At 43.4% G+C, this 54,325-nt stretch overlaps 1 protein-coding gene across 7 annotated transcripts; it reads left to right on the forward strand.

The window, feature by feature from the left end:
- The first annotated feature begins 1,011 nt into the window (after nucleotides 1-1,011).
- On the forward strand, nucleotides 1,012-44,516 carry CFLAR (CASP8 and FADD like apoptosis regulator). Of its 7 annotated transcripts, XM_032354404.1 has the most exons (12): nucleotides 2,650-3,708; nucleotides 6,390-6,454; nucleotides 11,156-11,238; nucleotides 18,877-19,386; nucleotides 21,685-21,790; nucleotides 23,307-23,442; nucleotides 24,252-24,337; nucleotides 28,326-28,383; nucleotides 32,263-32,312; nucleotides 33,054-33,135; nucleotides 41,814-42,324; nucleotides 43,824-44,516. In XM_032354404.1, the coding sequence occupies exons 4-12, from the start codon at nucleotides 19,106-19,108 to the stop codon at nucleotides 43,960-43,962; spliced, it is 1,449 nt and encodes a 482-aa protein (XP_032210295.1). In that variant the 5' UTR covers nucleotides 2,650-3,708; nucleotides 6,390-6,454; nucleotides 11,156-11,238; nucleotides 18,877-19,105; the 3' UTR covers nucleotides 43,963-44,516. The 7 variants fall into 7 exon arrangements, with proteins under 7 accessions (XP_032210293.1, XP_032210298.1, XP_032210295.1 ...); XM_032354402.1 differs by lacking the exons at nucleotides 2,650-3,708; nucleotides 6,390-6,454; nucleotides 11,156-11,238 and adding exons at nucleotides 1,012-1,643; nucleotides 1,963-2,075; XM_032354403.1 differs by lacking the exon at nucleotides 11,156-11,238.
- The last annotated feature ends 9,809 nt before the right edge of the window (nucleotides 44,517-54,325 follow it).

Genomic DNA, 54,325 nt, shown 5'->3' on the forward strand with positions numbered 1-54,325 from the left:
GCTAAAGGGACACATTTTGGGGTTCTTTCCTACATAGTAGTGAGGCTGTGGCACAGGAGTATTTTAATTCAAAGGGACTCATTGGTGAGTGGGAGGGATGGGGTTTTGGAATGTAGGTGAGGTTCAGCAGAGTGCGGGTCGGAACCCAGGGCCAAGAAAGAATTCTTGAGACGTCTTTGGAGCAAAATGGTGGTTTTATTAATGCCTGGGGACAGGACCCGTGCGCAGAGAGAGCTGCTGTCCTGGGGTTGTGAGGGGCGGCTGATTATATACTATGAGGTTGGTGAGCTCACACTGTAACAAGGAAAAGGAGGGTTTTAAAAGGATTTTCCTGTGCTAAAGAAGACTCACAGGATACCCGGAGGCCTTGCCCTTGTCGAGTCAAAGTTGTTTTTCCCTCTAGCGAGGCAGTAACAGGAAGAAGGTTGGGGAACCTTACACTCTGCCCCGCCCACTTCAAGTGTCTGCCGATGGGGTGCAGGTTATGGGGACGTTTATTTGCACCTACATTTCCTTCCGGAAGCTAGGTTCTTGGTTGAAGTGCTTTGTTCTTCTAGATTGCTAGGACATCTGTAAAGCGAGGGAGACTCTTGTCCAGTAGAATTGTGATCTCTATAAGTCAACTATTGGTTTTTCCTTTATCTTCAGGGCAGCCAGGAGTCCGAGGAATGTCATATATATCCCATCTTGGGGAGAGGGTTGTAGGGTGTCGCCTTCTACTTTGTCCTCAGCTAGCCTTCCCCTCTCTCATCCGGTGGTGGGGGGCGATCTCTGGGCCTGACACCGTGGAGGATAGGTCATCCAACATTTCTCAGTGTAAACCCCAAGTCTTAAATGAGAAAGGCCAAGGGAGGCGGGACTGGGCTAGAGGACGCCACGTCCTCTAGCAGGCTTAGGCTTTCAGTTTCCTTTTCCCCATCCTGCCGGGGATTTTTCAGGCGTCGCTGTCAGCGAAGCTTAAGAAGAGCCCCGCGGTGAGCACGACCGGTATGTGCCCAGACTTGCCCCTTTGGCCCCCCTCCCAACCCTCCCCCGGTCCCAGAACCTTCGCTGAGGGGCCCTGGCGTCGCCTCCCCTGCCCCTCCCAGCTTCTCCTGCAGTAACTCTTCCCGGAACTGGCCTGGGGCGGGCCGTGCCAGGCCGGGGTTGGGGAGAAGTGGGCTTTCCAGGAGATGATGACTCAGTCCCTAGGGTCCTCATTTGCTGTGTGTGAGGCAGGGGCAGGTGCAGGCGGAGGGAGGGGCGGCCCTGGGACAACCCTCCAGACAAACAGGCTCCCCCCATCCCAGATTTCAGGTGGGCCCCAGGAGGCAGGAGGCAGTCCGAATACTGTCCAGCGCGCCCCCGCGCACCGGGTTCTTCCGCAGCTCCGGAAGGCCTGTAAACTTTGCTTAAAATCACCCTGAGAGTTCCTGGGGCGCCCTCACTTCTGGGGCAAACTGTTCAAAGGTTCGGCAGTGGCCTTTCGAAAAGCTGATGAGAAGGAAGACTGTTGCTGCTCCACAGTGGTAGCTGGCCTGGCCTGCAGTTTTTACTCTGCTGCGGCAGCCGGGCCAAATAGTGCCGGGTTGTTTTGCACAGCAGTGTAAGATGTATTTCAGCAAACTGCAGGGAAACGTCTTTGCTAAAGTTTGGAATGACTGGTAAGAATTTTGTAAGGCCTTAACATAGACTCGTTCCAGCTCCCAGCCTTTCCCCTTCTTCAGAACAAACAAACAAAAAAACCTCAAAACCGAAACCGAAAAACTTGGGAAATGTTAATTTCAAGATGTTCCTGCTTGATAGTGTCCGGATTTGGACAGGACATGTTCTTTTTAAACATTAACAGGGGAATGCAATAGAACAAAGGCCAGGGAGGTCTGTTTTTGTTTAGAGAACAGGAAGTGAGTAGGGCGTGGGTTAGTAAGGGCTCTAAAGCCCTCTCCAATTATTTTCATTTGTTGACATTTGAAATTTATTTAGGCTATGAGACTTCAGTCCCAGTAGGGAGAGCGCTGTGTCGCGCATTTTGGACACGGACAATCCTGGATAATCTAAAACTAAGACTGGGCTCTGGTGGGCTTGACCTACTTTAGGTAAGGTATTTAAGAGAAGAGAGACAGAATTTTTGGTATTTTCCCTCTACTGGTTCCCCTAAATAATTTTACAAAAAAGTTTTATTGGGGGCGCCTGGGTGGCTCAGTCCTTAAGCGTCTGCCTTTGGCTGAGGTCATGATCCCAGAGTCCTGGGAGAGTCTTGGGATCGAGCCCCGTATCCAGCTCCCTGCTCAGCGGAGAGCCTGCTTTTCTTCCTCTCCCACTCCCCCTGCTTGTGTTCCCTCTCTCGCTGTGTCTCTGTGTCAAATAAATAAAATCTTTAAAAAAAAAAAAGTCACATTGGGAGAAAATTTGGCTTAACTGCAAAATTACAAAGGGGGAAAAAAAAAAAAAAGAAAGAAAAGCCTCAGGACTCGAGGGGAATTTTGAACGTTTGCCGTAGAGGAGTTTTCATGTTAACACCTTTCTTAGAGCTTCTTGGATGGACGTCCTGATTAAAATGGCTTTTTCTAACGACTAAACGTTTTCTATTTTCTGTTTTTAACTGACATTTGCTCTTCTCTTTAACACTGTATTACTTACTAGCCTGGCACCTGCTTTCGAAGGTGAGTCTGCAGCGGTGGGGGGGTCCCTTGCGGCCCGGGAGTCACGCCCGCCCGCGGTGGGACTCGGGCGCCAGGGGCCCTGCTGGAAACCGCAGAGGAAACAGGATTCGTCTCTGCGGCGAGCTGGAGTTGCAGCTTCGCCCGCAGCGCGGAGCTGGGGACGCGTTCGCAGCGCCCCCTCCTTCTCCGCCCGCAGCACGTAATTCCCCCGAGCTCCACGTGGTGCTTTGCTTACCCGAGGGAGAGTTTCGGGACAGTGGTGGGTGTACCCTTGCGGAGTTTTTTTTTTAGGTGCGGGGGCAGAGGGTTCTTAAGTCTTAAGTCTCCGGTGGGCTGCCTGGAGGAGGCTTCCGGGGCTTAGCAGGAGGAGCGTCCCGGAAGCCACCTGGAGCGTCCACCTGTTGATGGGTGCGACGCTGCCCTCCCGTTTCCGAAGTACTCGCAACGCCGGTTTCCTGGAGCTGCAGGTCCCTCGCGGGTGGGTCTCGCTACCGTCCCTGACCCAGCGGGAAGAGCCGGGGCTGCCCGGGCGTGAGTAGACTGTGAATCCTGTCCGTCTCTCTTCTCTCCACCTGCGCCCCGTGCTGCAGTCACCTGGGCTCCCGGGGTGTAAGGGCACTGGTCCCGATCCCCCTCCCCTCGCCGCCAGAAATGGATTGAGCCGCTTTTAGCCCTTCTGGCCCCCTGGGGGACTTGGCCTACAGCAGTCCCAAGTCGCCAGGGGTGTCATTTGTTCAATCTCAGGAATGGACTCCGTTTGATGATTTCTTCCCTGTAGGGCTGCCAAGGCTAATTAAACTCGTGCTTATGGAGGGGACTGCCTCCTTCCCTTTGATTCAGTGTAATCCTGCCAACATTTACTGAGTTCCTATGGGCCAGGCTGATTTCTGGGTGCTGTGGACATAGAGATGCATCTGAAGTTGATTCCTTCCCCCAGAAGCCTGCAGAGTGGCTGGGGAAGATGAGCCAAGTTACTTCTCTGGGTAACTTAGATTCAAGGCAGCCTAGACAGGGGCCAGTGACGGCCAAGAATGAGAGGAAGACCACGTTGGAGAAGTAATGACAGGTAACAAGCAGCGTATACTCATGCTCCTTTTTGCTTTCCTTACTATATACATCAGTGAGGTTAAGAAACTGTCATTAGGGGGGCACCTGGGTGGCTCAGTGGGTTAAGCCTCTGCCTTCGGCTCAGGTCATGGTCTCAGAGTCCTGAGATCGAGCCCCGCATCAGGCTTTCTGCTCAGCAGGGAGCCTGCTTTCCCCTCTCTGTCTGTCTTTCTGCCTACTTGTGATCTCTCTCTCTCTGTGTCAAATAAATAAATTTAAAAAAAAAGAAAAAGAAAAAGAAACTATCATTAGGGTAATGCCCTGTGTCTCCTCTATGTGCAGCTCCACTTACTCTAGAAGACTTCAATAACCCACAACCATATGTTCCCTTCCTCTCTACTTTCATACACTTGGTGGCTGTCTTTACACTTACCATAAATAACACTCTGTATTGTAATGCTTTTCTTCAAAAAACTTTTCAGTTAAGTTGTAATATAATTATCTGTGTTAAAATATATGCCCAGTAAATAGAGAAAGCCCTTAGTCCCCCATTCCCTAAGATAATGGAAGGTTGAAGTTTAATGTTTTTTTTCCAGACATTTTATGCACACAAATACAGACTTTGAAATGTATTTTGTATGATGTTGTTTCTTCAATTGCATCTCAGTAATGTTTATTTTTTCCTATTAACATCTCTTGTTTTCTTAGCTCAAATTTCACTCCCCTCTGGCGTTAGTGTTTCTAATGAAAAATTTTTTTCCTAATGACCACTCTTCTTGTTTTTGAGAATGTGTGTATCCCCAATTTACACTTAATTCATTTGCTTGTTTATATATTTCCAATGTTTTTTTCTCCCTCAGTTCTCCTTTGACCCCATGTACATATGAATATATGTGTATGTGTGTATATATATATATATATATATATATATATATATATATACACACAATTTTCTTTCCAGATAAAACTGCTTCTTTCTCTGTTGGTCTCTGCTTTTAGCCACTTTGTCCTTATTTGGCCATTTAGTTTTTTGTGCAAAAAAGACCAACAGCTTCTTCATTGTTTTCCTCTTGTTCTGTACATTGGGTTGGGTGTCATCTTTGGTAATTCCGTGCTTATGAAAGAATGAAACTTCACCCATGGGATACCACTTTCATCTGTATATTCAAGGTGGTTTGTGTCTTCTCCAGGTGGAGAAATTAACCCATTTTATTTACGTTAGTATCTGTATACTTAATTTTTCAGTATAATTTAAAAAATTCCCTTGCAGCTACTTGCCCCAAGGTTTAAAATGTTCCTGGGGTTACTGTCTTCAGTCTGTCATCTGATTTTACAAGTGGGAACCAAAGCTTCCTCATCTACTTGATAAATTCTTGAGCTTTCTTTTCTTTCCTTTTTAAAAAATCTTTTGGATCTTCCCTTTAGCTTACTATATGTCTTTTGTTTGTTTTTGTTTAGATTTTACTTGAAGCTTTCAAAAAGTATAGTTTTTAAAATTAGTGATACTTGTTTTAAAGAGTAGACGCATGACAAATCTGGCTTGGATACTATCTGGCAAATGAACCAAATTCCTTGCAAGAATGACCAAAGCTTGATTCAGAGTTGAATAAAATAAATCAGTAATAAGTAAATCCCTTCATTCGCATGTACTGAGCACCTGCATTTACGGAGTCTATCTTTTTCAGCTGGATTGTCAACAGGAATGTCAGGGAGCCTAGAAAGAGGGAGTGGGAAGGAGATCAGAACCGTTAAATAGGTACCGAGATAGTGATGGGGCTGAGGCAAATGGGGAATTTTTATTTTCGTCTTTACTTTTCTCCATTCTCCAGATTGTCCTATAGCATGCAAGGAGTGCCTCAATAATGAGAAAAAAGAATGCTATATAGGAAGAACGGCAAGGGCTTTATATCTCCAATACTATGCACAACTCATGATTTTGAACAGGACTTTCTCCTAATGGGTCAACCTTGGAGAATCCATTGCATGAACTGAGCAAAAAGACTTGCTGGGTTGACTTTTTAGTTCAAACTCGTCTTGTATAAATGGACTTCAGTGCAGAGAAATGTCTGCTAAATATTTTATTTTAGTGTGGCATAATGGATACTTTGGACAGATGGGGTTGTTTCTTGAGACCGTTAGGATTCTTTTGGTAAAAACCTTGAGGAGGATTGTGTATTTTCCTATTGTGGTTGCCTGGTGATAAAGATGACGTCACTACAAAGAACCCAGGCTAAGTTACAGCCCTCCTTTGCTCTACTTGGAACTAAGATCTGGTGTTTGAACTCCGGCTTTGCTGCAGCATTGAAACTCAGCTTCGCCTGTTGCTTCTTGTTGTTGAGGAAATTGAAACCTCAGATAAAGTGATAAATTCAGTAAATGTTTCATACTGTCCTATGCCCATTTCTCAGTCACATGAGTGAATATGTTGCTAGCTCATAGACAGTTAGTTGTGTCTTAAGCTTACACCGTTTCATATAAGGTGTAATTCTTTAAATTTAGGCAATTTTGAGGCTATCTTGAGAGAATTACACCACGTGCAGAGGACTGGCCTAGAGATTTGGCAAAAATGAAAGTCCTGATATGTAGATGTTAGAGTTTTATAAGTTTTGAGCCAAAGGTACAGTGAGCTAGACCTTATGTTAAAAGGCCAGGGTTTGTCTGCTGAGTTTGGCTTGAGATGTTGGATTTTGCTTTTTCAAGATGCGGTCCCGCCAGCTCTTAGGAAGCCCTTCATGGAGGGGCACCGGGCCTCTTACAGTTCCAGTGTAAGCCAGTCTTAAACAATAGCGTTGTTATCCTTCATGTTTGCAAAACCTTGCTTTCACAATCTGTTTCCTGGACCTACCAACCAGGTTCCTGGTATGATATGTATGCCAGCTCCTTCTTGCTTCATCCTAGCTTACGAAAGGATGAGTAGGTATCACATGTGTGGGCCTGCTGGAGTTGTGTAATGAAGGCCAGGCTGTTCTTGGGACGGTGGGCTTGGCAGGCCTGACCAGGGCTCACCAACAGCCTAATGAAGGTGGGTGAGAACCTACCTGTTTCCAAGGACCTTACTCCCTATGACAGATACCCAACTAGAGTAAGATAAATGTCAGAAGAAAGTACAAACAGTGCTGGGAAGCAGTGGGAGATGACCCTAACTTAGGAAGAAGCAGCAGGAAATGACCCTGACTTAGGGATCAAGATAAGCCTAAGGAAGAGAAGCCTTGGAAGATGTGATAGAGTTTTGATGGGCAGAGACTGGGAAGAGGGAAGGAGCTTTTCCAAGGGAGGCAAATACTTGAGCAAAGAGATTTGGACAGAAAAGCCCTGTCCAGAGAACCTTGAGATATCTATCTGTCATGAGTTAAATCACGAGTTGGGGAGAACTCTCAGGTCTTCTTGGGGGGATACTCCTAGGTACTTGGCTAGGTAGGAGAAGTTTGCCCTCGTGGAAATTTAACTTTGGTTAAGGTGGAATGGACCATGGGGCGCCTGGCTGGCTCAGTCGATTAAGCTCAGTCCTGGCTCAGGTCTCGATCCCAGGGTCATGGGATCAAGCCTTGTGTTGGGCTCCCTGCTTAACGGGGAGTCTGCTTCTTTCTCTCTCTACGTCTTCTCCTGCTCCTGTGCTCTCTCACTCTCAAATAAATAAATAAAGGCTTAAAAAAAAAAAAAAAAGATTGGCTAGGTGGCTCCGTTGGTTAAGCCTCTGTCTTCTGATTGGGTCGTGATCCCAGGATCCTCTAGGATTGAGTCCCGCATTGGGCTCCCTGCTCCTCGGGGGACCTGCTTCTCCCTCTGCCTCTCTGTGTCTCTCATGAGTAAATAAAATAAAATAAAATAAAATAAAATAAAAAAGATGGAGTGGGCCATTGCATTGAATGGGTTTACTTTTATTGACCTTGGTGATTCTGCTTATGTTTTTGTATCTAATTAAATGATTTATACTCTCCTCTCTGTCTAGATCTTTCTTGTTCTGTGGTTCTTTCATTCCTCATTTTCTGTGCCATCTCTCTGCAACTGTTATGAACCAGGGGGGTGACGGGAGGTGATGTTATGTTGGTATTTGTGGAAGTTTCCCTGAGAGTCATGGGACTGAGCCCCATTAAAGAACTTCATAAAAATATCTTCAAATTTGATGTCATTTTATGGGGCGCCTGGGTGGCTCAGTCGGCTAAGCCACTGCCTTTGGCTCAGGTCATGATCCTGGAGTCCCGGGATTGAGTCCCATGTTGGGCTCCCAGCTCCATGGGGAGTCTGCTTCTCCCTCTGACCTTCTCCCCTCTCATGCTCTCTCTCACTCCCTTTCTCACTCTCAAATAAATAAATAAAATCTCAAATTTGATGTCATTTTATAATTGAGATTATCTGTTGTTTGTGGGCAATTTGCTACAATTGAAATTGCATGCCTTGTGAAGCCAAATGATGTTTTAATGTCTATTTTTAGCTCCCAGTGCATAATAATGGTCAGTAACACCTCCAATCGGAAAGTGTTTATGGCTCCGCCTGGGTACAGGGTCATCTAGACTATGTTTGAGTAGGTTTCTGCAGCATTCCAGAAATCAGGAGCCACTGGATGATCTATTATTTATATCTTTGTGTGTGGTTGGGGGGTGTTATGCCAAATGTCATTTCATGTACCCTTTTAGGTTTAAAATGCCTCACTCAGGTGGAGGAGGAAAGATGGGTTCATTCTAGTAGCTGCTTGAATCGTTACACGCACGGCCCATCTCCACTGATTCTGTACATGCGTGGAGGAGGAAGGCGGCTTTTCTTAGGTTCAGGATGACTTCATGGAATTCCCGTGAGACAGCCACATCATCTTTTGCCCAGGATCACTTAACCCCTTCTCTCTGATCCTTTCAGAGTCCCCTGGGCAACTCTCTGAAGGACTTGATCTTCGTGTTTCAGTGGGGATCTCCAGACACCTGAAAGTTCTGGCTTTGCCTGATGCTTCCTGCAGCTGGCGAGGCAGGCTCTCCTCCATCACCCCGAGTTTGGTGGTGTCCTGGAAAGTTACATTTGCTTTCATGCTGTGGCCTTGCTTGTTTTCCTGCCACCCCGTGACTTTGTTTCAGGTAGAGAAGCAACACAAAGAATGGGCGGTTCAGTATATCTTTGAGTAGTTGAGGTGTGTCGGGAACCAGTCATGCTGGTGGCTGTGTTGCTGATTACAGAGACTGTCATGTGCTTTGGATACTAGATGGTTTGGAGGAAAAGTTGACATTGTGTGAGAAAGACTGAGAAACCCGACTTCGGTCAACCACATTTTACTGTCACCTGTTGGGGCCGATGCCGGCTCCCAGGGAGGTATGGCCATCATGCTGTGATGATACAAAGAAGTTACTGGCCAAGTCTGTGTAGACTCTTCCCAGGGAAGCTTTACACAGCAGGAGATGCTTCAGCTGGCCCTAAAAGCTGAGAAGGGTTTTTCTGGACAGGTAAGTGGAAGAGGGTAGTCCCAGCAAAGGCAGAGAGGCATGGGAAAGAACTCTGGATTGAGGTTAGGTTGAAACTAAATGTGCAAAGTTTGTGTGTTGTGTGTGTGTGTGTGTGTTTTAAAAGATTTTATTTATTTATTTGACAGACAGAGATCACAAGTAGGCAGAGAGGCAGACAGAGAGAGAGAGGAGGAAGCAGGCTCCCCGCTGAGCAGAGAGCCCAATGAGGGGCTCGATCCCAGGACCCTGAGACCATGACCTGAGCCAAAGGCAGAGGCTTTAACCCACTGAGCCACCCAGGTGCTCCTGCAAAGACCACGAGAGGCTTGAATGCAAAGAAAATTGGAACCTGCAAGGGGAGATGAGAAATCATTGGAAGGTTTGCATTCGGAAGATGGCTTAGTTCAAGTATGGACTTCAGAAAGTTCATTCTGATAGAAGATTGATTTGGAAGGGATGAGACCATAGGCAGGAAAAACAGAAGGGCCAGGAGAAAAGTCTGGGTGAGAGACAGATGTTAACCCTAACATCTGTCTCTCACCCAGACTTTTCTCACCCAGACACCCTCATTTAGGGAACAGGTTCAGAAGGGAGGGTGCTGAGGAGTCAGAGAAGGTTAGGGACGGACTGCATAGGATATGGTAGTGTGAGGTGAGCCAAAGGAGTTTCCAGTAGTGATTAATCAGCAGCATCCGAAGATAGAGTGCCTAGGGAAAAGAGAACTGCCAAGTGACTTGGATGAGGCCGCTAGATCACCAAGTCCCCTTGCAAGAGCCCTGTCGTCAGGACTGGGACACCAGGGTGAGCAGAGTGAGGCACTCAACTTAGGCACAACATTTAAGGGGGTGCTCAACTCAGTCATAAGGACAAATAATACTTTAGTGCAATATTTTGGAAAAAAAATGACATTCATGCAAAAAATTCACAATAAATGAACTATCAAAATTTAAAATAGACCTAGCATCAGTTTACAGATTTTTCTTTGGCCTCAGTTCCAGTATGGCTGCATACTGAGTGTCGTTTTGTAAGGGATATGGTGAGAGGGAGGACACAGTAAGGGCATATTGAGTGAATCAGAATTGTAAGAGTTGAGGCACTGAGTGCAGACTCCCTTCGTGAGGGTCCAGCTTTATGTAAAGCGAAATAAAGTGAAAGGGTGGTTGGCCTCGGAATCTCAGGCTTAAGGTTTTTTTTTTTTTTTTCCTTTTTTTCATTTTATTTCTCTTTTTAAGAGAGGAGAGATTTGGACATGTTGATAAGCTGGAGGTAGAGAGAGGTTGATGGAAGAGTACTTGTAGGGGCTCATGGAGACAGGAGGGCACAGGGGGAGGGGATGGTCCTGGCAAGGCGAGGAGCAGCAGCTGCCGGCCCCATGGTAGGAAGGTGCGAGATTGTGGGAACTTGCTTCTGATAAATGGCAAGTTCAGCCCATGAGAAATGGCCCCAGTAAGGTACACGAAAGCCGTGAAGGTTGGAGTGGTCAGGCAGAGATGGGAAGGAGCTGACCAAGGTCCTGTAAAAGCCATTGTGGAGCAGTAATAAGGGGCTGGCTCAGCTTGAAGGCCACCAGTGTTTGGTGTGATCTTTCTCCCTCTTAGCAGCATGACTTGCTACTCTCAGTGTATGAGTGGCGGAGGCTCACCATCCAGAGGTGGGATGCTGGGGTGGCCAACCATCCTGAGACTCCTGGGACCGAGGAGTGTCCTGAGAACACGGACAGGACTTCTGGCATGCCAGGACAAGTCCTGTACTGGAGGTGTTTGCAGAGTTGGTGGTCAGGAGGCAAAGGGCAAGACCACTGCATACACTGGCCAGAGAGAGTTCCCACGTGCTCTAGGTCCAGTCTGGCGTGAAAAGGAAGTGAGGTCATTATCTGGTGGCAACTTGTGAAACTCCGTTTATTCATTGATTCATTCAACAAATACTCATGAAATGCCAGCTATGAGTCAGGCCCTGGAATCCATGCACAGGAATTGTGTAGATTATCCTTTGGTGGTTAAGGTCAGCCGGTGCTCAGGACTTGTTCTCATCTCTGTCTAGAGGATGGAAAGGTACAAACTATGTTTCCTAGACTCCTTTGCAGCTGGCATGTGACCTAAGTTCTGCCAACTACGTGCACTCAGGTAAGATTTGTACACAGAAGTGGGTAGAGGCCAAGAGCTGACTGCTTTTCTTAGTTTCTCTGTTGAAACATGTGATGGTGGTGAGGTAGGGATTTGGGCAGCGGTGTTCCGGTGTCCAGTCACCAGCTTTGGAGATGTTGGAAGCAGGTGGGATGGTCGACTGCTCTCTGATCTCTGGGTCGCTTTATGCAGGTGAGCCCAGCACTCGCAGTGCTCTTCCCATTGCCCTGGCTGAAATGAGATCTTTTGGGGTGCTGTAGGAGCTTTTCTCAGAAGCCCAGGCAAGGATACTTTCTACCCAGCCCTTGGAACAGTTTTGTAGGCATCCATATTAAATTTATTTCTGATGAAAATACCTGGAGTGCTTTCTGTTTCTAGAACCTGACCTGGCTCCTTTATTAGACAGTGTCATAGATATTAACACTGATGACATTGTCTTTGTTTGGTGTTAAATAGCAACTGTTCCATGACTTCTACTTGAGAAATGAAACTAGAACTGGTCTTGGGTTTAGTTGCTTTGCCTGTGAAGATTGGGGAGTTTGAAGCACTGTGGAGAGTTTGCGTGGGTGTGGAAAAGAAGAAGGAGACAATTATCAAACTAGAATTTTCCAGTGAGGGCAGGAAAGGGGGATTGCTTACAGACTTTCGAAAACCTACCCAGATGCCAGTTTTCTCTGGTGAGGGAAGGTGAACTGCTTAAAGCAGTAGAGTGAAACACAACTGGCAGAATATTGATCAGTCAGGAGGACTGGGTATTTGAAAGCAAGAAAGAAAAAGAGTTGGGCTTGGATTACCCCTTTGTCCTTCAGCGGAGGGAGGTGAAGCAAGTGACTTCTGAGGAGGTGAATGGAGTGCGGAGCTGGGTAGCTCAGGGAGGGGGTGCTGGGAAGCGGCAGACACCCTCTTTTCTCAGAACATCTAAAGAACGCTTTCTACCTGCCACCCCCTGCTAACCCACTCTGCCCCATCTTTTGAACCGTGTTAAATAAAATCTGATGTGTTCTTTTGGAGGATAACTTGGGGATGCCTCTAAGCTTTCTTGGACATGCTCTGCCTCTCCTCTTCTCCCCCACACTTGCATTTTCTTTATACAGTACTTGTTAACTGAACTGGTGAAGGCTGGGTGTGGAAGAGACAAGTTAAATTTCTTAGTTTGAAAACCTATAGAGTGGGGTGTCTGGGTGGCTCAGTTGGTGAAGCGTCTGCCCTTGGCTCATGTCATGACCCTGGAATCTTGGGTTCAAGCCCCATGTCTGGCTTCCTGCTTATCAGAAACTCTGCTTCTTCCTCTCCTTTTGCCCCTCCTTGCTTGTGTTCTCTCTCTCTCTCTCTCTCTCTCTCTCTCTCAAATAAATAAAATGTTTTTAAAAGAAAATAAAAAGGGGGCACCTGGATGGCTCAGTGGGTTAAAGCCTCTGCCTTTGGCTCAGGTCATGATCCCAGGGCCCTGAGATCAAGCCCCGCATTGGGCTCTCTGCTCAGCGGGGAGCCTGTTTCCCTCTCTCTCTCTGCCTGCCTCTCTGCCTACTTGTGATCTCTGTCTGTCAAATAAATAAAAATTTTAAAAATCTTAAAAAAAAAAAGAAAGAAAAAGAATGGGGCGCTTGGGTTGCTCAGTGGGTTAAAGCCTCTGCCTTCTGCTTGGGCCATGATTCCAGGGTCCTGGGATCGAGCCCCACAGCAGGGAGCCTGCTTCCTCCTCTCTCTCTGCGTGACTCTCTGCCTACTTGTGATCTCTGTCTGTCAAATAAATAAAATCTTAAAAAAAAAAAGAAAATAAAAAGGAAATGACAAGGTTCCTCTTTGGTTTATTATTGTTTTCTTTAAAAATATTTTATTCATTTATTTGACAGACACAGATCACAAGTAGGCAGAGAGAGAGGAAGAAGCAGGCTCCCTGCTGAGCAGAGAGCCTGATGCAGGGCTCGATCCCCGGACCCTTTGATCATACCCTGAGCTGAAGGCAGAGGCTTAACCGACTGAGCCACCCAGGAGCCCCTATTATTGTTTTCAAATTTTATTGTACTGTGGTCAGAGTGTGTGGTATGAGGTACATTTATTTTGACATCTATATACCTATTTCTCAGCTTATAAAGTAAGATGTTACAAATTCAGTTATTTCCCCTGTGCATTTTTATCTAGTCATATTATCTTCATCCTATAATGGAAACCACTTTTCTGAATTCAGTATTTATTATTACTATGTGTGTTTTCATATTTTTAACACACACACACACACACACACACACACACTGCTAAACAATATAGTTATTATTTTTCACATTTAGGATTTTAATGTAAATTAGTCATGGTATGTACGCTTTAGCAACTTGCTTTCTGCTTCAGAAAAATATTTGTTTTGTTTTGTGTTTGTGAGATCCATGTAGTTCTAGTTCATTCATTTTTCAGGGATGTATAGTGTTTCATTAAAGACTGTAACATTTTATTATCTTTATCAGATAATTGTCCAGTTGTTCTTCAAAGTAGCTGTACTGATTTATGATTCCTCCAGTAACATTGGAGAGTTTATATTTCTCTGACATTTGGTTACAGATACTAGCATTTAACTGATGTGAAATAATACCTCATTATAGTTTAAATTTGCATTTCTCTGACTACTCTTATGGTTCAAACATCTTTTCATATCGTTAGTAGCTATTTGGGTTTTTTCTTCTGGGAAGTGCCTGTTGCTGGTTTTCCCTTTGGGTTGCTTGTCTTATACTCATTGATTTGCAGAAATTGTTTCTTTCTTCCTCTTTCTTTCTTTCTTTCTTTCTTTCTTTCTTTCTTTCTTTCTCTCTCTCTCTCTCTTTCTTTCTTTCTTTCTTTCTCTCTATCACTCCTTCCTTCCTTCCTTTCTTTCTTTCTGATTTTATTTTTAAGTAATCGCTACGCCCAGTGAGGGGCTCGAACCCACAGCCCTGGATCAAGAGCCACATGCTCTGTTGACTGAGCCTGCTGGGTGCCCCTGCAGAAATGCTGTCTCTACTCTGGATACAAATTTTTTGTTAAGTAAATAGGATGCATTTGTCTTCTCTGTCTGTGCTTAATCTCTTTCTTTTTTTTTTTTTTAAGATTTATTTATTTATTTGACAGAGATCACAAGTAGGCAGAGAGGCAGGCAGAGACAGAGAGGGGGGGAAGCAGACTCCTGCTGAGCAGAGAGCCCGATGTGGGGCTCGATTCTAGGACCCTGAGATCATGACCTGAGCCGAAGACAGAGCCTTAACCCACTGAGCCACCCAGGCACCCCTTAATCTCTTTCATTTTTAAAAGGATGCCTACTTTTTACGTCTTACGAAATCTTTTTGTAATTTGGAGGTTATAGAATTTCATTTAGACTTTCAAATCCAGAGCTTTAGTACAAGTGGAATTGACTTATAAATAATGTGAGGAAAGGATCCCTATTTTCTCCCTATATGTATTGAATAAGCAGTTGTCCCGGCACCATTTCTGAATGTCAGTGTCTTTTCTCTGTTGATTGGCAGGACCCCCTCAGTCCTCAGTGTGAGGACTGATTTCTGAGTTCTCACCTGTGTATTGGCTGCTATATTATGTATGCCAGTACCATATTATGTTTGTATAAAACCTTCATGTCTGGTAAGGCAATTTCCTCCAACTGGTGGTTCTTAAAACTTGTATTGGCGGAGCGCCTGGGTGGCTCAGTGGGTTAAAGCCTTTGCCTTCCCTGGGATCGAGCTCCACATCGGGCTCTCTGCTCAGCAGGGAGCCTGCTTCCCTTCCTCTCTCTCTGCCTGCCTCTCTGCCTGCTTGTGATCTCTGTCAAATAAATAAATAAAATCTGAAAAAAACCCAAATCTTGTATTGGCTATTTTGAACCTTCTCCTCCTCTTTCACCTAGGTTTAAAATCAGCTTGTCACAGTCCATGGAAAATTATTTTTAAGTTTTTGATTGGACTTCTAGTAAATTTATAAATTCATGTGAGTGTCTATTACAGCAAGTTTTTTCACATTATCTAGCACAGGGTTTCTTAATCTTGGCACTCTTGGTGTCTGCGCTTGGATGATTCTTTGTTGTGGAGGATGTACATTTGAAAGATGTTCAGCACCATCCCTGGCCTGATGACCAAAAATGTGTCACGTCATTATCAGATGTCCCCTGATGGGCAGAACTGCCATGGATCCAGAAATATTGATTTGGCCTGTTGCAGAAATTTTCCTTATTTTCTGGAAAGTTTTCATATTTATTTAAATTCTTTCAGATGTAGGTTCCTCAGATGGGAATTTATTTGTGTTGTCTACTGCCATGGTGATTTTTATTTTTGGGCATGACACGTTTTTAAGCATGAACTTACCTCCTGTGGAATGGATGTCTTCTGTGCCCTGGGTTATGAAGGCAGCCTTGTGGAGTGGTTTTGAGTTTGCCTCTGAAGGTCTTACAGGCTTCCCTAGTTTGAGAGTGATTTGTATGTTAATGTCTTGGTTTGGGATTGAAAGAAACCCCAACACAGTAGTGGTTCCTTGGACCCTGACTCTCCTCCCTGCCATGCTCCCCTTTCTCAAGTGCCTGCCACCCTTAGCTATAAGTAACCGCCTTGACAGCACCCTGACATGGATATTGGTATTTGCCTGGAGGTTGGACTGACTCAGCACGGGATCTGTAGTTTTCCTTTTCATATTTTTTCTGAATATGCCAGATGCTACCACTGAGTAATTTGGACTTTGCTGCCAAACTATACCTCCATTAGTACAGAGGAAGACAGCATGCCAGTTCTCTTGCTGAGTGTGCGTGACTGGCAGAAAGTCCTGGTAGAATGGTTGGAGGGAACAAACGGAGCAGATGATTTTTTCTTTTTTTTGAGCAGATAATATTTTTAAAAAATGATTATCTAATGTTGTTAACTTCTTGACGGCATTGTTCTATCATTGATGACTATGAATCACCAAAGTTGGCGACTCTTTTTAAAAATAGGGAATTAGGGGGCGCCTGGGTGGCTCAGTGGGTTAAAGCCTCTGCCTTCGGCTCAGGTCATGATCCCAGAGCCCTGGGATCGAGCCCGGCATTGGGCTCTCTGCTCAGCAGGAAGCCTGCTTCCCCCTCTCTCTGCCTGCCTCTCTGCCTGCTTGTGATCTCTTTCTGTCAAATAAATAAATAAAATCTTTAAAAAAATAGGTAATTAGGGGTGCTTGGGTGGCTCAGTTGGTTAAGTGTCTGCCTTCTGCTCAGCTCATGATCCCTGTGTCCTGGGATTGAGTCCCACTGTAGGGAGATAGGCTCCCTGTTCAGCGGGGAGTCTGCTTCTCCCTTGTCCCTCTACTCCTCCCCCCTGCTTGTGCTCTCTCTCTCTCAAATAAAAAAATAAAATCTTTAAAAAAATAAATAAAAATAAGGAATTGAACACTTGATTTCTCTTTGGTTCTTTTTCAGATAAGTCTTGTGAATTTGGATAATGTCTCATTTATTCCTCTTGTGTTTAATGACCTCTTACTTACTTATTTTATACCTTCTGGTGGGTATGAATATTTTATAGATGAATTTATAACGACTACTAACAGAATTGTGACTTGTGGTCAATAGAATAAGTACTTGACTTCCTTCCATGGAAATAGTTTATATTATCATTAGCCTGTGAATAAAGTATGAACGTAGGGTCTCTAGAATGCATAAAGTTGTTACTAAGTTTTCAGATTAAAAAAAAATAAAAGTAGTCTGAGGGCCACTTTTTCTACTTTCATTGAGCAGTCATTTAGTAAATTCCATTTCTCTCCAGTTACTCATAATGGCTGTCTAGACGTGAGGTTTGGATGAGTGGGCATGGGATTGGCAAAGACACACCAGTACTGATTAGCAAGTAGACATAAGGTAAAATGTCTGTTTTTATTAAGAACTCACCCATTTAACCTGATTGTGGGAAGGCCAATGTGAAAGACATAAATGAATGATCACTTTATTAAGTTTTTATTTATTTATTTAATTGACAAGAGACACAGCAAGAGAAACACAAGCTGGGGGAGTGGGAGAGGGAGAAGCAGGCTTCCCTCTGAGTGGGGAACCTGATTCAGGGACTCGATCCCAGGACCCGGGGATCATGACCTGAGTTGAAGGCAGATGCTTAACACCTGAGCCACCCAGGTGACCCAGATGGTCTACTTTAAAATAAAATATTTTAAATTTTTGAAAAGTAAAATAAAATTTAAAATAAATTTGATTTTCTTACTTTCAGACACTAAAATACTCATTAATATTTTCATTGATGGGGAACTGTGGATCTCTAGGAAGTTGTGTTTACTCTAAGAATCTATTTAGTCTTTTTATCTTTGACAGCAATAACTACTTAATGTTCCATATACCACTTTTTGCTTTGACTGCCAGGAAACTCAGGGACAAATTCACATTCTGCTAACATTTGTTTAGGCATATTTGCTTTGTCTTCTCACCCCATTTTGACTTTCTAACCTAATGATTTTTTTAGCCTAATTTTTTCCCCTCATCTCATAGAAAAATTTTCTTATATTTAGTGTTGCTATTACAAGATGCCTCAAATCTATTGTGGATTGGAATTGTGCATAAATAAATAAAATAACTTCAGTATTCCTTTCATTAAATATAGCTCATAAGTAAGTGTATGAGTTATGTACAAGTGTACATAAATACACTTGTACACAAATAAATATGTAGTAACAGCAACTTACAGTGGGGTTCTGTTTGCAATAATAATAATAATTATTATTTTTTTTAAGATAAACTTTTAACCTTAAATATTCTCTAGTAGAAATAGACAAGATACTCTCTCAGAGCACAAGAGATTATTTAACATAAAATATAGCAATGAAAATTTATTATTTATTTATTGCTATGAAACTTTAAAATAAACAGCGGCTGCCATTTGCAAGGTAAATTTTGAAAAAGAAGAGGTTGAGCTTCAATGGAACAATTAAGAATACATCTATGGCATTACCTCCCATTGCTCCCACCCAAGTCCAGCCCGGGGAGCGAGAACCTTCCCCAGAGTTTCCATTCTACTTCCTTCTTCCGCTAATACCATCAGGAACTCCTGTGATAATTGCTGGCCGGAAGCACTGTTTCAGAGTGAGGGGCCTCTGCCGCTTCCGGGGGCTCAGGGTCTGAAGCCGTGATCAAACCTTGACAAGGGCCTTCGTTCAGCTAAAGGGGCCCCGTCCAGTGAGCATTCCCGATGAAGCTGTGAAAATGACCCCGGACTCTGCAGAGATTCTTTCTGCTCAGGAGGAGTTTCAGAGCAGGAGACCGGGAGAGGAGGGTGGAGTAGTTCTGATCCCCTGTAGAAGGTCTCTTGTCAAGACTCGTATTTGTTCAAACCTACCTGGTCCGTGTCACTTCAGTTGAGAGTTAACCCTGTGACACCAGTTTTTCTAGTTGCTTGAGCCGCTTAGTCACTGGGCTTTTTCTTCTTCCCCTCCCACCAAGATTATTCATATACCATTTAGTGATGAACCACTCTCATTTGTGATTTTCTTCATACCGTGTTTGACATTCTCATAAATTCTGATAAAGCCTGTGGGATTTTTGGAGGATAATCTGTTTCTGGTTTCACTTCCTCTAAAATTTAGGTTATCTTCTTTGTCTGGCTTGGTGTTTCAATCAGTTGCTTCTGTCTACCTTAAATAGACATTAACAAGGTCTATCTAATCTGCTAGGTTAGAGAGACCAGCAAGCAAGAACCTCTACCTTGAATTGGAGAATTGGAGACAGAAGTTACTTTGTTGCGAGGACGTAAAAGATTGCCTTTCAACCACAGAACTCCATTGGAAAGGGTTTTGGAAGACATGAAGAAAACCATCAGAAACGAAGTCAGCAGCCTCATGGCCTCTTACTGACTAGAGTGGAGTTTTATTTCGGCAGTTTTTTGGAACGACACTGTGCACGATGTCTACTGAGGTCATCCATCAGGTTGAGGAGGCCCTTGATGAGGACGAGAAGAAAATGCTGCTTTTTTTGTGTCGGGACGTGGCTGCCGATGTTGCTCCGCTTAATGTCAGGGACCTTCTGGATATTTTAAGTGAGCGAGGAGTGCTGTCTGCCATGGGCTTGGCTGAGCTGCTCTACAGAGTGAGGCGGTTTGACCTGCTCAAGCGGATCTTCAAGATGGACAAAAGGGCAGTGGAGGCCCACCTGCTCAGGCACCCTGGCCTTATTTCAGACTACAGGTAACTGATGGGCAATTCCCAGGCTGGACCTGGTGAGAGGGAGTGAGGTGGTCCCGGCTTACGAACAAGAGGAATGAGGACCGTAAGAAAATGCAGGGATTGTCACCTCCTTGACCCACAGATTCAACTGCCTTATGATGTTACTTCATTCCTTTGAAATCTTCAAATTCTTAGACCACGTTTGCTTGAAGTAATTGGGTAGAAGCTCATAAAGAAAGTGGAAGGGCTGGGTAGCATGTGTTTGCTTGATGGATAGAACGAGAGAGAGAAGAATGACTCAGATAGTAATTCTTGCCGTCCCCTGAACATGCGATCTGCAGTGGTCTTTCCTAGGTTATTTTCTGTGATGTCAGACTGGCAAATTCTGAGAAAGGAAATAACAAGTCTGACAGTGATCTTCCTGACCTTTGTAGAGTTCTGTGACCTCCTCCTGAGTCCGCTTTGGTCTTTCCCCTGCTGAAGTAGTTAGTGGGGTGGGCTCCCTTTCTGTGAGTTCCTCTGAGGTCCTTGCCCCCTGACGCTCAGCGGGCCAGGGGTGCAGGACGAGCATCCCCCCCCCCCATTAACCAGCTGTAGGCCTCCTTCAGTTCTGAGAGGAGTGGTCCCAGGAGTCCCCTTTACTTTAGTTTTTCCTCCCTCCTGTTTACCTTCTACTCTCTTGGGAGGTTCAGAGAAGCACAGAAGCCACAAGAAAGGCTGCATTTCTGGAGAAAGGAAGATACCCTGTAACCTTAAATTAACGGTTCCTTTTTCTCCAGACCACCAGCCTTCAGTTGTACCAATGACACATTTGGAGAAGATGTGTATTACCAAGAACTCTATTAAGGAGAGCTGAAAGCGGTCTAGGCCTTGGGAAGTGTCTGCAGCTTGAGGTCTAGAGGTCTATTTCAAGTCCCAATGACAGACCACATGGGCTGAGCCTGCCACTGACATTGGTTGGGTCTTCCTTTTCCCACTTGTAAAGCAAAAAAAAAAAAAAAAAATGACGCAACCCGATTTCACAAGTTTGTTGGTGGAGATCAGTTGTACTAATGGAGTTCGTGAAGTACTTCTAGAACTATGCAGCCCCCTCCAGATGCACATGTTCAGTATTACTGCTCTGGTTAGTCTTCCTTGTCTTCTCCTCTTCAACAATCATACGACGTCTGTGATGCTCTTGACACGTTTTCGGAGGCACTGGGTTTCAGTGAACAAGTTAGGGCACTCTCCGTTTCCTGTCTCCTTGCTATGGTGAGTGTGGACAGTTCTCAGAGCCTCTGGGCGGAGAGATTGGGCATTGGGATGCTAGATTCATCGATGCATCTGTTCAGTGGCTTTTCTTTTGGGTCAACACATGCCAGGTGTTTGGTAAGCGCTGGAGCCATATGGACGAAGCATCTTCTATCGTCAAGAATTTAAGAGCGTGGGGCACCTGGGTGGCTCAGTGGGTTAAGCCTCTGCCTTTGGCTCAGGTCATGATCCCAGAGTCCTGGGATCAAGCCCCACATAGGGCTCTCTGCTCAGCAGAGAGCTTCCTCCTCTGCTTCCCCCTCCCCCTCTGCCTGCTTCTCTGCCTACTTGTGATCTCTCTCTCTCTTAAAAAAAAAAAAAGAATTTGAAAGCATAACGGGGAAAACAGCCTTCTGAAGCAATGAGAACCATGTCAAGGCAATAATGCCAACCACAAGGTGTCCTGGGAGCCCAGACGAAGAGTGATGGTGGCTCCCCCCAGCACAGAGGTGACTGACTCAGGAGGAGCTCTCTACACCAAGACACCTATGGTCACAATCCCCAGGCTCTCGATGCCTTTTACCCTTCGAGTTCAAGAGTGGCCAGGACATCCCAGGGATGGCTTCCTTTAGAAGCTCGCAACTCAAAGTATGGTCCCTGGGTCTTCGGCATCGGCATCCCCCGGGGGATTGTAAAGCAGAGAAGATCACTTAGAATTCTAGTTCTGTCTTCTGTCTTAGTCATATATGTTCTTCACTTATTTCATCATCATGTCTGGGGAAACTAGGGGATTCTTTAGGGAAGTTTTTATTCTCTGAGTTGTTTTTAGAGCAGTTAGTTGGAAAGAAAGGTACTCTTTCCTATGGAAAGCAGGGGAAGGACAAATACCCTTTTTGAGTTCCCGAAGATAATCTTCCTGGTGTGGCCTAGGCTTTCTGTTTTATGGGGTATATATCAAATGGGGGCCTGAACTAGCCTTTTAACCATTTACTGGCATAGTGGAGGCATAGGCTCTTGTTTCTTTTTTTTTTTTTTTTTTACTAGGATTCTATCTGAATTTACTAAAAAAGAAACTTGTCTGGTTTACAGGGTGCTGATGACAGAGATCGGTGGCAATTTGGAAAACTCTGATTTGTCCTCATTATTTTTCCTCATGAGGGATTATCTTGGTCGGAGAAAGGTAGCCAAGGATAAGGTAAGTTTTCTTTTTCTTGGTTCGTGTTCCCAAGAGCCTATCAGAAGGTGCGGTGTCCCTGAGTAGGAAGGCCCAAGTTGAGGGTGAAGGTAGGAAGTGAGAAGAGGAAGTTATTTCCTTAATACCGTTGATAGGAAGAGAACTGGTTTCTCAGTTGAGAGGAAATAGGGTGGCCCTGGGTGTTTCTCTCATCCTTGTATTTTATCCTTATTTCTATAAAAGTCAGAGGCCTGATTTAGGCATCAGTTTCTCTCCCCCGTTTGACAGACCATCTGGGAGGGTTAGGAAGTCCATCTGCTCGTGCTGAGTGCAAACAAGTGGGAAGCACGAGTCCACTCCCGTCTTGCCCTCCCACGGCATCTGCTTCCCCTCAGCAAGCCCGAGGTCAGTGCGAAGTCATTAGGCTCCATATGGAGATGGGGTGGGGGAAGGTTCTTGTGACTCATGTATTCAGGGAGTGGCAAAAGGAGAGATTTGGGGCTGGAAGCTAGGTAGCAGTCAAGATCTCAGGATGTTGTAATTGCTGGAAAAGTGTTTGAATTCCCTGTGGCCCTGTGTGAGCCTGTTGGCCTAGGGACAGGCCAGGAAAACCTCAGGTCTCTAGATTATGACAATATGTTCTTAAAGGACCTGCCTTTGAGGACTCTGGTGAGGTGTTACTTGAGAATTTCCTCATGTTCTTGAATCATCGTAGTTTTGTTTCTGAAGTCTAGGCAGACGGGGTGGCCGGATGCCCCCGTCATCAAATGCATTGAATAGGAAAGAAAACGAAAAAATAGAACTTTTGTTTGGTGTCCCAAATCAACTTACCTACCAATCATTTAGAGCAATTTCATGCTGATGATGATTTAAAAAAATAAACATAGAGCCTCCGTAGTCAAATGTTAATCAGAAGGGAAGTAAAACCCAAAGCGGTGCCTATTTCTGAAATAGAGTTCTTTCTGAATCTCTTTGGTCCAGGGCAAGTGACTAGCATACCCTAACTTAAATTTTACCCCCTCACACCTCCTGAGTCAGATCGAGTTGGAATGTCCAGCATTGACTAAAATATTTTAGGAACTTCAAAATTACATCACTGGGATTTTTCTAGTAGAAACTGGCCTCCAGCTGTCTTCCTCTTCCCCTTTTTTTTGGAAAGCCCTTAGAGTTTTTCAGTAGAATATCCGTCAGGCCTTTTGGAAGAGAATAACGTCAGGAGTATTTTATTTTTTTGGCCTGACCCCTCGTGGTACTTCTTGATGACATAATATGGCCCACGTGTCTATCCCCAACCTCCTGGGGCTGTCCACCAGAAGACTTCCCCACCTCTTTCTCAGTAAAATCCAGGAGTGTCATTTGCTCCTGGCCTTGGAGGGACTATAAAACAGAGAGGTCTGGTTTAGGATGGCCGAAGATCACGGAAGGGGCTCCCCTAGTCACATTTCCTTGCTGCTACAATCACACAGCCTGCGGTTTTGCACTTGGGGCTTCAGAGTCTGCCTTCCTGACGTTTGTTTCTTGTTGGTTGCTCTCTCAGAGTTTCCTGGATCTCGTGATCGAATTAGAGAAACTAAATCTGATTGCTCCCGATCAGTTGGATTTACTAGAAAAATGCCTGAAGAACATCCACAGAGTAGACCTGAAGACAAAAATCCAGAAATACAAGCAGTCAGGTGAGTAGGATTTTGGCCTCTCTGCGGCCTAAGGGAATTACCCTGTGCCTCTGAGGTTTGGTTGGCAAAGACTCCTTTGTTGGTGGAGTGGAGGGAGCAGAACCTGAGTGTGGACAGCCCCACTAGTCTGTGGCTAGAGATCACACCCCTTTCTAGCTTTCCTGTCCCAGATCTGCTGACTTCATCAGCCCATACCCATGATCACAGAGTCTCAGCCCTCTGCGGAATGCTGCCAATAAGTTCTTAACTTTCCGGCCTTCAGGAAGGAGTGCGATCTTCTGCGCAGGCTGGCTGCATCGTGGACATGCAGGGCTTCCGAGTGCAGGCCAAGCCCTGCTGTCTTGTTCCAGTGTTGGGCTGACCCCCATTCAACTCCGGGTGGCATCCTGTCACTTGGGATCCCCTAGCTGCAGTACCCTCCACAAATGGGACCAGACTCACAGTGGCCTGCTTTGTCATGCCACCCCTCCCCCATTGTCTTTTAGACTCAGCCTCCCCCGTGGGCTCTGTTAGCAGTCTACTCCCACCATAGGGTCACAGCCTCAAGGTCATAGCTGAGACCCAGGGATCTGCAGACCTCCCCTCCCCCCAGGCAACCAATAAAAGATCAAGGGTCGGTGTAGCATTTCTAGTCCTTTCTTAATGACAGTGGGGGAATCATCTGATCTGATCTTTTGAATTTGGTAAGGTAGTTAGATAAAGTTCAGGGTATTCTGAAAGATGGATGATGGACCAAACTGAGCCATTGTTGAATAGTCATTTGACAGTAACTTATACATCTTAAGTTAATACCTCTCCTCTGCTTACAGCTCAGGGACCTGAAACAAGTTATACAAATGCACTCCAGGCATCGTTCCCAAATTTGAGTCTTAAGGATCCTTCATGTAACTTAAGGGTGAGTCTGGAGCGAATGTACGGAATTCCAGAAACGGTTTCAGAATGCTGATAAAAGTACGCATGTTCTCATAGCATGTACTTCATTTAATGTCTGAAAAAAATGTGGTAGAAAAATACATTTAAAAAAAAAATGTGTACCTTCTTATAATTACAAAGCCAACCTGTGTTCATTGAGAGAATTTGGAAAATGCAGAGAAATAGAAGAGATGGAAAATAAATCACTTCTGTCCTACTAACTAAAGATAATCACTGTTAATATCTTGTCAGATTTCCTTCTAGTCTTTTTTTGATGCATGTGTGTGTACCTACACATATACAGCTGAACATTTTTAATCATTGTTCATTTGTTCTTTAGAAAATTTAGCTTTTAAAATATAAGTAAGTAGCACATTCTCATGAACAAAAACTTCAAGATGTATTAAAAGGATTCTTAAAGTATGTTTTCTCTTATCCCAGTTCCTTTCCCCAGAGACCGCTGTGGTGAACCACTTTCTTATGTAAACCTCCAGAAATAGTCTACGCATGCCACCCCTCTCCCATTGTCTTTTAATGTCTTTTAATTAAAAACAACCCATTGTATTTAATGGGTTCATATGGATCTACTGTTTTTAATGGGTTCATATGGATCTGCTTTCTGATACGTCTATATAATTTTATCTGTATATAACCCTTTCTTGGGTGTGTATATTTAGATCATTTCCAACCTATTGTTACTGCAATGATTCAAAATAAATAATTCTCATATTTACCTCTCTGTGCATTTGCTTATTATTGGGCTTATTTTAACAATTTCGGCAGAAGTGTTTTTGTTACTGTGTTCTATTACTGATTAATTGATTTGTGACCGTAAATATCACATAGTCACTTTGGGCTGTTGTGTTATTAAGTGGGTGTAGTGTATTCTCATAATTATCCTTGGTTAGTTTTTTATCTTGAGAAGTTAATCCTAGTAGGATAGCGTCATCCTCATAAAGATTTGTGGAACGTGTAGTTAGGTCTTAGGTCACAGTGCAAGTTCATGGTCAAATTACAAAAGCTCTCACAAACATGGGTGAGGAAAACATTAACTACCCCTGTAATAGAAATAGTTCCATGAAGAATGTGAGCTGTGAGATAACGCTGAGCACTAGACTTTCAGAGCTAATTGGGTATTAAGGATTATACTGTCCAACCCCCTCATCGAACGAAAAAGGAGACTTTAAGCCTGAATTGCATTAGGTGATTGCCCACCTCTGTGGACCACCAGAACTGGCCGAGCCCATGTTCTTCCCTTCTATACCATGCTGAGTTTAATCAGCTCCGTGCCAGTCATGCCATAACTTAAATGTATCTGACATTTTTTTAAAAAGAATCAAATACACTTCCTTTTTGTCCTTCTGAACCAAGTCGTGAAACAAAATTGGTTTAGGATTCAAGATCCCAGATTTTCTGAGCTTTTTCTACTAGCGTATATCTGATACAAATTATACTGCCACTCTGGGTTAAAAGCTTGCCATATTTTTACTACTGCCTTTCAGTTTTGTTGATGAAAGTCATTATATTCACGGTCTATGTAGCCTATTGGGAACCCAAGTGTTCTGTATTTAAATTTCTCCTTTAATTTGCTCTATTGATAGACGACCCTGGTCATTAATTTGCTTATTAGTCTGCAGGCACTGTGGCATATGGATTCAGTGAATTTCTCATAAAATTAGGAGGTACATACAAAAATGCAAAGTGCTTTAAAAATTGCAGTAGCATTAAATGACACACGATACAACATATTATAGAATACGAAAGTTGTGTCACTCTGCAACACGATGCCTTTTATTTTTTTATTTTTTTTTTAAAGATTTTATTTATTTATTTGACAGAAATCACAAGTAGATGGAGAAGCAGGCAGAGAGAGAGAGAGGGAAGCAGGCTCCCTGCTGAGCAGAGAGCCCGATGCGGGACTCGATCCCAGGACCCCTGAGATCATGACCTGAGCCGAAGGCAGCAGCTTAACCCACTGAGCCACCCAGGCACCCCAACACGATGCTTTTTAAATTGAGCTTTGATTTGACGTTAATATTTCTTTAGTAGCTATGTTTATTTGAAGGCACATCCACGTGGGGTTCCAAATTCTGTATAGTACTATCAGCTTCTGGCTAAGTCACTTGTGATTAGTGACCAAAAGCAACTTACATGTTTTTCTTTCATTTAGACACAAAGACAGCTACAGACACAGCTTAATGAATAGTATACTTCTCTCTTTCGGCTAGGGTAGCTTCAGAGGAGAACTGTCATTTGAAAGCTGAACCTATCAGATGGTTGGCCATATGTGGTACATGTACCTTACAAAGGACCTGTCATCTGAGAAGAGAAAGGGTCGGTTCAATATTTCGTTTTCTGATTAATTTCATTCTAGTCCTCAGAATTGTAGTTGATTTTTTTTTTTTTTTTGGTATCTGATTTTTTTTTTTTTTGATATCTGTTTTTATTTTTGGTGTCTGATTTTTTTTTTTTTTTGTAACTGATTTTTAAGAACCAAGCCCACATGTGGCCTATGCGCAGCTAGGCATTAAAGAAACCCAATAACTAGACATTATAGAAAAACAATAACTAGCACTGTGGTAAGTGCTTTGTGTACATTGAATCTTCACAAAAAATTATAAGATGGTTACTATTATTATCCTCATTTTGAAGATAAACAGACATGGAGGTTAGATAACTTGCTCAAGCATACAGATTTGTCTGGTCTAGGACTCCCCACTGTCTTGTCTTGTCTTTTCTTTATTTTTATTTTTTTTTTTAGTATAGTTGTCACAAAATGTTACCTTAGTTTCAGGTGTACAGCGTAGTGATTTGACAAATTTATACATTATTTTATGTTTACCACAAGTGTAGCTACGACAGTCTGTCACCATAGAAGCTAATATCATTGACTGTATTCTTGGGCTGTGCTTTTTATTCCTGTGACTTACTCACTCTGTAGCTGGAAGCCTTCAGCCATTCTGCCCATCCTCCCACCCCCCTACCCTCTGGCAACCATCAGTGTGTTCTATATAGTTATAGGTCTGATTCTGCTTTTTGTTTGTTCATTCATTTTTTAAAAAGTTTCCACATATTAAGGAATTTGTCTTTCTCAGTCTTATTTATTTCACTTAACAATACTTTCTAGGTCCATCCGTGTTGTCACAAATGGTACAGACTCATCCTTTTTGTGGCTGTGTAATATTCCATTACATATATATATACTACTCCATATGTAATTATTTCAGTATTTATAATATATTACATATATATGGTGTGTGTATATATGTGTGTATTTTCCTTATCTGTTCTTTATTGATAGACACTTACTTAGGTTGCTTCCATGTCTTGGGTTTTGTCAGTAATGATGCAATAAACATGGGGTAGACGTATCTTTTTGAGTTAGTGTTTTGTATTCTTTGGATAAGTACCCAGCCATGGAATTATTACATTAAATAGTATTCCTATTTATAACTTTTTGAGGAAACTCCCCCGTAGTGTTTTCCCCAGTATTTAAACAAATTTACATTCCCACCAGCAATGCTTGAGGGTTCCTTTTTCTCCACATCCTCACCAACACTTCAGAACTCCCATTCTTAATCATATCATACATTTCCTCTGTGTTAAAGAGTCAGGTAGAATGTCAGTCTGATGTTCCAACAGCTTGTTCTAACTAGAAGCTACTCTACAATATCATAACATCGCACTTTATTGAGCTGTTTTAAAACATTCTAATAAGCTAATTTAGCATGCTGCATGTTCACTGTATTTTTGTTTTTTAAAAGAAAGAGTTGCATTGTTCTTTGGCAATAGAATATGGGATTTATGGAGTTAACTGTTCTAGCTCTTCTTTAGATAATTTAACTGTGAATGTGATAATTTTATTTTTTTCCTGGGTAAGAATTCTATGGAGATATTTAAAGAGGTGTGATACAAAGTGACTCTGAAAAAAAAACTAACAGGGGATGTGACCTTATTCTTTATATTTGAAGCTCCAGAATGGGAGAACTAAAGAACAAAGACTCAATGTGGGACAACTTGACCTTCAAAGTAAGGCCAATTTTTCTTTATATTCATTCTTCTTTTTTTTTTTTTTAGATTTTATTCACCTATTGGACAGAGGGAGAGAGAGATCACAAGTAGGCAGAGAGAGGGGGAAGCAGGCTTCCCGCTGAGCAGAGAGCCCAACACTGAGATCATGAGCAGAGCCAAAGGCAGAGGCTTAACCTACTAAGCCACCCAGGCACCCCTCTTTATATTCATTCTTTATAAATGCTTGATAACTCAAGTACAAATTGTTGCATTTTTGGAGTTGACCATTTTCTTTATCTACATATTCTGATTAACTCTCAAAGTAGGTAGCAGTTAAATTCTTAAAATGTAGCCATTGGCATTTCTAATTATTTAATGAATTAGCTTATTTGAATGTAAATATTTCCTACTCCAACAGCTTCATCATCTTGGCTATACTTTTAAGAGATGTGCTATTTATTCCTGAAATGGAACGATAAGCAGGCTGTGTTAAACATTAATCTAGCCATGATAACAAACCATGTTAAATCAAATATCTGGCAGCAGGAAGAAGGAAGGTTACTAGGATATTGTTTTATAGCTCCGTTTTTTTAAATATATTTTTAAAAAGATTTTATTTATTTATTTGAGAGAGAGAGCATGAGAAGGGAGAAGGTCAGAGGGAGAAGCAGACTCCCCATGGAGCTGGGAGCCCGATGCGGGACTCGATCCCGGGACTCTGGGATCATGACCTGAGCTGAAGGCAGTTGCTTAACCAACTGAGCCTACGTTCTCCCCCAGGCACCCCAGCTCAGTTTTTTTTAAAAACGAATTTATTTATTTACTTGTCAGAGAGAGCTCAAGCAAGGAGAAGTGGAAGGCAGAGAGAGAAACAGACTTCTTGTTGGGCAGAGATCCCGATGCAGGACTTGATCCCATGACCCTGGGATCATGACCTGAGCTGAAAGCAGACGCTTAATCAAATGAGCCACCCAGGTGTCTCTGTTTTATAGCTCATTTAATAAATCTAGATATTCTACAGATGACATCCTTCTACTCCTAAGAAGAAACAAAAAATACAATAAAAAACTAGTCATTTCAACCCATACGATCTCTGTCTTCTCTCTTAAATATCATCACTTGATCCCATAACATAATTTTTTTTTTAAAGATTTTATTTATTTATTTGACAGAGAGAGAAATCACAAGTAGACGGAGAGGCAGGCAGAGAGAGAGAGAGGGAAGTAGGCTCCCCGCTGAGCAGAGAGCCCGATGCGGGACTCGATCCCAGGACCCTGAGATCATGACCTGAGCCGAAGGCAGCGGCCCAACCCACTGAGCCACCCAGGTTCCCCCATAACATAATTTTTAAAAGGTGTATTTCTTTTGCGTGACTTGAGGCCTCCCTGAAGTGAAGGCTGAGACTTGGTCTCACACTGGATTGTCGCTGGCTGTGCTTCAGAACTCCAGGAGGCAGGGATCCATGGGCAGGAAAGGAGGGCTCAGTCTTTCCCGAGGAGCTTGGAATTTGTCCCTTGTGCAATGGCGATCTCGAATGTTCCAGCAGAGCAGTGGCCTGATGGAAACCTTCTTTGTGTGGCAGGCCCCTTGCCAAAATCTTCTGAGTCAGCCTCCATGCTGTCTGCCTGCATCTAGAAACTGCGAAGTTCGCCCAGATTCACCAGATGGTTCTGCTCATGCCTGTCCTCCCCCACCTAATACTCTGCTCTCCAGCAGAAGCTACGGAGAAGTGAATTTATTCCTGAAGTGACGGCATGTTTCTCAAAACACTGGTGAGGTGGCAAGAATTAGCATTCCGAAAGCTGTTGAAAAGGAAAGCAGGAGACCTGGTAGATTTGGACAGGAATGAAAAACAAATGGGTGTTCTTCCCGTAGCGCACCCTGATGCAGGCTTCTCCTTCACTGTAATGATACTGGGCGTTACAGGCAGCGGATGAATTACTGAACTCTACGTCTGAAACTAACAGTGTACTCTATGTTGGCTAATTAAACTTAAATTAAAAAAAAAAGTAATGACACAGGTGAGATGGGCGAGGCTCCCAGCGCCCATGGTGGTCCTTCAGAGAGCTAGGGACCCGCTTTTGCCTGGATCTGGTTTATTTGCTAGTAAAGAAAAAAGTGTTCATATTAATTTAGACTTGCAAATAGATCTGGGTTGGATGATGATGATGATCACTACAATTTATTAAGCTCTTACTAAGTGCCTTAACCCTAGATGGGCATACTATAGTTTGTTTTTTTCCAATTCTTTAATCCCTGATTGCTTAAAGACAAAATGAAAAATAGAAATTTCCTTTTAATCCCAAGGGTCAGATGACCGCTGTTAACATTCGATTTCTATATCTCTAGACTCTCATTTTTAAGCATACATATGTGTAAGCATTTGCACACACATGTATTTTTAGGTACGTGGGATTAGTATTATGCATGTTATTCAGTAATCCATTTTCACTTACTATATCCTGAGTCTTTTCATGTCAAATACATAAAGATCTTTCTTATCCTTCCTAACATGGATAGCGTCCATCATACGTACCATGATTTATTTAGTTCATCTCATGTTGGTGGATTTTTAAGTATTTTTCTAGTTTGAGGCCATTATGAACAATTACTCGGTAGATATTTTTGCATACTTGCTCTATTATTTCCTTAGGATAAATTTCTAGAAGCAGAATGTTGGTTTAAAAGGTATTGCCAGTTGTCTTTTTAAAAAGACCGTTTCTTGGGGCGCCTGGGTGGCTCAGTAGCTTAAGCGTCTGCCTTCAGCTCAGGTCATGATTCCAGGGTCCTGAGATCAAGTCCCGCATGAGGCTCCCTGCTCAGCGGAGAGCCTGCTTCTCCCTCTCCCTCCCTGCTGCTCTGCCTACTGTGCATACTCTCTCTCTCTCAAATAAATAGATAAAAATCGTAAAAAAATAAATAAATGAAAAGACTTTCTTTTTTAAAATATTTTATTTTTTTTGGAAGTAATCTCTATATCTGATATGGAGCTTGAATTTACAACCCCAAGATCAAGAGTCAGGTGCTTTACTGACTGAGCCAGCCAGGTGCCCCAAAAAGACTATTTCAATTTACACACTTGAAAGTACTCATTTTCCCCAAACCTTGAAAATACTGACATTTTCTTTGCTTGACTTTAGATGGTCTCATTTTGATAACAATCTTATAGGGTAGATGTTAGTATGTTCATCTTCGGTGTTTAAAAACGAAAAACACCCTGAGATTTTAGGAGGAACCTTGCCCGAGATCACAGAGCTGCCCAGTGATGCTGTTAGGGTTTGAGGCAGACATTCATGACTTCAAAGCTAGTGGTTTCTCCACCTCTCTGAGCGAATGAAGTCATTTTTCGTCTTACATTATCGGCTTTAGGCTTACCTACATTTGCTTGGCTCACTGCGCTCTATCTTGCCGTTGCCATTTTAGTTTATGACTTCTCAATATCACTGGACTAAGAAAACACGGCCATCTGTTGCATGAGTGACAAATACAAGCACAATTTTCCCACTCGGTAGTCCCTAAGGCTGTCCCCTGTAGGCGTTGCCCACGGTTTCAGCACAGGGAAGAAAGCTATTGGTATTGTCGGGTTGAGGTTATTGGAGTCTCCCTGTCCCTTTAAAACTTCATCAGTCACCTGGCCCTCTTCTGGAGAAAGGCAAGAGAGAACCTTTCGTCTCCCCTTGCTATTCAAGCAGTTCTTCTACCTACCCCCTGTGTTTTCTTATCTGTTAGATTCTTTGGTGTGAGTTTGGAACCTTGGGGCTGAGTAGAGCTGAGCAAAGAAGAGACAGTCAGGGGAAGAAAATAAGAGAACAGCAGGGAAATCGAGGAACCCAGACAGTATGGGGGTGGGCTCAGTTCTCCTTCAGCCTTCTAAGTGATTTCTCTCTCATCTCCCAGGAGAATCCATGAAGGCGTCCATCCAGGAGTCAGAAGCATTTCTACCGCGGGTACAGAATCAATGATCTGATTTGGTATTGTATTGTACGCACAGTATCTGTGCAGAACTCTGGTTTCTTTAAGATCTCTGTCCATTAATAATTTGGGGGGACAAGAGGAGGACGCTGCGAGTGCCCTTCTCCTGGGGACTCTGCTGGGAAGTCTTCCTCCTAAGGGAGAAGCCTGGATAGAGCAAAGAGAAAAATGTTGATGTGGATTGCGTTCGTGAACTTTGGAATGTGGGGAAATCCCAGAGTGGCAGTTCTCCTCTTAGCTGAGGGATTGCTGAATTTATTAGTAACCAGGGACACTGAAACTCGACCTGGTCTGGCTTCTTTTTTAAAGGCTGAACGCCTTCTCCATAAGGAGCCCGTAGAAGGCCTCCTTTTGTACTGGTTTGGAAAGATACCACTTGTATAACCTCAAGTTACTGTGGAAACGTATGACCCATCCTTTCTCTCAGCTTTAAATTGTCTTCATCCTGCCGAGCTCAGTCATGTGCAAAGAGACTGTGATTTTCATTAAAATTAAAAACTGAGACAGCTTGTCTTCGGCACATTACCTAAATAGAGAAAAAAATGTGAAATTAATGGGAAACGTCAGCTGTGGTGACTTCAGGCTGTGTCTGTTGAATGACTCACCTGGCAACAGGACGTTTGAGGAAATCCAAAAGAAAAGATGGTATGCGTGTGGGACCTTGTGGAAACAGAGGAGTGTCCAGAGTTTTTAACCATTCCTGCTTTCCTTTCCAGCACATTCCAGAGGAGAGATACAGGATGCAGAGCAAACCCCTGGGAATCTGCCTGATAATTGATTGCATTGGCAACGACGCAGGTAGGTATGGAAGCTGCGGGTTACCCGAAGGCCCACAGAGAGGTCACGGCCCAGACAAGCTGTTCGCAGCAAACCGCGGCGGAAGTCTGTGGCTTTCATGGCGAGGGGTGCTTTCTCAGTCATGTCACAGCCTGGATCGGGCTGGAGTGAGCTTCATTCCACGGGATCCTTCAATGACATCATCATCTGAAGCCTTGGGGTTTTGTACAGGACTCTCTGGGTCTGGGTGGTGAATGAAGGAAGCGCGTGGAGTCTCCCCCAGAGAGTTTAGGGACCGGTCCTGAAGGTGTGGTGCCTCATTCCCACTCACAATCCATTGCTCGAACTTCCTCGTGGGCCCTCACCTGACTACAGGAGACAAGGAACTCAGCCTGGATGTGTGCCAGGAAGGAAAGGAAGGGATTTGGGGAGCTCATGGCATTGTCTCTGGCACAAAGGTGTGATTGGCTGAAAGCTGGGGCGCGTCCGTCTTGCTTTTTCATGCTGGATGCTGCGGCGGGGAGGAGTCCCGGCATCCAGAGTGGGGGTTTAAAACGGAAGGCTTTCTGGTCCCAGTGTTAGCAGATGTCCCAGCACGTCATGCAACTAGATTATGAGAGCTTTTCTGGAGAAAAATAAAAAATATTAGACGTGGGTGTTCACTTAGAGGCAGTGTGTTCCTTACTTAGTTCTTTCTCCCTGGCCTTGGTTGGCTGGCCTTGGTCTGTGCTACTTGTGCGTTACTCTTGATGGGATCTGAGCTGGTTCTCTTGCTCAGCTGTTGATGTCCTATTCAAACTGAAGCAGGCCCAGGGGAACGTCAGAGAGAATAAGAATCTCATTGTGAAAGAACACGTTTAATTATTTATCTCTCCCTCAGAAGGGTTGATTAGCACATTTCCACAGGTTTCCTGCTTTTCAGAATTCTTGGAATGAGTCAGAGCTGTCTTTTAGGCTCCCTGAAAATGTTACCATGGTGAGTTCTATGGGAAGAGAATCTAAGAGAAGGTCAAATTAGCAAATATTAGGTTGAATTTCCCAGGATTTCAGATATGATCTCACTTTCCTCATGTCCTATTTTTGGTTAGATGTGAGACATGCTGTCTCCTCAGCTATAGATAAGTGTCCTTTCTCTCTTAACCATTAGTACCAGTATAAGAATGAGAAAATATTTCTTCAGTGAGTAACTTCCTGCTTTAAAAGAGAGTATTTGTTTTCACTTTCTATTATAATCAGTTTTGTTTCATTCATTAGCAGAAAGTTCCCAACTGTAGGGTGTATATCTGTTGTATGAAGAGATCATAACGCCATGACCTGCTGTGAATTTGTGACTAAACCTCAGTGTCTGTGTCTACTTCCCTTGCTGAGTTATAGGTCTCTTGTGCACCAGGAATGAATGTGTATTTATGTTTTCCACTATTACTAGGAGCGTAGTCACAGGTGGGTCCTGGAATATGACTGGGTGGCTTTGACTCATGGCTCAGTCATGTCCTAGCTTGTGACCTTGGACAGTTTTCCTAGCCTCTGTAAACCTCAGTTTCTCTTCTTCTTCTTCTTTAAAATATTAATTTGAGGGGCGCCTGGGTGGCTCAGTGGGTTAAAGCCTCTGCCTTCAGCTTGGGTCATGATCCCACGGTCCTGGGATCGAGCCCCGCATTGGGCTCTCTGCTCCTCCGGGAGCCTGCTTCCTCCTGTCTCTACCTGCCTCTCTGCCTACTTGTGATCTTTGTCTGTCAAATAAATAAAAAATTTATTTTATAAATTTTATATAAAAAATTTTATAAAAAGAATTTTATAAAAAATTTTATAAAAATTAATTTAAAAATTTATAAAATTTATAAAAAATGATAAAAAAGGTTAATTTGAGAGAGAGAGAGAGAGAGAGAGCTTGAGCACAAGTTGGGAGTGGGGCAGAGGGAGTGAATCTTTAAGTAGACTCCCTATGAGTGTGGAGGCTGACCTGTGGGATTAATCCCATGACCCATGAGATCATGACCCTTGAGATCATGACCCATGAGATCATGACTTGAGTGGAAACCAAGAGTGGGACACTTAACCGACTGCACCACCCAGGCGCCACTCAGTTTCTCTTTTATAAAATAGTTCACTAACAGGAGATACCTCATGGGGAGTTTGGGAGAAGTGAATGAATTCATACTTGTAAAGGTCTTAGAGCCCATACATGACCATTTCTACAGCAAGATGAGTGGATAGTTACACTGAGTGGAATAAAGGCTATCAACAGCTTCTCACCAGTTCAGGAAAAGTTTTGCCACAAAATGAATCCCAGAAAAGAACTTAAGGTTTTCAGAGCTTTTGGGTTTTCTGAATTGTGGATAAGGAGTTGTGGTTACGTGGAAGAGAGCTCTGGGGCTGCCTGAGGTGTGCTACAAGCCTCTTTGACATGCAGTAGACAGGCTCATTATGGATACTGTTTTCTCCTAAGAAAAGCTAGTCCAGAAGAAATGACTAGTAACCATTTGTACTTAAAAAGAAGATATCTAAAAGGTAGTTTATAATTTTGAGTGATTGTGGGTTGTGCATTAAAGCCCCTTTATTGGTCTCTGGAAACAAACGAAAGACTTATACAAAGTCAGTCAGACTTCCACAAAGCTGACTCTGTCACCACTTCCTAGCTCACTCACTCTTCTGTCCTTGTTATAATCATCCCCCTACTTGGCGGGGGGGAGGTGTCCCCTTTCTTCTGTTTTGTCGGGCCCCCACCTAAATTAATATCTTTACCGCAGTCTCATCTCCAGGTGTCTCAGACTGCACTGATGATCCCTCCTCTGACCGCTTTTTTTTTTTTTTTACCTAAAACCCCACTGTACTGTGTGACATACCAGTCATTGTTTTGTGCCCATTTATAAGCTCCCCAACCAGATGATAGGCTCCTTGATAGGCTCATCTTTATTCCCCAACATGAAATACAGTGTTTCTGCAACATAGGAAGAGGAACTTTTTAAAACATGAGTTTTGGGGTCAAGCTAATTTGAGAAGTGATGAATAGTTTGTTCCTCCTTTGAGATTTGCATATTGGTCTGAAAGACTGAGCAGTCCTCCTGTAAAGAAACTTAACTCCCCTTCTCACTAAGAATATCCTGCCCGACTTGGCTCTCATTTGTATGCCCTTTTTATTTTTAAGATTTTATTTTCTTTATTTGACGGGAAGAGAGCGAGAGGGAGAGAGCACAGGCAGGGGGAGTGGCAGGCAGAGGGAGAGGGAGAGGGAGAAGCAGGCTTCCTGCTGAGCGGGGAGCCCTACTCTGGGTCCAGGACCCTGAGATCATGACCTGACCAACTGAGCCACCCAGGTGCCCACATTTGTATGCTTTATTATAATTAGAACTGGGCTCGTACAAGGTGCTCATTAAGTAGTGGTAAATAGAATGATGAGGCACTCCACCTTTCTTATTTTATACATTGGTTTAATGGACTTTTTATAGATTGTGTCAAGATTAATGCAAACTCATTTAATTATTTTATTTTAAGATTTTTTTCTTAAGATTTTATTCATTCATTTATTTGACAGAGAGAGAGAGACAGCATGAGCAGGAAGAGCAACAGTCAGAGGGAGAGGGAGAAATAGCCAGCCGCCGAGTGAGGAGCCTGATGGGGGGCTCGATCCCAGAACCCTTAGATCATGACCTGGGGCAAAGGCAGACACTCAGCCAACTGAGCCACTTAGGCACCCCGTAAGATTTTATTTTATTTTATTATTTTTTTAAAGATTTGATTTATATATTTGACAGAGAGAAAGAGCACCAGTAGCAGAGAGGCAGGCAGAGAGAGGAAGGAAGCAGGCTCCCTGCTGAGCAGAGAGCCCGATGTGGGGCTCGATCCCAGGACCCTGGGATCATGACTGGAGCCGAAGGCAGACGCTTAACCGACTGAGCCACCCAGGCGCCCCGTAAGATTTTATTTTTAAGTAAACTCTACACCCCAGGTGGGCTTTGAACTCACAATCACATGCTCTGTTGACTGAGCCAACCAGCACCCCAGTGTGAACTCATTTTAAATGAAAACAAATTCTCAACGAATGGTGTCATTTTGCCGTATTTAGTTTTTTTGGATTTCATCTCAATAGCCCCCAAACCTTCTGGTTGGTGCTGACCCTAGCCCTTGTCCTAACTGCAAGGCCACACAAAAACTCATCATTTGGGGAAGTTGAGGTTTACGGAGATAGGGTTGGGTCAGGACTGGGGTTTCCAGGGAGGGTATAAGGAGAAGTGTGACTTCTGCAGTCGCTGAAGTTTTATTTTCCAAACTCAGCATCCAAGTTTTTCTTCCCCATTTGAGGGAAGACAAGGCAGCTTCTGTGATAAATGGGACACAGACTCCAACTGCTCCCCACGCGTTTCAGCGTAGGCTAGAGAGACTTCCCTGTGGACGTCCTGTCTGAGGAGCAGCTTCCATGAGAGAGATGCGCTGCAGGCTCCATGAGGGGCTGTCTTCATTTTCTTTTTAAAATTAATATCTTACATTTGAGTAAGGACCCATAGTTGGCAAAGTGTCTTTACAGACATCTTACCGATCGTCACAGGAACCTTTTGAAGAACCTTTTGAAGAACATGGTATAGGCATTAGTAGTACTCACAGTAATTACAGATGAATAAATTAAGACAGTTAGTTTGTTCAAACTCCTACTGTCATTACTCTGTTGATCTTATAAACCAGACGGGGCTCTACCCATGTTCTTGCTGGCCCAAGCAAGAAAGTTGCAAATGCTAGCTAGCATCAACCCTCCCTCTAAGATAGAGGAAAGATGTGACATTACGGGACATCTCGATGATGAGGACTTCAGGCTGTGTCTTCTGAGGTGACTGGGCTACCAGAGGGATATTTAATGGCGGCTCCATCTTGGTCTGAGGTCCCTCCAAATTGCCGTCTTTATTGGCTTTGGGGGACTGTCCCATTTTTGCCTTCACCTCCTCTTTATTCTTCTTTCTCCTGTTCTATAAGGTAAGCATTTTCTGCCCAGACGTCAGATTCCTGTCCCCTTCCTAGTCCCTCTGTTGGCGTAAGTTAGTTTTTCTAGGATCAGGCAAGGTTCAGACCCAGCAGATAGGGAGAGGAGCCAGGATTTAAACTTAGATCTTGGGATTCCAAGACTGGTTCCTCTTTTGCTGGCCCCATGCAGCTGCCTGCTCTCTGCTGTGACAGCCCCCACTCCCACCAGAACCCACTGGGAACCCAGAAAAGGGAAAGGGATAGAAGGCACGGGACAGCCCTTGTTCTGTCCCTGACTCCTGCACATCAGCTTGGCAAGACAGACCATGGCTTTGCTTCGGGGACTTTGGTGAGGGAGGAAATCTATCCGTGAGGAGAGGGTTTTGAGGGAGGGCAGGCTGTCTGAGAGAAGTAACCAATCCCTTTGAGTCTGGTGTTTCCCTGTTTGCTTCTGCCCCCTGGAGGAAAGAAAACGCCATGACATGTGAGTCCTCAAACCAAGACTTGGGAAGGAAACTAGTGATGGAACTGGGGTCCTTGTCTGGGTGCTCTTTGTCCGGTCCTGGGTTCCAGCTGAGCCCGGTACTGGGTACGGAAGGCTTGCCTACACCTGCTGAGGGGCAGGCCAGGGGGTAGCGCCTTTTCTACCACACTGAGATCCTGTGGGGATGAGTGAGCTGTTACTAGGTTCTCCACCCACCTGTGTATCATGTCCTTCATGTCCCTCCTAATATTTATTTATCGCAGGGTTTAAAGGAGATTGGCACCTTCTTTATATGTCTCCATTATTACCATTATTACGTGATATATAATTTCTACCCCCCCCCCCATTTACCTGTGGGCCAGACAAAAAGTAGGTACCCTAACTACATCCTTAAGTAATGGTTATTATCATTCCCTTTTCCTGATTTACCTAGTGAATTATTTATCTAAGAATGTGTGCAAGTTACTCCACAATCTAGTGGCTTAAAACCACGATATGAATTTATATGGTATCTTTCACAGTGTGTGTGGAGCAGGAATTGAGGAGTAGCTTAGCCGGGCTCTTCTGGCCCGGAGTCTCTCGGCAGATCGTGGTCGGATCTCAGCTGGGGTCATCCGAAGGCGTGACTGGGATTCAGGGATCCTCTCAGGAGGCTCACTCAGGTGTCTGTGAAGCTGGTGCAAGGCCTTAGTTCTTCTTCATGTGAGCCTCTCCACAGCACTGCCTGAGTGTTCTCCTGACATGGTAGCTGGCTCCCCCCAGAGTAAGCTGTTCAAAAGAGAGAAAAAGCCAGGTAGAGGCTGTATTCTTTTTATGATCTGGGTTTGGAAGTCCCATAGTGTCTCTATGCCATAGTCATTAGAAATGAGTTACCAAAAAAAAAAAAAAAGGAAAGAAAAGAAAAGAAATAAGTTACCAAGCATGGTCCACATTCAAGGGGAAGGGAATTACTCTTTTTAAGGAAAGAGGGTCAAAAAACTTGTGGACATATTTAGAAGTGCCATATATGAGAAATGTGGGGCCATGATGAACCCCAGCTCTCCTGAGGGGGCAGTTCTACTAGACCCAATGTGAACATACCTGGTCGGGCACTGCCTGTGGGCTGGGTGAATTAAATTAAGAACGCTCAAGAGAGCTCTTCTTTGTCCAGTGGCTGTTTTTTCCAGCTTTTTGTTCACCCAAGGCTGTGTTTCTTTCTCTATCTTTCTCTTCCTATTTCCTGTTGAGAAGCTGGAAGAGAAATTAAAATAGCCAACTTTCAACTTATAGTTTATTGGGGGTTGGTAAATTTTGTAGGACAAGAAGGCTGAAACTCTTGGTTGAAGCTGTGAGTCTTTTTTTTTTTTTTAAAGATGTTTATTTTATTTATTTGACAGCGATAACAAGTAGGCAGAAAGGCAGGCAAAGACAGAGGAGGGGAAGCAGGCCGATGCGGGGCTCAATCCCAGGACCCTGAGATCATGACCTGAGCTGAAGGCAGAGGCTTTAACCCACTAAGCCACCCAGGCACCCCGAAGCTGTGAGTCTTTGAACAACATCATGTTGTTTCCATTTAATGCAGAGATTTGACAATTTGTGGCAAACAGTTATGTGGTAATTTCAGGAGAGTTACTTACCTCTACTTTCTGTGATGCCTGCACTGGTATGAGATGGGGCCCTTTTGTCCCTGGGTAGAAGTTCTCTCTGTTCTAATTAACTCGTGTGTTGTTTAATTTGGTTTGGATGCAGTGCTGGACTTCCGGAAGACCATCGCTCAGGGGATGAAGGGAGGTGGTTACATAGTCATGAGACATGGAGAAAAATCCAGAAAAGCTGGCTAGGAGTTCTGGGTAACAACCTGAAATTGGAGATGTCTGTTTAGCTTAGGGAATAACATTTTTTCTGCTCTGCAATGGAACTAAGAAATGTAGGCATCCCTCAGACAAGGAACAGAAACTTAATGGGCTCCTCAAAGGGATGTGGGCTTTTTCATGAGGAAGAGAAAGGTGTCTGTCTCTGCTGTTAGAAGAAAAAACAAAGCAGGGGCACCTGGGTGGCTCAGTGGGTTGAAGCCTCTGCCTTCAGCTCAGGTCATGATCCCGGGGTCCTGGGATCGAGCCCCGCATCGGGCTTTCTGCTCAGCGGGGAGCCTGCTTCCTCCTCTCTCTCTGCCTGCCTCTCTGCCTACTTGTGATCTCTGTCTGTGAAATAAATAAATAAAATCTATTAAAAAAAAAAGAAAGAAAGAACAAAGCAGGAGATTGTATTTATTTCTCTGATGAAGGCAAGCTGAGCAGATGGGAAAGAAATGAACTGGGTAGGCTATAGAAATTTCTGGAAAATGGAAACAAGATTTTTTAAAAAAGGGAATAGAGCTTTATATGTATTATCTTGTATATCTATATACATATCTTTATATGTATTAGCTCCTTACAGGAGCTTTATATGTATTATCTCATTTAATCCTCCCTGTGTGCTCAGAGGGTGGGTATTGTTACTTCCATTTAATGCTGGGGAGACCCACTTCTTTAAAGTCACGCAGCCCGCAGGTGTGGTAAGGTCAGTGTTAGAAGGCACGCTTGTCTGGCATAAAGTCTGCCTTTTCCACTGCCTTTCACTCTTCCTGCAGGCAAAGTTAATCCGGGGTTCCTGGAAACTAGGAGAGGAATTCTTGGGGGGCACTACAGGGAAGCTTGGCTAAGGGCTCAGTGCTCAGTCAGAGGAAACACTGGGAAGCAGGTCATGAGAGGAACTGGAGAATCTGGAAATGGTCGCAGCTTAGATGTAAGGGCCTCTGTATCAGCCCACAGCCTGTGGACATGAGGGAACTTGTGACATGGGCCGTCCTCTCTGCAGCCGTTTGGATCTAGATTTGGATCTGTGCTTTGCAAACGCATCCATTTCCTACATACTTGCATGTTTAAGAAAGAGCTTTTGTGAAAAATCCAAGCTTTGTTTTGGTGGAAGAGAAAAGTTTTTGGTACTCCTTTGGTTGCATTGGACTAAAAGTGGGCTCAGTCCATGCCCGTGGCCAGATGTGGAGGTAGCCTCTAGCAAGGGACAGATTGTAACTGAGAACCTGGGACTTGAGGGTCGTGTGTTTCAGGTTGATTTCTTCCTGCCCCGAGCTCAGGTTCCTCAAAACCTCAAAATTACGGCACAAAAGCAGAAATGATTTAAGTAGTGGAGATCAACTGTGCTTGTTAGAATTGCTACCTGGTGTCTCTTAAACTTTTCTCACCCTAGTGTTGTTATCTGTGTGTGTGTGTTTGTTTATTTTATCCAGCATTTCTTCGGGACACCTTTACTTCCCTGGGCTATGAAGTTCAGTCTTTCTTGTATCTGAGTGTGGACGGTATAATCCAGGTCCTTCGCCGAGTTGCCTGCATGCCTCAACACCGAGACTACGACAGCTTTGTGTGCGTCCTGGTGAGCCGAGGTGGCTCCCACAGTGTGTTTGGCGTCGATCGGACAAACTCAGGGTTCCCTTTGGATCAGATCAGGAGGATGTTCATGGGAGACGCGTGCCCTTTTCTCTTAGGGAAGCCAAAGGTCTTTTTTATTCAGAACTACGTGGAGTCAGAGGACCCGCTGGACAACAGCAGCTTGTTGGAGGTGGATGGACCAGCGGTCAACAACCTGGAATCAAAAGCCAAGCAGCCTGGGTCATCTACCCTTCACCGAGAAGCTGACTTCCTTTGGAGCCTGTGCAAGGCGGACGTGTCCCTGTTGGAGCGGTCCTCCAGCTCTCCGTCATTGTACCTGCAGTGCCTCTCCCAGAAACTGGGGAAAGAAAGGTGAGCCACCTGGGTGGGGTGTGGCCCATCTCTGGACCACTTGTCTCTTTTCTTGTTGCCACGATCTAGATGACCGCTGTGCCACATTGATGCTCTTCTCTTCAGGGAGGAAAAGATTTTTCATTCCCTCCTGGGGATGCCTTAGGAGGAGGCACGGTTTATGAATGCTTTGTGCTCCAGGAGGTCACTTGTAGTCAGCTTGTAGTTTGGATCTTGTTCTTCAAAATAAGTAAATTTTTAATTGTCTTTTTAAAAAAATTATTGTTACAAAAGCAGTACATTCTCCTTACTGGGAAAAAAAAAAAAACCGTGAAATTTAAATGCCCAAAGCAGACTATAACAAGCAGTGATAGTCCTACTTATTAGAATCAATTTCTGTTAGCCACATGTTGGTGTATTGCCTTCCAGATCTTTCTCGGATATCTGCATAATCATATCTAAATGGAATCATCAAAATGGAATCATCATCTGCTATTACTTTATAACCTGCCTTTAGTTGGTGTAACAATACATCACATGCATTTTACATGTCGGTATCTGACAACATCATTTTAATGTCCATGGAACAGTCCAGAATAAGGCTATGGTGTACTTTACTTGACCCATTTTTGGTCATTGGAAGGTATTTTGCTTCCGTAAAAGGAAAGCGTTCAGTGTCTTTGTGCTCAGTATTTGTGCTTATCTGTACTCTTTTCTTGAGGAAAATTCGCAGAAGAAGAATTGCTGTGTCAAACGACATGCGTTTTGAAAGGCTGGGATGCCTTTCAGTCTCATCAGATTGCCCTCTAGGACATGCTCTGCACGAGAGTGCCTGTGTCTGCGAATTCTGCCCAACACCGCATGCTCTTTTCTTTCCCTGTCTTGACAGTTTGAGGGATGGAAATCGACACTTGACTCCCCACATCAGCAACTCTTTGTTATACAGACATATCTGATGTTGATTGCCAAGAATACTTCTCTAAGGGAAACCTTGGTGATCTGGTTTTCATTTAAGAGGATTATTTCCATGTAAGACTGGCAGTCCATTTTCAGTTGTCCCATTACAATTTAGAATGAAATTTCAGAGCCATGTGCGAAATGCATTCTCTGGTAGCTCTGGGGACCCCAGGAATACATTGCGTGGCCTGTGACACCTGCCTCCCTCCCTGCTCGGTCGCAGCAGCAAGGAAGGGACTGTAGTAGAAATGACTCAACCTTCCATATGCCAGCAGTGTTCTTGGCATCCAGCCCGCATCTGCGTAAGGGATCCAGGTGTGTTATTATCTGGCTGGCGTGTCTCTAGGATAAGATTCAGTTGTCCCTTGAGTGAGGGGACTGTGGTCATTGGCCCGGACTGCTGCCAGCTGGCTTGGATCACTCACTAAGCAGCTCGTAGAGCATTTAAAAAGGAAGAGTTTCAATGCATTGTCACCTCTGTTGGCGTCTTTCAAACTAATGGCGATCTGTCTCCTCTTTGACATTTGCATGGCATTAATTTTTGCCTTTCTTGTTCCCTCCAGAAGACGCCCGCTCCTTGAACTCCACATTGAACTCAACGGCAGCGTGTATGATTGGAACAGCAGAGCGTCTACTAAGGAGAGGTACTCTGTCTGGTTGCAACACACGCTGAGAAAGAAACTCATCCTCTCTTGGGAATGAACAGCCAAAAGCCTTTTCTACTCCCGCCGTCTCCACCACTCGGCCAGAAGTAGTTTTCAAGCGAGGGTATGTGTTGTGCGGGAACATGAGGTCCTGTATGTGCTGAAATGAGCCTCTGTGAGGACTATGATCAGGGAGGTGTGTTTGAACTAAAGCCTCTGGGTGGAAGGCTTTGGTCTCTTGCTGAAAGTGTCTGAAGCCCGTGTTAGGAAGGAAATGGCTGTGAAACTTGAAAAACCGAGTGCCGGTTGAGTTGGGTGCTGCCTTCCTTCGTGCCAGAGTCGTGGAGACAGGTTTGTAGTCACACATCTACCACTGTGCTACTACTACTATAAATTCAGTGAAGGACACGAACATTCAGTGCATAGCCGCATCTTTGTAATCGGACATTGTCTGTCTGTCTAAGACTCCAGTTCTAGTTCACAGCTAACCACATACATTTTTCTTTGTCACATTTGGTGGGATGACCTGAAAGGCAATCATTATTTAAAATTGCATTTAAAGGGGCGCCTCGGTGGCTCGGTGGGTTAAACCACTGCCTTTGGCTCAGGTTGTGATCTTGGCATCCTGGGATCGAGCCCCGCGTCGGGCTCTCTGCCCAGCGGGGAGCCTGCTTCCCTCTCTCTCTCTGCCTGCTTGTGATCTTTGTCGAATAAATAAATAAAATCTTTAAAAAAAAATAAAATTGTATTTAAAGTTTAAAAAAATATTTATTTTTATATACATATATGTATTTTAAAGATTTTATTTATTTATTTGACAGAGATCACAAGTAGGCAGAGAGGCAGAGAGAGAGAGGAGGAAGCAGGCCCCCCGCTGAGCCAAGAGCCCGATGTGGGGCTCCATCCCAGGACCCTGAGATCATGACCTGAGCCGAAGGCAGAGGTTTTAACCCACTGAGTCACCCAGGTGCCCCTTATTTTTGTATTTTTGACTTGGTGTTAAATTGGGTGTATCTGTATGTGTTAATGTAATAAAATACTTCAAATCTTACAATAGCCCCTAACTGAAAATTCACCAAGTACTCAGTAATAAGGGTATGGTAATGATGATATATTCACTGAGTGGTATTTTACGTAACCCTTAAAATTATATTTCTAAATAATAAAAGCTTGCATTGAGCTGTTATTAGCTCATTATATAAATTGCATGGATTATCTCATTTAATCCTCTCCCTGCAAAAGAGCTCTGTGAAAACAATATCCAATGGAAAAAAGACAGTCTCCTCAACAAATGATGCCGGGAAAACTAGCCAGCTACATGCAAAAGAATGAAACTGGACCACGTTCTTACACTGTACACAAACACAAACTCAGAATGGATTAAGGACCCAAGTGTGGGACCAGAAACCATAGAAATCCTAAAGGGGGCACAGACCTAATTTCTCTGACATCAGCTGTAGCAACATTTTTCTAGATGTGTCTCCTGAGTCGAGGGAAACAAAAGCAAAAATAAACTACTGGAAATAAACTACTGGAACTACATTAAACTAAATCGATCCTGGGATCGAGCCCTGCTTCAGGATCTCTGCTCAGCAGGGAGCCTGCTTCCCCCTCTCTCTCTGCCTGCCTCTCTGCCTACTTGTGATCTCTGTCTGTCAAATAAATAAATAAAATATTTTTTAAAAAATGGTCAGAATACACAAAGAGACATTTCTCCAAAGAAGACATAATGGTCAACAGATACATGAAAAGATGCTCAACATGACTCATCACCACGAAAATACAAATCAAAACCACAATGAGATGTCATCACATATGGATCAGAATGGCTGAAATCAAAACGAGAAGAAATGCAGCCACTCTTGAAGACAATGTGGAGATTCCTCAAAAAGTTAAAAATAAAGATATCTTATGACCCAGAAATGGCACTACTGGGTATTTTCCCAAAGGATACAAACATAGTGATTCATAGGGGCTCATGCACTCCAGGGTTGATAGCGGCAATGTCCACAATAGCCAAAATACAGAAAGAGCCCGGATGTCCATTGACAGATGAATGGATAAAGAAGATGTGATACATATCTCACATCTCTCTGATACACACATACACACACAATGGAATATGATTCAGCCATCAAAAACAATGAAATCTTGCCATTTACAAAGACATGGAGGGAACTAGAGGGTATCGTGCTAAGTGAAATAAGTCAGAGAAAGACAAATACACGATTTCACTCACATGGAACTGAAGACGCAAAACAGATGAACATAGGGGATGGGGAGGGATAATAAGATGGAAACAGAGGAAGACAAACCACAAGAGACACTGAATTCTAGGAAACAAACTGAGGGTTGCTGGAGGGGAGGAAAGTGGGGGATGGGGTAACTGGGTGGTGGGTATTAAGGAGGTCACGTGACGAAGTGAGGACTGTTACATGCAACTAATCAATCACTAAATTCTACCACTGAAACTAATAAAACACTATATGTCAGAGAAAGACAAATATTGTATGATTTCCCTCATATGTGGAATTTAAGAAACAAAACAAAAGAACAAAGTAAAAAAGAGGCAGGGGTACCTGGGTGGCTTAGTGGGTTGAGCCTGCCTTTGGTTCATGATTCCAGGGTTCTGCTCGGGGGAGCCTGCTTCCTCCTCTCTCTCTCTGCCTGCCTCTCTGCCTACTTGTCATCTCTGTCAAATAAATAGATAAAATCTTTCAAAAAAATTTAAAAAAAAAAAGAAAAAAGAAAAAAAGAGGCAAACAGACTGTTAAATACGGAAAACAAACTGATGGCTACCAGAGGGGAGGTATGGGGGGGGTGGGGGAAATAGGCGAAGGGAATTAAGAGTACACTTACCATGATGAGCACTGATTAATATACAGAATTGTTGAATCACTATATTGTATACCTGAAGGTAATAGAATACTGTATATTAACTATATTAGAATTAAAATTTTAAAAAGGCAGTTGTTTATTGTCCTTCACCTTTTCATCCCTTCCTCTGTCTTGCTGATGAGAATGTGGATGTGATGACTGGAGCCTTAGCTTCCATCTTGAACTGTGAGGATAAAGGCTACGCTGTAGGGATAGCTAAATGGTGAGCAGGAAGGAGCCTCCTTGGAGGAGGACCAAGTCTGGATTTTTATGTGAGAGCAAAAAAGTGTAGGATTTATATTTCTTTCAACCTAACATAGTCCATCTCTGCATTATTATATGATTAAAATGTTTACAATGTTTATACATGTTATGAGTGCAAACAAATTGTCTAGATGATTTAAATTTTCCAATTATTGTTTAAAAATATATGCACACTTAAAATCTGAGCTACCTGTGTGTTTAACATGCATCTTGGTTGCTTCCAAGGTTTGGCATTGTGAAAAAGGGTGTGATAAACATTTGTGTGTTCATTTTTGTGTGGATATAAGTGGCTAGCTCATTTGGGTAACTATCTAGGAGAACAACTGTTGGATGGTATGGTAGGCTTATCTTTAATTCTGGAAGTAACACAAGACTATATTCCCAAGTGGCTATATCATTTTGCAGAGTTTCTATCAAATCTTTTGCCCATTTTTAAACTGTGTTATTTGTTTTCTTACTGGTGAGTTTTTTTTTTTTTCCCTTAAGATTTATTTATTTGAAAGAGGCAGACAGAGAGAGAGAGCAGGGGGAGGGGCAGCGGGAGAGGGAGAGAATCTTTAAGCAGGCTCCCTGCTGAGCATAGAGACGAACTTGCTTGGTCTCATGACTCTGAGATCATGACCTGAACCAAAACCAAGAGTTGGATGCTTAACTAACTGAGCCACCAAAGCAGCCCTCTTCTTGGTGAATTTTAGGTGTTCTTTATGTAGAATGCCTAGGTGTCTCAGTTGGTTAAGCCACTGCTTTTGGCTCCGATTCTGATTCCAGGGATCGAGTCCCACATCAGGCTCCCTGCTCAGCCAGGAGTCTGCTTCTCCCCGTCCTCTACTGTATTTCTGCGTGTGCGTATGTGCTCTCTCTCTCTCTCTGTCAAATAAATGAATAAAATATTTTTTTTAAAAAAAGAATGTATATTTTAGATATAAGTCTTTCATCAGATATGTTCTACAAATATTTTCTCCCAGTCGATGGTAGAAGTTTATAATTTTAATGATACTCAAATTACAGTTTGTTTGTTCGTTTGTTTTTCTTGGATTGTGCTTTTAGTGTGTATCTCAAAAATACCTGTATTTTTAACATACATACATATGAGCTACCTGTATGTTTAACATACAAACCCAGGGTCACAGAAACTTTCTCCTATGTTATTTCTTTTTAAGATTTTATTTATTTGAGAGGTAGGTAGAGCATGTGCATGTGCTTGCCCACAAGCCGGTGGGGGGTGTCGGTGCAGATTACAAGCAGATCCCTTGTTGGGCATGAAGCCCAAGGAGGGGCCAGGTCCCAGGATGCTGACATCATGACCTGAGCCAACGTCAGACCACTAACCACTGAACCACCCAGACACCCCTTTCCTACGTTATTAACCAGAAGTTCTAGAGTTTTGCGTTTTGCATTTAAGCCTTATCATTTTGAGTTGCTTTTTGTGAAATGTGTAAAGTCTTTATCTATATTCATTCTTTTGTTTTGATCCTTATATTTAGAGCTTTATATTGAATATACCAATATATCTGATGCGGGTAACATGTCAGGAGTTTTAAATCAATACAATTCATATTACTTGTTTCTTTGTATACAAAGCACAACTTGTGACTTAAAAAATGAAATAAAAATTACATATTGTAAAAGGGTCCAGTTTGTTTAATATATAAACACCCTTAATGTATTTATTTTAAACATAAATGTCATAATATTTAACACTGTTCTTTCTTTTCATTCAAGTAGTCATGTCTATATCTATGCTTTCTATCATATTTAAGTTAAAATTTTTCCCTCTTTAAATGATGATACGAGTAACATCTTTCCTTCATTATTTGGTAAGGACTTCTTGCCCCAAAGCTAGGATTTCCTTCCCTTTCTTCATGCTTCTTCTAGCATAGCTCCTGAGCGTTATTCTAACTGTCTTGCATCTTTAATCTCTCTCTCTCTCTGGTTTTTGACCCTGCAGCCCAAAAACAGGCTCTGACTCCCCATCAAATACAGTCCCTCTCTTTCGAGTCACTGTCTTACATCTGACTACTCTATACTCTATACTGCTTTCTCCTTTCATCTACTTACTCCCTACTTCCTTGCTCTCTGGGTTCACCTTAATCATTCTGCCACATCTACAAAATCCAAGGGGTACTTGAACCAAAGTTACCAAACTAGTAGTCCATAGATTCTATGGGGTCATTGTCCCTTTCCTACTTCTCCAGGCTGTCCCACCCTAGAATTTGATCCTCCAGATCTGTAGATGTGGATATGCACAGTGATCATGCTTTTCTTTATATATTCTCTTTTGACAACCTGGTAGCTTCAACTACTACTCCTGTGCTGCTAGCTCGTAGGATATTTCTAGTCTAGACTCTTCAGTTTCAAATCTCACCCTGCAACTCCCTGGGAAATGTTTCCACTTCATTTCCTTTTGGCACCTCAAACTCAGTATACTCCAAATATAAACAAAAGCTTCATTCCCAATCTGCTTTTCTGCCCGTGTCTCCGCTTTAAGTCAACAGCCCCTCCAGAATATCATTTTGCCCTGACCCACCCTCTCCTATGTTTCTTTAGGTAGTTTCCAAATCGGTTGGTTCTGTCCCCAGAATGTCCTTTCCATCTATCTGCATCATTACAGTTCCCCCAGCTTTCATCATCTCTCCATTGAACTGCGGTACTAGCTTTCTCACTAATCTTGCCTCCAGCCTCTTAATTCTATGATTCCTTCATACCTGGCATCCTGAAGAATCTCCCTAACAGCTTTGTCACCTCCCTCCTTTGAAACCTTCAAGATTCTCCAGTGCATACACAGTAAGAGTGTGGCTGGGGGATGGGGAGAGAGAGATGGAGTAGGGAGTAGGGGCTGGTGATGTAAGTCCTGCACTCCAAAGGCCCAGAGAACCAGGAGCTTTAATGTCCTAAGGTAGAAGAAGACGACCAGCCCAGTTCAAAAAGAGAATTTGCCCTTCTTCCTGTTTTATTCTTCCTGACTGTTAATGGGTTAGATGTTGCCATTGGCAAGGGCAGATTTTCTTTACTCAGTCTACTGATTTAAATGCTAATCCCTTCCAGAAACATCCTTACAGACATAGCCGGAAATAACTTACTGGCTCTCTGGATATCCCTTAGCGGTCAAGTTGACACACCCAGTTAACAATCAGAAGGTTGCTTGTGGCATCTCATCACGTATTCCAGACATATTCCAGATCTCCGTTTCTTTTTTTCACTGAGATATAATTCATCTTTTATAAAACGATCCTTTTAAAGTGTACAAGTCACTGAATATATATTCACAGCTGTGCACATCACCACAATCTAATTTCAGAACATTCCATCTACCTAAAAAGAACCTCTGTACCGGTTAGCATTGTTCCCTGTTGTCTCTTCTCCCCAGCCCCCGAGCAAGCGCAAATCCACCTTCTATCTCTACACCTTTATCTATTCCGGATATATTATTCCATGTCCTACAATACGTTTCCTTTTGTATCTGATTTATTCCACTAAGCATAATGCTTTCAAGTTTCATCCATGTTGAAGAATACATAAGTACTTCATTTTATTTTATGCCTGGATAAGATTCCCTTGTATAGGATATGGTGCGTTGTGTTTATCCGTTCATCCGCTGATGGAAATTTGGATTGTTTCTACTTTTTTGGCCTTTATGAATTCTGCTGCTCTGCGTATTCATGTAAGTTTCTGTGTGGATGTATGTTTTCGGTTCTCAGGTATGTGTAAGTCCAGTGGACTTAGTGGATCACATAGTAACTCCAGGTTCAACTCTTGGAGGACTGCTAGACTGGTTTTCAAAGGGGCTGGAGCACTTTACATTCCCACCAGTAGCGTAGAAGGGTACCAATTTCTCCACATCCCTGTTTTTGTCTTTTTTTTTTTTAATTATTATAACCACCCTACTGTGTATGAAGTGGTGTCTCATGGTGGTTTTGATTGCGTTGCTTAATGACTAATGTTGAACATCTTTCGTGTGCATATCTTCACTGTAGAAACATCTATTCAAATTCTTTCCCATTTTAACTGATTGTCTTTCTTTTGTTCTGGTGTAATTCTTTTTTTTTTTTTTAAGTTTTTAAAAATTTATTCATTTGACAGAGAGAGCACAAGCAAGGGGAGGGGCAGGCAAAGGGAGGGAGAGAAGCAGGCTCCCTGCTCAGCAGGGAGCCCAGTGTGTGTTGGGGGGAGCTCGATGTGGGGATCGATCCAGGTCCCCTGGGATCATGACCTGACTTGAAGGCAGAGGCTCAGCTCAACGGACTGAACCGTCCAGGTGTCTATAATTATTTTGTATATATTCTGGGTACTAGTTTCTAGTACTAATCTACAAGATTTGCAAATAGTTTCTTCCATTCTAGGTGTTTTCTTTTTACTTTCTGGATAGGGTCTTTTCTAGCACAAAATGTGTATATTTTGATAATGTCCAAAATTGATCTGTTTTTCTTTTGTTGCTTAAAACTTTCAGCATCATATGTAGGAAACTATTGCCTAATGCAAGGTCATGAAGGGTTACTTGTATTTTCTTATAAGAGTTATATGATTTTAGGGGCACCTGGGTGGCTCAGTGGGTTAAGCCTCTGCCTTCAGCTCAGGTCATGATCTCAGGGTCGTGGGATCGAGCCCCGCATCGGGCTCTCTACTCAGCAGGGAGCCTGCTTCCTCCTCTCTCTCTCTGCCTGCCTCTCTGCCTACTTGTCATTTTTGTCTTTCAAAAAAAAAATATATATATAAAATCTTTAAAAAAAAAGTATGATTTTAGCTCTTACATTTAGGTCTCTGACACATTTTGAGTTATTTTTGATTTTCTTTAAACAGCATCAAAATATTTACTTGTGGGGCGCCTAGGTGGCTCCGTCATAAGTGTCTGATTTCAGCTCAGGTCATGATGTCAGGGTCCTGAGATCGGGTCTTGCATTGGGTTCCCCGCTCAGGCAAGCCTGCTTCTCCCTCTCTCTCTGCCATCTTTCTCTCTCTGTGTCAAATAAGTAAATAAAATCTTAAAAAAAAAATTTACTCTTTTAACCACATTTACCTAGTTTCCCAGACAACCTATTGTTAGTTTATTAGACTCCTTTAGGAAATATCATCACGGAACTTTGAGCTTTTGTCACTTCAGATGTACTTAGCTTCTTGTCCCAAAGTCACTCAAATGAGAAAGTAAGACGGAAGACCTTCAGGGTTCACAGACTGGGGAAGGGTGAATTTAAAGATCAGGTTACTAATTCCACAGTTGGATTCACCCAATGAAAATAATTATAAATATGTGCTAAGATTCATCTATAACTGTCTTCTATGCAGCATTGTTCACAATAGCAAAAAATTTTGGAAACATATTAAATGTCTGATAATTAGAAATTGACTAAATAAATGTGGTACATCCGTAGAAGAGAATATCATTAGCCACTAGACATCATGTTTTCAAAGACTATTTAATGACATGGAGAAAAATACACGAGTGTTATTAAGTGAAAAAAGAAAATCATACAGCTCAGTTCAGTTTTTGGCAAATAGTATACACATAGAAAAGTAGAAGGATAGACACTAAAATCTTTTTCTTTACTTTTTTTTTTTTTAAGATTTTGTTTATTTATTTTAGAGAGAAGGGGAGAGTATGTGAGCTGGGGGACGGGCAGACGGAGAGGGAGGGGGAATCTTAAGGAAGTTGCGCTCTGCGCCGAGTGCAAAGCCCCACGCCATCTCACAACCCTGACTGAGCTCATGACCTGAGTGGAATCAAGAGTCGGACGCTTACTGACTGGGCTGCCCAGCTGCCCCTAAAATAGTCTTTTTGAAGGATTTCTTTATTTATTTTAGAGAGAAAGTGCGTTGATGGGGAGGAAGAGAAGGAGAGAGCGTCTTAGGCAGATTCCATGCTTCGTGTGGAGCCCGACTTGGGGCATGGGGCAGGGCTCCATCCCACCACCCTGAGATCACCACTGGAGCCGAAACCAAGAGTCAGACCCTTAACTGACTCTGCCACCCAGGCGCCCCATATACTAAAATGTTAAGGTAGTTATAGACCACAAGTGACTCTCTGTTTCTCCATTTTTCAGCTTTTCTACATTAAATATTGGAAATTCACTGGCTTTCTCTCTCTCTCTTTCTGGTTTTTTTTTTTTTTTTTTTTTTTTTTTTTACCACTTTGGTGCTAAAACAGATCACTTGGTAGTACAGTGAATCCAAAATGGGTCACACTTTACTTGCTAGCTACAGTCTCCTGCCAGTTCACTATTTGGACATCTCTACTGGGATCTTTATCAGAGAGAGTCTTCCCTTCAGTTCCTTTTTTTTTTTTTAAAGATTTTACTTACTTATTTGACAGAGAGAGATAACACAAGTAGGCAGAGAGGCAGGCAGAGAGAGAGGGGGAAGCAGGCTCCCCACTGAGAAGAGAACCCAATGTGGGGCTCGATCCCAGGACCCTGAGATCATGACCTGAACAGAACACAGAGGCTTAACCCACTGAGCCACCCAGGTACCCCCCACCCCCTTTAAAAAAACATTTTCCCCTTCCGTTCTTGGCTTCACGGTGCTCCCATATACTGAGAATTAAACTGGTTCTGGCAAGGTCTGGAGTGTGCGGAGAAGGTGTGGCGTCAGTGGGGGGGGGGAGGGCCTGGAAGTTGCGGAGGGGATGACTAATCAAAAGAACCTGCTATCTCAGGCCCCGGGGCAAGGGGACTGAAAATTTCAAGGCACAGAGCTCTTCTCCAGCTGGCATACTACTCATCTTCCCCATCACCTGTGTTCATTTTTTAGGTCACGAGTCTACACTTATAAAGTTCCCCTTTATAAACTTAGAGGGTGGAGAGCTTGGACCAAAGCCTGGCTATCTAGGCAAGCCTACCACCACCACCACCAGGCACTCTGAAGGCAGAACAGAGAAACAGTCCAGTATTTCCCTTTGGTCCCCAGGGCAGTGGCAGACTCCCATCACTGTAAAAGGCTTTATAGGTTTTGACTGGTGTAGATTTTGATGTAGACCCGGTTGACGGCAACCAGTCAGGAAAGGTGCTGTAAGAAATGTCTATTCTTTCCACCACTCTCAACTTACCATTAGCGTGCCCTCACTTACTCTGCTCTAAACTGGAAGAAGTATGAAATATTGACCACAAATAAAATGGCGTACCATCTCACCTCCGGAACTTGGTTCCAGTGTTTCTGCTGGGTCCCTAGGATAAAAGTTGAAGGTTTACTTCATGTGTCTCTATTCTACTTCTACTTTCCAAGCTTAGCTCAAATACCTCCTGCTCCTTCCCCAAGGCATCTTCATCCCTTGTTACTGGGGACCCCGTGGC

Source organism: Mustela erminea, chromosome 8 (genome assembly GCF_009829155.1).
Source record: "Mustela erminea isolate mMusErm1 chromosome 8, mMusErm1.Pri, whole genome shotgun sequence".
Lineage (NCBI taxonomy): Eukaryota > Metazoa > Chordata > Mammalia > Carnivora > Mustelidae > Mustela > Mustela erminea.

Excerpts from the sequence above, each read along its gene's own strand:
- CFLAR (XM_032354402.1), top strand. The coding sequence starts at position 19,106 with ATGTCTACTGAGGTCATCCATCAGGTTGAGGAGGCCCTTGATGAGGAC. Across the intron at positions 24,338-28,325 it reads ATCCTTCATGTAACTTAAGG|CTCCAGAATGGGAGAACTAA; the intron begins GTGAGTCTGGAG and ends TTATATTTGAAG. Across the intron at positions 33,136-41,813 it reads TTGCATTGGCAACGACGCAG|CATTTCTTCGGGACACCTTT; the intron begins GTAGGTATGGAA and ends TATTTTATCCAG.